A 72,089-nucleotide genomic window follows, 5' to 3' on the forward strand; every position below is an offset into this window, starting at 1 on the left:
CCAGGATCTGGTGGTAGCTATGAGGTGGATATTTGATATAGATGGGTGCTTCTTCACTTGCTCGTCTCCTGAGCATTTGAAGGTTCGGTTCACGCTGAACCAGCTTCGCTTGGGAGCGAAGGACTGGTGGAAGTTTGTGACGGCGCATTATACGCCTGCTGAGCTTGCGGCAGTGACCTGGGAGAGGTTCACTGTCATGTTCCGAGATGAGTACGTTCCCCAGGTGGAGAGGGAGCGTTTGGCACAGGAGTTTCTGACCCTCAAGCAGGGTACTGAGTCAGTTACAATGATCACCAGGATGTTCCATGAGAGGGCGATGTTCTGCCCTGAGCACGTGTCCACTGAGCAGGCACGTATGAGCCGATATTTGAGTGTTTTGAGGCGAGACATTCGGGAGTTTGCGGCGAACTCCTCGTACCAGACATTTGCTGAGCTTCAGGAAAATGCCCGGAAGAGGGAGATTGAGCTGGAGACTCAGGCCAGGGAGGATGCGGAGTCTCAAGGGAGGGATCGGCGACCGGCACAGTCTCAGCCGGCAGCCAAGTGGGCCAAGCCCGCTGATCCCAAACCAGGGAGCCAGAAGGGCCGCACTTGTGGGAAGTGTGGCAAGGGTCACGATGGAGTCTGAAGAGCGGGATCTTGCTACAAATGTGGCAAGGAGGGGCATATGGCCAAGGATTGCCCCAAGGGGTTTGCAGTGTGCTTCCACTACAATCAGACCGAACACCGGAAGGCAGAGTGTCCGCAGTTGCGAGGGTCATCTCAGGGAGCACCTCAGGGATCTGCCCCTGCCGCCATCAGAGCTACAGAGAGTCGGCCGGTGAAGGCCGAGGCATCGAGGGCACGAGGGAGAGCCTTTCAGCTGACCGCGGAGGAGGTCCGCGCAGCGCCCGATGTCGTGGCTGGTATGTATTCTATCATGTATTTATTTTGATGTTGTGATATTATGCTTATGTTATGTTATGCGTAGGTATTTTTCTTGTGAATTCTGTACCTGCCTTGGTGTTATTTGACTCGGGTGCGAGTCGGTCTTTTGTATCTTTGGCTTTTAGTCAGCATATCAGTGTTATTCGTGAGGCGTTGAGTCGGCCTCTGAGAGTTTCCATAGCTGATGAGAGGGTGATATACGCCACAGAGGTTCTCCGAGGTTGCGTAGTTGAGATTTTCGGTGTTGAGTTCCCGATTGATCTGGTTCCTATTGCTATGGGTGATGTCTATGTCATTGTGGGCATGGATTGGTTGAGCAGATTTGGTGTGGTTATTGACTGTGAGCGGCAGCTGATGACCATACGAGACCCTAGTGGGGGAGTTCTTTCGGTTTACGGCGAGGGTACACGTTCAGGATCAACGTTTTGTTCGGCCGCTAGAGCAAGGCAGTGTCTACAGCAGGGCTGTAAGGGTTTTGTGGCGTATGTGATGGATACGCGAGTGGCTTCCGAGAGGCCGAGTTCAGTTGAGGAGGTTCCGGTGGTGCGTGAGTTCTCGGATGTTTTTCCCGAGGAGTTGCCGGGTGTGCCTCCTGTGAGGCAAGTGGAGTTCAGTATCGATTTGGTTCCGGGGGCTGCGCCTGTCGCTAAGGTGCCTTATCGCCTTGCACCTCCAGAGATGCAAGAGTTATCCTCACAGCTTCAGGAGCTACTGGGGAAGGGGTTTATTCGGCCGAGCAGCTCGCCGTGGGGAGCGCCTATCCTGTTTGTCAAGAAGAAGGATGGTTCAGACCGGATGTTTATTGATTACTGGAAGTTGAACAAGCTGACGGTCAAGAACCATTACCCGTTGTCGAGGATCGACGATTTGTTTAATCAGTTGCAGGGAGCATCTTGGTTCTCCAAGATCGATTTGAGGTCTGGATATCATCAGGTGAGGGTACGGGATGAAGACGTCCAGAAGACAACGTTCAGGACGCGTTATGGACATTATGAGTTTGTGGTGATGCCTTTTGGGCTCACCAATGCCCCAGCAGTGTTCATGGATCTCATGAACCGAGTGTGTAGGCCGATGCTGGATCGGTCGGTGATTGTGTTTATCGACGACATTCTGGTATATTCGAGATCTAGAGAGCAGCATGAGGAGCATCTGAGAGAGGTTCTCGGAGTCCTGAGATCGGAGAGGCTTTATGCCAAATTCTCCAAGTGTGATTTCTGGTTGCGGGAGGTTCAGTTCTTAGGACATCTCGTTAACCAGGAAGGGATATTGGTCGATCCGGCCAAAGTTGAGGCAGTGATGAGTTGGGAGGTGCCGAAGTCACCCTCCGAGATCAGGAGTTTCCTAGGGTTGGCAAGATATTATCGGAGGTTTATCAGGTATTTCTCTAAGATCGCAGTGCCACTCACCAGATTGACCCGGAAGGGTGTTGCTTTTTCATGGGGCCCCGAGCAGCAGGCTTCCTTTGAGACACTTCGCCAGAGGTTGTGCGAAGCCCCGGTGTTAGCTCTCCCGGAAGGGATGGAGGACTTTGTGGTATACTGTGATGCATCGATTTTGGGATTGGGAGCGGTGCTGATGCAGAGGGGGCATGTGATAGCGTATGCATCGAGGCAGCTGAAGCCTCATGAGACGAGATATCCCATCCATGATCTAGAGTTGGGGGCAGTGGTGTTCGCCCTCAAGATTTGGCGTCACTACTTGTATGGGGTTCGGTGTACGATATACACGGACCATAAGAGTTTGAAGTATTTGATGGATCAGCCCAATCTAAATATGCGTAAGAGAAGATGGTTGGATGTGGTCAAGGATTATGATTGTGAGATCATATACCACCCAGGCAAGGCTAATGTGGTAGCCGATGCGTTGAGCCGCAGGGCGGAGAGCACTCCACTGCGGGGTGTATGTTTGAGATTGACCGTGATAGCTCCGGTATTGGACGTCATTCGTGGGGCACAGGTCGAGGCTGTGCAACCTGAGATGCAGAAGAGGGAACGGGTTGTTGGTTTGATTTCAGAGTTCGTTACCGATGGTCGAGGACTTATGACATTTCAGGGGCGTATCTGGGTACCGTTTGTGGGAGGAACGCGTACCACTTTGATGGAGGAGGCTCATCGGTCGAAATTTTCGATCCATCCGGGGGCCACTAAGATGCATTTGGATTTGAGAAAGGAGTATTGGTGGCCCTGTATGAAGAGGGATGTTGCGTGGTTTGTTGAGAGGTGCTTGACCTGCCGTAGGGTTAAGGCCGAGCATCAGAGGCCGCATGGCAAGTTGCAGCCATTGGAGGTTCCCGAGTGGAAGTGGGAACAGATCACTATGGATTTCATCACCAAATTGCCGAGGACTTCTAGAGGAGTTGACGCAATTTGGGTGATTGTGGACAGGTTGACGAAGAGCGCTCACTTCCTTGCCATCAGTGAGAGTTCTTCAGCAGAGAAATTGGCGGAGGTGTATGTGAAGGAAGTGGTATCTCGGCATGGGGTGCCGATCTCGATTGTTTCGGACCGTGATGTGCGCTTCACTTCCAGATTCTGGAAGAAATTTCATGAGGAGTTAGGTACTAGACTGCATTTTAGTACCGCATATCATCCCCAGACAGACGGTCAGAGTGAGCGGACGATTCAGACGCTTGAGGACATGCTCCGGGCGTGTGTGTTGGATTTCGGGGGTAGCTGGGATGCGTATTTACCCTTGGCAGAGTTTTCCTACAACAACAGCCATCATTCGAGCATTGGTATGCCACCCTTTGAGCTGTTGTATGGGAGGAGGTGTCGGACCCCTATTTGTTGGGGAGAGGTCGGTCAGCGGGTGATGGGCAGTACAGAGATCGTGCTTCAGACGACAGAGCAGATTCAGCAGGTCAGACAGAGGTTGTTGACCGCTCAGAGCCGACAGAAGAGTTATGCAGACAGGCGCCGATCCGAGCTTGAGTTTCAGGTCGGCGACTTTGTTCTCCTGAAGGTCTCTCCTTGGAAAGGAGTGATTCGATTCAGGAAGAGGGGCAAGTTGGGGCCCCGGTATATTGGTCCATTCCGTGTGATCGCGAGGGTAGGCCGGGTAGTCTATCGTTTGGATTTGCCAGCAGAGTTGGGGCAGATTCACGACACTTTTCATGTGTAGTAGCTGAGGAAGTGTATAGTCGATGAGTCGGCAGTGGTTCCATTAGAGGATATTCAGGTGGATGCTAGCCTGAATTATGCCGAGAGACCAGTGTCCATCAGAGATCATAAAATCAAGGTTTTGAGGAACAAGGAAGTACCCCTGGTGTTGGTTCAGTGGCAGCATCGAAGGGGATCGGAGATGACCTGGGAGCCGGAGCGTGAGATGCGTGAGCAGCATCCGGAGCTATTTGCAGAGCGAGACTTCGAGGGTGAAGTCTAGTTCTAGTGGGGGAGAATTGTAACAGCCCGGATTTCCAGGTATCTTTTATGCTCATATTTTTGGAGTTTTGTGAGGGGACTCGGCGAGTTGGAGCTCAAACTCGCCGAGTAGGATTGCGGTTCAGGACGCGGGTTCGCGCCCGGACTCGACGAGTCCAAGGAATGGACTCGGCGAGTCCTTGCTGTTTAATGAAACCCTAAATTCCCGGTCCTAAGCCCTATTTAAAGGACCTTATGGCCCTTCATTGCGGCTACCTGGATCTTGAGAGCACCAAAGCAGCTGAGGGATTCGTGTGAGTGAGATAAGAGGCTATTGTTCACCAAATTTGTGTGTTTTTGCAAGAAAGGAAGAGGAAAGTCAAGCTAGAAGAGTTGGGGAGTTGGGATCTTCTTTCATTTCATCTGAGGAGGCTTCTTGAGGTATCATTCAGAGCTTATTTCCGTATTTTTGTGATATGGTCAAATATAGGGTTTCTTCATGCCTTATTTGCTTTGTATTGGAAGTGTGAGAGGTCCCATGGGGATATGGTGCTTAGATCTGGACCTTAGTAGGTCCAGAGAGTCCCTAATGCCATGCTTTATGTCCTCCCTTTTGGGTTGGAGGCTAGGGTTGCCATTTTAGAGGTTATTTCTCCAAAAGAGCCTTGTAGGTGTTGTATGGTAACCAAGATATGAACTTTACGTGATGAATAAGCTTAGGAGGGCCAGATCTATGAGTGGATGGTGCGGATCTGACCTCAGAAGCTAGTTTGAGTTGATGCATGGCATGGACTCGCCGAGTCTGAAGAACAGACTCGGCGAGTAGCATGAAGATTGTCTTTAACCACTCAGCGAGTGGTCTTGTCGAGTTAAGGGTCGACTCAGTGAGTCAGGGAGAGTTAGTGAGGGTTGACAGTTGGACTGAGTTGAGATGGGACTCGCCGAGTTGTTCTTGAGACTCGACGAGTTGAGTCGTGGTGGCCCCGCGATTCATGCCAGGTGGAACCCGTCGAGTCAGGGGAGTACTCGACGTGTCAAAAGAGAATCCTAGAGAGTTGGTGAATACGTATAGACTCGCCGAGTCACCCTAGTGCACTCGCCGAGTCCGGTCAAAGTTGACCGTTGACTAGAGTTGACCAGTGTTGACTTGATAGGGGTAGTCAACCTTAGTGGTAAAAGTGTTAATTAAGAGATATATGATGTTATAGGAGGATTATAGCTCGGAGGATTGAGCACGAGTGATTTCCAGGATTCGCGAGTTATCGAGATACGCGAGGTGAGTCTTCTCACTATACTTTATCTTGAGTAGGTAATCAGAGTTATGTGTCAGAGTATGTGTATGCTATGGGTTGTACTGCATGATGTCTATGTGATTTATGTTGTGCATGTTTATAGAGTTGGAACCGGAAGGTTCCCAGAGTTAGAACCTGAGGGTTCACAGAGCTTGGGTGCACGGACCCATAGAGTTATAGCCTCGTGTGGCTAATATATGTTTATGTGGTATTTTGGGGAACTCACTAAGTTTTGTGCTTACAGTGTTAGTGTTGTTGTTTCAGGAACTAGCGATGACCGTGGGAAGGCGCCGACTTGATCTGTACACACGCATGGGATTTTTGATATATATATGATCTTGGGATTTTGTATGATATAAATTGGGATTTAAACTTAATGTTTTTATGAAAATTAAATGAGAAATGTTTTAATAATTTTCAAAAATTATTTTGAAATTCATGCTGTTACAATATATATATATATATATATATATATATATATATATATATATATATATATATATATATATATATATATACACACACATCATTTATATCAAATCTGAAAATAAGAATTATCAAAAATAATTTCAATATGAAGAAAATAAAACTTTGCATTTTACATGAAATTTTTTATTATTTTTATATTTGAAAATATTAGACAAAACAAGAAAGAAAGTCTTAAATAAAAACAAATTAAATGATTAATAATTCTTAACAATAAAAATCAAACATCTCAATTTAAATTGACCGGAAACCAACTATTTTAATATATTGATTAATACCTAATAAATTATTAAATACAAATGCTCCATATTATAACTTAATATGTATACCGGTATAAAAAGAAAATAGAAAAATATAGATAATATCAAAAATCCTATAAAAGGCCTAGATGTGTAATTCAATCTATTTTTGTTAAAACTCCAAAATATGGACATATTTTGATTTTTAGCAAGAAAATACCAAAATACTTTTTACTCAAAATTAAAGGTATGATTGCACATGGTTGGGTTAAAAATAAAAGTTTATTGTTTTCTTTTGTCAAAATTAAAGGTATGTTTTTTTGTTTCAAAATATTTTGTATGTTCTTTCCGTTTAACATATAAGTTGTATTATTATTTTGGGTTAAAAATAAAATTATATGATACAAAATATTTTGAAACAAAAAAAACATATCTTTAATTTTGACAAAAGAAAACAATAAACTTTTATTTTTAACCCAACCATGTGCAATCATCGTCCACTTCATTGTATTATTCATGGATTTTTACATGTTTCCACAATAAAACATCGCTGCAAGAAATCTATTTATTAAAAATTTTAACTTCTATTTAGAAACTATCCACCGAAATCAGTGGCGAGTTTAGAATGGAAAACCATGTGGTTCACTAAAAGTCGGTATGGTTAAAAAATATGCTCAATCGAGTTGGTTCACCAAGCAAAATAAATGTTTTAGTATGTATAAAAATTGTAGTTGAAATGATTAAGCCCGAATCGTTTATTCCTTAATTGTTTTTTACTAAAAACAACATATACTTGGAGTTAGTTGGTCTAAACAGACATTAGCAAGCTTATATTGTACAAATGTGAAAGAACAAACATATATTTATAATAGAAAACTTTTTAATCATTGTTTTCTTAGAGTTAACATGGGACTAGTTAATCTCAGTTATGATATGCCTTTATTGTCTTTAGATTATATCTTTTTTTATTCCTTTTTTTACCAAACACGTTAAGATAGCTTCTTCAAAATATTTAAGGTATGTCCTAAATGTTTTTTGTATATGACTTGTCATAAACTATTTAATTTTAGGTGGGTCAAGTGACCCATCTTCCCGTAACCGCTCGTCGCATTGTGCGGGTATAACTTTATACTTTAAAAAACATTTACCATGTTTTGCTGAATTTTAAGAGGTACAAGACATTATGCAATATATTATATTAATTAATGCATATTAGAAAGAAAATCAGATCTTTATCTTATCACGTCTAATAAGAAAAAGTCAAATGCATAGTTAAAATCGGAAAACTCATTCTAATCGATTGCCAGACCCTCACCATATTGAACTAGTATTCCGAATGCCAACAAAATCAGTCGACACCTGTTACAATTTATATAACATATATAGCATCTTCACCCAATTCCAGTTACCACCTCGATCCACCAAATTCCAGCATCATGACCACCGCCGTCCTCTACCCTCCTCCACATACGTCTCCATCATCGAATCCGCACAACAAGGCTAAGCACATCAGGGTTGTTCTTATTTGATAAAGATGGACACAAATCGGTCTAAAACCCTAGCACCCACTTCAAAAGCTAAAAACCGCATTCCCTTATTCTAAGTGTCAATTGAATCGATCAATAAGAGATACTTTATAAGGCATCTCAACTCTCAATCTCGGTGCCTATCTTCATCCAACCTATGCCCAAATCTCAAATGCTTCACATGATCACGTTATCTCCGCTTCTCCGCCGCTCCCCTGCGCCTCCTTCATTACCACTATCAACCTTTACCGTCGTAACCACCATCGCTTCAGCTTTGCTTCATTTAAGCCCGGGTCGGCTTCAACAACGATGATGCCCTAGCCTAGGTTTTCGGCAATGACCACTAACAACTGCACCATCATCGCACGCCGCCTTTCAAAAATCCTAAAGCATCGTTTCCACCAATACAAACCTCCAAAACTCTAGGTTTGTGTTCTTCGTATTTAGTTTGATTTTCCTTCGTAATTAGTAAATAATAATATTTTTTTGTGAAATTGTTGTAGGGTTTTGAAGATGTTTGGGTATTGAAGATTTTCTGTTGGAAAAAAAGAAAGCAGGGGTGAGATCGACAAAGAGGTTCTCCTAAGTAGGTTACGTTATTTGCTTCTATATCTCTCTGTCCCTCACATTCTCCCATTCCACACAAACTTTCGATTTGCTGCTTATTAACTGCATAAGAAATGGAAACATATAGCACTTGACTTAATTGGGATTCTCTGTTATTTTTTACATGATTGTCATGTTCTCTTTGATATTTTTTTTGAAAATCCAGGATACATTTCCCTCTGGCTTGAAATAGAGTTTCAGCTTATGCAGGTTTGCCGTTTGCCCCTATTCTTTCCTTTTCTACTATGGTTTATATGTACATGTTTATTTAAATAATTACATGTTTTATTGAATAAAGGAAATAATATTAATATTTTGTTTTGGTATGATGTAGTGAATATACACATAGCTGATTTAAGGAAGTTGAGGGAATGAAGGTAATGAATATAATATATTTCATTCATTGAGGGTATGAATGGTTAATGATTTGTTGTTGTTGTACATTGAGCTTGAGGGTTTGAATTTCATACATATTATATGTTTTTTATGATTCCTTTTTATTTTATTTTTCTTTTTTGCAGAGTGTTTTTTTTAGCAACGGTATAGAGAAATCATCCCATAGTGGTCTAAAAAATAGAGGTGGCAAGTTTAGGTTTTGAATTTGTTTATTTGTGTGTATTTTTATGTAAATATGTGTATTTGTGTGTATACTGGTTGTTGTTGGCAGGATGCAAAGCAAGGTACATGGGTCATGAATGCCTTTCAGGGAAGCATTTAATTGATTGATGTAGGAATGTTTTACATTTCAGATCTTTATGGTTTTTCTTGCTTAAATCTGTTATCATCAAAATTTGATTAATTGATTAATTGATTTTTTTATGGTTCGATTTGAATCTCTATTGATTCTGTAATTCATATTCGTTTGAGTATGATTATGTAAACAACTCATATGTTTTTCCAAATATGAATTCTAGGTTATGGACTAGGCTACAAATGCAGGCAGAATAAACAAAAAACAAAAAAGACGATCATTAAGACATTAACCCCATGAAGGCATAGAAATATGCATGTGATGTTGCCCTCCTAAGAAGACTTTCAAACTTAAAATATAGCTTCTAAATCACCTAAAAGACATAGATTTCAATGTTTGTCAAGTAGTACTGCGTACTGCTCCACTAATCATAGATGTGCATCATTTAGTAGAGTTATCTAACATATGACAACTTTACTTTTCATTTTTTTTTAGTTAATGAATATGTAGTTTTCATGCAATTTCAATTAAGTCAATATATGAAAATGTTAAGATTTTATGTTATAAAAAATATCATAATGTTATGATATCCATTTAATAACTAAATATATGTTTTTTTGTTAATAAAATACGTAATAACTATAAAAAACGTTCTGATACGTCTGTAAAAAATATAAACTAACACTAGGAATGTTTGACGAACAGTATCAAGAATCATTATTATTTCGACACAAGAAAATGATTTTTCACACCCCTTTCTTGTGTCGAAGACTAGGAAGACGAATAACCCCTCCCAGAAATATTTGTTCCCTTCAATTATCCGTTCTATTTTGCGTTTACTTTTGTATAGGATCTAGCCGATATAATAATTTGCACTGTAGCGGGTATAGTTTAGTGGTAAAAGTGTGATTCATTCTATTAACCCCCTTAATAGTTAAATGGTCTTTCGGTTTGATTCATATTCCGATCAAAAACTTTATTTCATTAAAATGATTCAATCATTTACCTTTCAATGACACATTCAAGGAAAAATATAAATTTTCGGGATTTTTATCCAAAGGTAAATTAAAAAATGAAAACTTGGATTATAAAATTGCGAAACAAAATTTTAAAATTGGATCAATACTTCCAATTGAATGAGTATTGTCACACCCCAAAACCAAGAACGGCGGAAACGTTCCAGGGTGGAGGACGTCATGTGAAGTATCATAACAGTGTAAAGTAGTAAACAAGCAACAACATCATTCATTGCATTAAAAGTAAAGTTTTAATACATGTGTGTTCTTTCATAATGTACAACAATAAAAATGAATAATCAAAATATGACAAGTCTTGACTGTGCTCCGTCTTCTCAAGGCCTGGACATCGTACCTGTCTAACTGGTGACCTGAGAATACAAGTTATTTTGAAAGCGAGTATCAGCCTAAAGCTGGTGAATTCATAAGTATTTAAGTGTCATTGTCTTGTTTGGAAATCTGTCATGATTGTCTAGCAAATCTTTAAATGTAACAATTGATATAAGTTTGAAAATCCTAGAAAATCCCTTATTTCCTACAAGTATGAAATGTAGTCTTCTACCAAGACGCGAATGTTCTGTAAGTAAAATGATAGTTTTTCCTTTCTATTGACTAGTACTAAAGTACTTAGTCTAACTCCTCATTTATGTGAAAGTATCACAAAATAAAGTAAACAGGAAAAAGTATATGATAGTCTTCTACCGAGACCTAAATGTTCTGTAAGTAAAATGATAGTTTTTCCTTTCTATTGACTAGTACTAAAGTACTTAGTCTAACTTCTCGTTTATGTGAAAGTATCACAAAATAAAGTAAACAGGAAAAAGTATATGATAGTCTTCTACCAAGACCTAAATGTTCTGTAAGTAAAATGATAGTTTTTCCTTTCTATTGACTAGTACTAAAGTACTTAGTCTAACTCCTCGTTTATGTGAAAGTATCACAAAATAAAGTAAACAGGAAAAAGTATAACCGTGTAAGTGTTATCCCTGGGTTACCAGGACTAACACAACATCGCAGAAGCGAAAGGTATAACCTAATGAACATTCGAAGATTGTCCAATTGTCCTCTGTAGCAGCAGCAGGTTGGAGGAAGGGTTAGTCCCGAAATCGATCTACCTAATATAAGTAGTAACCTTAGACATCCGTAGATGTTCATCACCCACTGGTGCTAACAGCTGGGTTCCGGAATGGTTAGTCCCGTCTAGACATCCCCTTCAACTGGGATGGGCAAGAAAATTTACACAGAAGGCACTAATAAATCTTCCTCGTAACTCTAGGTACAAGCATCCACGTAAGTGAATACAGGATAATGTATCTATGTAACAATACTCATGTATGGTATTCATGTAAGCGTATTCAGATAAATGTATCTATGTAAACGTACTCATGTATCATGAAATTGTCACACCCCCGAACCAGACGGCGGAAACGTCCGGGGGCTGTCGTGACTCAATTGAATACCATAACATTGAATATATATGAAACATAACAACATTCGTCACCATTCATTAATATAGTACAACCAGTAGCGTTTACATGAAATACATTGTTTAAACATTACATTCCAAAAATAAATTGTTCGATTCGTACATAAATAAACTGCAAGCCATCACTGAATATGATTTCCTTTGATTCACTGGTTCCCTAAGAATACAAGTATTTTGAAAAACGTCAACATATGAAATGTTGGTGAGTTCATAAGTAGTTTTTGAAATCCAATGTTTTGTATTATTTGAAAATCACCAGAAAATCCGATATTTTCTGAAAATAGTATAGTAAAAAAAAAGGTGTGAAGATCCATAGGTATGCTTGTTTGATTTTATACTTGTAAAAATTGTTCATTAAAATTGTATGCATTTCGAATCCGTATGTATTGAAAACCCTAGGAAAACCCGATGTTTTCCTAATTTCTTAAATTACATGAAGTTACATTGAAACCATTGCATAGCGTATAGTGTCAGTCCCAGGCGACGTTGGATTATTTTTGAGCATGATTAATTACTACAAACCCGCATTACACAAACGCCCAGTTTATAGCTATACTAACGATCCCGAAGGCGTCGTCCGTACTAATCACGTTATCCAATCGCCCTGACAGGTGTAGTCCCACATCCGAAGAGAGAGAGGACACGAAGACCTCGATGACTCCATTAACCGGTTGGGGATAAAAATGTACGAGGGGTCCCAGACCCGCCTCGCATGAAATGTAGACTTTACTAGCAATACCAAAGGACCCTTGGGGACCAGTAGTATACAAGCCATTGAAAGTCCCTCTACGTTGTGCCAAGTCGGTGAAACCCAACACTTCGTAGAAAAAAAAATGTCTTCGGGCCTTAAGATCAGGTCATTGGGCTAGCTAGGCCCAACAAACAAGATTTTACACTTTTGGGGCCCAAAGATGGTGCGTAGACGTCTGTGCACACTCGCATGTAAATTGAGTTCCCAAACGTTATTTGTATGAATCGTAGTGTCGTCGTGTTAGTAGTTTCGGATTTTCATTGGTTCGAGACCGAACCAATTCGTTTCACAACGATTTTGGTATTGTAGTGTATTGTATTTCGTCGATAGTCGCGGTGCCATTATTTGATCAAATTGCGTATATTGAATTTGCCTTGAAATTTTCCTGTTTTCAGCCCCTCATTGTTTGTAAAATTTACATTTTCAACCCTTTTATTGAATACTTCCCGGTTTGGTCCTTAAATTAATTTTCTTGACATTTTAACACCAAAAATTATTGAAATTAATATTTTTCAGCATATTTTTCATAGAAAACAGTTTAAGTCCCTGAAAATGCAGTTTTCTCGGTTTTAACCCTTCTTTTTCGCAACTTTGACAATTTTGGCCCAAATTGTAAAATTTTTGCAACTTTGGTCCTTTTTAAATTTAAAAAGCATTTTAAACCTTTGAAAAGGACTTGGAACACTTATAGTCCACTTTTTTACATAGAAATGCAGTTTTGGCCCTCCAAATCAGAAAATCTCGCATAATGGGCCTCATTGGGCCGAAAATGTCATTTTTAGCCCATTAAGCTTGAAATTTATGTTTTTAATCCTCTAAATGAGCATATTTCCAGAAATTGTTTTATTGAAACTGTTTTGACACACCTCATCCATCAGAATTCGTGATATGTCAATTTGGGCCCTTAATTTTGTATTTTTCACATTTTAGGTCCAAAATTTGTGTTTTTAACCCAAAGAAAATTGTTACTAAACCACTTAACCATTTTTCTTGAAACACTTTGTATTTAGAATATATTTGAAGCTAAAATCATTTAACACAAGATATATCTCGGTTTTGAGGGGTTTTATGGCTAGATCCAACATTATAACACACAAATGCATACATATAAGCATGGAAATCATACAAGGCATACAAAACACATATAGATCTACACTTTCACTTGTATTCCCCCCCCCCACAAAACTCATAAAAACAGAAAATAGGGGGTATGAAGCTCACCTTGGGTGTGGTTTCGGTTTTTGGAAGAAAAGATGGAGGAAAACTTGATGATTTTTGGCCTTAGCACCTTTCCTTGGTAGATCTCGAGTTTGAGATGGTTCTAGGATGCAAGATCACGATTTTTGCATAGATTAGGAAAGGATTTTGATAACAACAAGAATCTAAATCATAGATCTATGCATAATCTTACCTTAGATGAAGAATTTGTGGAAATTTCCTCTTGAATGCTTCCTAAAACTCGAGATTTTTGAAGAGGGGAGGAAGGAGAGTTCTTGAGTAATCTAGAGAGAATTTGAGAGATTTTTGTGGGTGTGTGTGGGTGTATGGCCGAGAGTGAGAGAGAGGAAGAAGTGAGGTGATCTTTGAAGTGATACTTGCATGGAAGAATGAGATACAATGCATGGATGTCCTTTGGGTAATAGTGAGGTGGCATCCAAAGTCAACACTTCCATTTCTCTTTGGGTTTGGGCCTTGGGCCGAGAATTGGAAAGGGAAAAGAAAAATTTGGGCTTTTTCCCCTTAAGCCCAAAATTAGAGTTAGTTAGGGTGTGTTTTATACCTAAAAGAATGTGGTAGGATTTTCATATTTTTATTGGACTAGTTTAGGTTATTCATGTATCAAGGCTTTTAGTTCATTTCATTCTAGGTCCAACATGACCTAAAATGTTGAATAAAATAAATGTGGGTCCAATTTGAATCCAATTAGGGTTCTAAACCCAAGATAGTCAAATTGGAAGCTTATTGGTCCATTAGGTCCAATAAGGAAGTTGTAGTCCAAAATGGACCTAATTAAGAACTTCTAGTGTTCCCAATTGTTTGATGACTATTTGTAGTATTTGTATGATGTATTTGATTGGAGTTTTTGATTCACATTAGCTTGAATGTATAGATTACATGACACAAAATTTCCAGTTGTGACATCATCCCCCCGTTAGAGGGAATTTCGTCCCGAAATTCTGTTCGAAAGCTAGATTTGAGAATGCTAGAATAGGTGAGGGTACTTTTGCTTCATTTGATCTTCGCGTTCCCAAGTGAATTCTGGCCCACGCTTTGCGTTCCACTGTACCTTCACGATCGGGATGCGACTCTGCTTAGTACGCTTCACCTCCCTGTCCATGATTTCGATTGGTTCTTCGACGAACAGGAGATTCTCATTGATTTCGATTTCGTCAAGAGGAATGACAAGGGTTTCATCTGATTGGCACTTTTTCAGATTAGAGACATGAAACACGGGGTGTACACCGTTTAGTTCCGCGGGTAGTTGTAGTCTGTATGCTACTGGGCCTATTCGGGCGACGATTTCGAAAGGTCCAATGTATCGCGGGTTCAGCTTTCCCCGTTTTCCGAAACGTATAACCCCTTTCCAGGGTGAGACTTTCAACAATACTCGATCACCGACCTGGAATTCTAAGGGCTTCCGCCGTTTGTCAGCGTAGCTCTTTTGTCGGTCGCGCGATGCTTGTAATCGAGCTCTGATCTGAACGATCTTTTCTGTGGTTTCGCGAATGATTTCCGGTCCCGTTAGTGCCCTGTTTGACGTATGCGTTTTTGCTAGCTGGGTGTCACCTACTTCCGCCCAACATAACGGTGATCTACATTTACGCCCGTACAGTGCTTCGAAAGGGGCCACCTTGATGCTCGAATGATAACTATTGTTATATGAGAATTCGATCAACGGTAGGTGGGTATCCCAAGACTTTCCAAAGTCTATCACACAAGCACGAAGCATGTCTTCAAGCGTCTGAATGGTTCGTTCACTTTGACCGTCCGTTTGTGGGTGATATGCGGTGCTCATATCAAGATGAGTTCCCATTGCCTTGTGGAGTGATTGCCAAAAGCGCGATGTGAACCTACTGTCCCTATCCGAGATGATAGATTTTGGCACTCCATGGAGCCTTACGATTTCTCGTAGGTACAAACGCGTCAGTCTCTCCATCTTGTAGGATTCTTTGATTGGCAGGAAATGGGCAGATTTCGTCAGTCGGTCGATTATTACCCATATGGTGTCCAATCCGTCCGACGTCTTGGGCAGCTTGGTCACGAAGTCCATAGAAATCCCCTCCCATTTCCACTCAGGGATTTCTGGTTGCTGTAACAACCCGGAAGGTTTCTGGTACTCCACTTTCACTTTGGCGCACGTAAGGCACTTACCAACATAAGTCGCGATTTCCGCCTTCATGTTAGGCCACCAATAGTGTTGTTTAATGTCCAAATACATCTTGTCCGAACCGGGATGAATGGAGTATCGTGTCTTGTGGGCTTCCTTCATAACGGTCTCCCTAAATCCTCCGATTTTTGGGACCCAAATACGGTTCATAAAGTAGTATACCCCATTCTCCTTGACTTCTAGGTTCTTCTCCATCCCGCGTAATGCCTCGCTAGTTCTATTTTCCGCTTTCATAGCCTCTGCCTGGACTGATGCAATTTGAGTGGCCAGATGAGACTGAATGGTTATCGAGTGCGTTTTCGTACGACGATTAGAGTACTCCTTCCGACTCAATGCATCGGCTACCACGTTGGCTTTGCCTGGATGGTACTTGATCTCGCATTCGTAGTCGTTTAGCAATTCCACCCATCTTCGTTGTCTCATGTTCAGCTCCTTCTGATTCAAGATGTGCTGGAGGCTCTTGTGGTCCGTGAAGATGGTGCACTTTGTACCGTACAGGTAGTGCCTCCAAATTTTTAGGGCGAAGACCACGGCTCCCAGTTCTAGGTCATGGGTCGTGTAATTTACTTCGTGCGTCTTTAGTTGGCGGGACGCATATGCTATCACTCTTCCACGTTGCATGAGAACGCAACCTAAGCCCTGATTTGACGCGTCACAGTAAACTACAAAATCTTCCGTTCCTTCGGGTAGAGATAGTACATGTGCGCTACAAAGAGCTTGCTTCAAGGTTCGAAACGCAATTTCTTGTCGGTCTGTCCACTTGAATGGCACGCCCTTTTGCGTAAGCAAGGTAAGCGGCTTGGCGATCTTAGAGAAGTTTTGGATGAATCTCCTATAGTAGCCTGCTAGGCCTAAGAACTGACGAATTTCGGTGGGCGTAGTCGGAGTTGCCCATCCTTCCACAGCTTTGACCTTAGAAGGATCCACATGAATTCCGTCTTGGCTTACTACGTGGCCTAGGAAGTTCACACTCCGGAGCCAGAACTCGCACTTGGAGAGTTTGGCGTACAGCTTTTCCGTTCGCAGAGTTTCTAGGATCTGTCGGAGATGTTGTCCATGCTCCTCTTTGTTTCGAGAATAGACGAGGATGTCGTCGATAAACACAATGACGAAGTTGTCCAAGAACGGTCGACAGATTCGATTCATTAGGTCCATAAATGCGGCGGGTGCATTTGTTAGACCGAAGGGCATTACGACGAATTCATAATGTCCGTAGCGGGTTCGGAAAGCGGTTTTAGGAATATCCTCTTCTCGGACTTTGAGTTGATGGTATCCGGACCGTAAATCTATTTTAGAAAAATAACTAGCTCCTTGGAGCTGGTCGAATAGATCATCGATTCGTGGGAGTGGGTAGCGGTTTTTGACAGTGAGTTTATTTAACTCCCTGTAATCGATGCACATTCTGAAAGATCCATCCTTCTTTTTGACAAAGAGTACCGGAGCTCCCCATGGCGAGTAGCTAGGTCGGATAAATCCCTTGTCCAGAAGCTCACTGAGTTGGCTGGACAATTCCTGCATTTCAGCAGGAGCCAATCGATATGGTGATTTAGCAAGAGGAGTTGCTCCTGGAACGAGGTCGATTCGGAACTCAACTTGTCTCTCTGGGGGTACTCCTGGAAGATCTTCGGGAAACACGTCCGAAAATTCACATGCTACTGGAATGTCTTGGATGTTAGTTTCTTCTTTGGTCTTGTCCACTATGTGAGCCAAGAATGCCAAATTGTTCTTTCGCAAGTGTTTTTGTGCTTTGATGCACGAGATGAGACGAAGATTTGTACTGGGTTTGTCTCCGTAAATTACTAGGGTCTCGTGATTTGGGATACGAAGGCGAATGGCCTTCTCATGGCACATAATCTCAGCATGGTGGGGGCTTAACCAATCCATGCCGATAATCACATCGAAACTCCTAATTGATACTGGCATCAGATCTATTCGTAAGACATGTTGGTTGAGGGTTAGGGTACATCCGATGTAGATCTCCCTAGTGGATTCGGTTTTCCCATTGGCCATTTCCACCGTATAGGTTTCATTTAGCTTCTGGGGTTGTTGTTTTAATAAATGTTTAAACTTCTCGCTTACGAAACTTCGCTCCGCTCCGGTATCAAATAAGATGCATGCATAAGTGTGATTTAGGAGAAACGTACCGGTCACAACTGCGGGGTCCTGAACTGCATCACTCTGACCCATAGTTAGCATTCTTCCTGCTCCTCTGTTTCCTGAGTTGTTGTTGTTAGGGCAATCCCGACGGAAGTGTCCCGTCCTTCCGCACCCGAAACAGGTGTGGCTAGGCCCTGCATTGTTGCTGCCGGCATTGGTGTTGTTGTTATTGCGGTGGTTGTTGTTGTTCTGGTTGTTTCCCTGACTCTGGTTCTGAGAAGGATAAGTCCTGCAGAACCTTGCAGTGTGTCCCCTTCGGTTGCAACTGGTGCAATGGAACTCCCTACATTCTCCTTGGTGATGGAAACCGCACTTGTTGCATTTGGGAAGATTACCGGAATAGGGTCTTGAAGCATTTGAAGCAGCTGAGGCTGGAGCATGTGGTGTGGCTGGAACCGGCGCAGTGACAGCGTTGACTGCCATTGTTTGCTGCTTTTTAGAGGTCTCGGGGCCCTGACGCCCCTTTCTCTTGTTGTTCCGCCCTTTCTTGCCATCATCCTCCTTTTTCTTCTCAGTCTCCACTGGCTTCTCGCCCTTTTTGTGGTTATGATCATATAGCCTCTTTGCCAATCTCTTTGCACTGTCAAACGTTTCAGGGTTCGCAGCTATCACATTCCCTTGAATGGGGGATGTCAGTCCCCAGATGAATCGTTCAATCTTCTTTCCTTCTGATGTAATCATACCCGGGCACAACAGAGATAGTTCGCTAAATCTCGTTATGTAGGCATCAATGTTCCCATTCTGCACAGTGAGATTCCATAGTTCCTGTTCCATCTTTTGTATTTCGCCTCGGGGGCAGTACTCAGCCATTAACATTTCTTTCATTTCTGCCCAGGGAATAGAGTTGGGGACAGGGAGCGTCATAGCTTCTACGTGTCCATTCCACCAAGTGAGTGCTTGGTCCACAAAAGTGCAGGCCGCGAACTTCACTTTCATCTGCTCGGGGCACTCGCATATCTCGAATACCGACTCTACCTTCTCGATCCATCGCTTTAGGGTAATCACTCCTCCAGTGTCGTTGAAAGTTCGGGGTTTGGCGTTCGAAAAATCCTTGTAGGTGCACGCTTTAGTGGGTCATTGGTTCGTCCCGTTGTTCGAACTTCCGGATCCTTTCCCGTTACCTCCTCCGTTGTTCCCTCGGTGAAGTTGCGCCATAGCTGCTGTGAACGCAGCAGACACGGCTGCCTGGAAAGCAGTGGTGTCAACTTCGGGCGGGGTTAGTTTGGGATTTCCGCGAGTAGCTGGGCGAGGCATCTTTCTGTCATGAAACGGAAAGATGTTGAGTGTACGTGGTTTCTGTGAGGTTGCGATCCTACTAACTGGGTGTATGATACGAACCTAAACATTACTACCATCGAGCATACAATCATAACGTCTCAACACATAACAACTGGTAATATCATAGCAAAACACACAAAAGTTCATTAATATTATCTGCATGTAATACAAGAAAATTTGCTCGTAGGAGCATACATACGTGACACTAATCCGACAGCATAACGGCTCCATGAGTAGTGTAGTCACTTAAACATAGAGCCGGAGTACATAACATAGTTCCTAATGATCTACTATGATAAGTCTATCCCTAACCGCGATGAGCTGCGTCAGGAGGTGGTGCCGAGGTCATATGCCGAAATGTTGCGCCAGTAGTTGCGCCATCTCTGCCATGTCTCCAATAACCTCATCCCTCTCATGCTCTGCTTGCACTGCCCGAGCCTCCATAGCATACAGCTGTTGTCGCAGTGCGGCGATCTCAGCTTCGAGGGAACGGTTCTCTCTTGGGGGGTTCGCTGGTGGAGCGGGGTGATCTGGTTGTGCCTCGTTCTCGCATGGCGGGACGGGGTCCTGGTCCCCGATCTGGCCGTCTTCGTCGTCATCATCGAGCTCTCCAAATTCGTAGACAGTGTCTACGTATTCGTCGGGTCCGACGTCGTGTGCTTCCCCTGGATTCTCTCCCGGCTCATCCACAAGCATCCCGTGAGCTACTAGGACCTGATGAAACTGGATACCCTGCTGCTCCTCCTCAGGCTCCTCCTCCTCTAGCCACCCGTTGTTTCCCTGATTAGGGAAGTAGGGGTCTCCAGGGTGATGAAAGCCAGCCATGCTGTCTGCGCGAGTACGTAAATATGCTAACATTATTCCTAGGATGCTATGACTATTGTACAGACTAAGCAAACATTCTCTTTTTGGGTGATAAAGGGTATAGTTTTAGGTTCCCTAGCTATCCCGATCTCATCAAGACGTGTGTTAGTTTTACCTTGGAGAGAATGTAGTTGATCAGGCTACATTCACTCCTTGGTATCACTAAGAACAGTCCCGAATTAACCGAGATACCAGTGTTATTGTGTTTGATTCAGCGTTAGGTCCTTATCCCTAATGCAAGCAAGTGTGTTTTATTTACTTGTTTTGTTCAGAGTTATGTTAGTCCCTCTTTTTGGTTTATAGTTGCATATCAATGTGTGGCTCGACATGCTAGTTCACTATAAACAAAGCTCTGATACCAACCTGTCACACCCCCGAACCAAACGGCGGAAACGTCCGGGGGCTGTCGTGACTCAATTGAATACCATAACATTGAATATATATGAAACATAACAACATTCGTCACCATTCATTAATATAGTACAACCAGTAGCGTTTACATGAAATACATTGTTTAAACATTACATTCCAAAAATAAATTGTTCGATTCGTACATAAATAAACTGCAAGCCATCACTGAATATGATTTCCTTTGATTCACTGGTTCCCTAAGAATACAAGTATTTTGAAAAACGTCAACATATGAAATGTTGGTGAGTTCATAAGTAGTTTTTGAAATCCAATGTTTTGTATTATTTGAAAATCACCAGAAAATCCGATATTTTCTGAAAATAGTATAGTAAAAAAAAAGGTGTGAAGATCCATAGGTATGCTTGTTTGATTTTATACTTGTAAAAATTGTTCATTAAAATTGTATGCATTTCGAATCCGTATGTATTGAAAACCCTAGGAAAACCCGATGTTTTCCTAATTTCTTAAATTACATGAAGTTACATTGAAACCATTGCATAGCGTATAGTGTCAGTCCCAGGCGACGTTGGATTATTTTTGAGCATGATTAATTACTACAAACCCGCATTACACAAACGCCCAGTTTATAGCTATACTAACGATCCCGAAGGCGTCGTCCGTACTAATCACGTTATCCAATCGCCCTGACTAGGTGTAGTCCCACATCCGAAGAGAGAGAGGACACGAAGACCTCGATGACTCCATTAACCGGTTAGGGATAAAAATGTACGAGGGGTCCCAGACCCGCCTCGCATGAAATGTAGACTTTACTAGCAATACCAAAGGACCCTTGGGGACCAGTAGTATACAAGCCATTGAAAGTCCCTCTACGTTGTGCCAAGTCGGTGAAACCCAACACTTCGTAGAAAAAAAAATGTCTTCGGGCCTTAAGATCAGGTCATTGGGCTAGCTAGGCCCAACAAACAAGATTTTACACTTTTGGGGCCCAAAGATGGTGCGTAGACGTCTGTGCACACTCGCATGTAAATTGAGTTCCCAAACGTTATTTGTATGAATCGTAGTGTCGTCGTGTTAGTAGTTTCGGATTTTCATTGGTTCGAGACCGAACCAATTCGTTTCACAACGATTTTGGTATTGTAGTGTATTGTATTTCGTCGATAGTCGCGGTGCCATTATTTGATCAAATTGCGTATATTGAATTTGCCTTGAAATTTTCCTGTTTTCAGCCCCTCATTGTTTGTAAAATTTACATTTTCAACCCTTTTATTGAATACTTCCCGGTTTGGTCCTTAAATTAATTTTCTTGACATTTTAACACCAAAAATTATTGAAATTAATATTTTTCAGCATATTTTTCATAGAAAACAGTTTAAGTCCCTGAAAATGCAGTTTTCTCGGTTTTAACCCTTCTTTTTCGCAACTTTGACAATTTTGGCCCAAATTGTAAAATTTTTGCAACTTTGGTCCTTTTTAAATTTAAAAAGCATTTTAAACCTTTGAAAAGGACTTGGAACACTTATAGTCCACTTTTTTACAGAGAAATGCAGTTTTGGCCCTCCAAATCAGAAAATCTCGCATAATGGGCCTCATTGGGCCGAAAATGTCATTTTTAGCCCATTAAGCTTGAAATTTATGTTTTTAATCCTCTAAATGAGCATATTTCCAGAAATTGTTTTATTGAAACTGTTTTGACACACCTCATCCATCAGAATTCGTGATATGTCAATTTGGGCCCTTAATTTTGTATTTTTCACATTTTAGGTCCAAAATTTGTGTTTTTAACCCAAAGAAAATTGTTACTAAACCACTTAACCATTTTTCTTGAAACACTTTGTATTTAGAATATATTTGAAGCTAAAATCATTTAACACAAGATATATCTCGGTTTTGAGGGGTTTTATGGCTAGATCCAACATTATAACACACAAATGCATACATATAAGCATGGAAATCATACAAGGCATACAAAACACATATAGATCTACACTTTCACTTGTATTCCCCCCCCCCCCCCACAAAACTCATAAAAACAGAAAATAGGGGGTATGAAGCTCACCTTGGGTGTGGTTTCGGTTTTTGGAAGAAAAGATGGAGGAAAACTTGATGATTTTTGGCCTTAGCACCTTTCCTTGGTAGATCTCGAGTTTGAGATGGTTCTAGGATGCAAGATCACGATTTTTGCATAGATTAGGAAAGGATTTTGATAACAACAAGAATCTAAATCATAGATCTATGCATAATCTTACCTTAGATGAAGAATTTGTGGAAATTTCCTCTTGAATGCTTCCTAAAACTCGAGATTTTTGAAGAGGGGAGGAAGGAGAGTTCTTGAGTAATCTAGAGAGAATTTGAGAGATTTTTGTGGGTGTGTGTGGGTGTATGGCCGAGAGTGAGAGAGAGGAAGAAGTGAGGTGATCTTTGAAGTGATACTTGCATGGAAGAATGAGATACAATGCATGGATGTCCTTTGGGTAATAGTGAGGTGGCATCCAAAGTCAACACTTCCATTTCTCTTTGGGTTTGGGCCTTGGGCCGAGAATTGGAAAGGGAAAAGAAAAATTTGGGCTTTTTCCCCTTAAGCCCAAAATTAGAGTTAGTTAGGGTGTGTTTTATACCTAAAAGAATGTGGTAGGATTTTCATATTTTTATTGGACTAGTTTAGGTTATTCATGTATCAAGGCTTTTAGTTCATTTCATTCTAGGTCCAACATGACCTAAAATGTTGAATAAAATAAATGTGGGTCCAATTTGAATCCAATTAGGGTTCTAAACCCAAGATAGTCAAATTGGAAGCTTATTGGTCCATTAGGTCCAATAAGGAAGTTGTAGTCCAAAATGGACCTAATTAAGAACTTCTAGTGTTCCCAATTGTTTGATGACTATTTGTAGTATTTGTATGATGTATTTGATTGGAGTTTTTGATTCACATTAGCTTGAATGTATAGATTACATGACACAAAATTTCCAGTTGTGACAGAAATCCTAAGTGTACTCATGTATCATGTAAGGTACTGGTATAGACTAATGAATGAACTGACTCTTGTGTGATTCCTTGTAATAGGAATAATGTTTGATATCTTCTAACTATCCCTATGATAGTTAACTGAAAGGTAATTAGTTGTTCAAGTAGGTTTATACACCCTTGCTACACAAGAGTGTGGGAAACTAAATGAAGGATGAAAACTATAATTTCTAACATGTATATGAACATAAGTGTATAAGTATAGTTTTGTTCAAGAAGGTAAAAGTAATGGTTTGGTAAGATATCTAAGAGTTTTGAACAATAATTAAGAATGACTTGATGTCATTTTAATAAACATTTCAAAAGTAATACTTTTGTTATCAAGGTATTTTAAGATAGAAAACCATTTCATGTATCACCTTTTGAAGTATGTGAAATCTACTGAGTGAAAACACAGTTATAAAATACATAAGATTGATTTAATAACATATTGTTTTCTACTTGTATTCCCCCCCTCCCATTAAAGCATTTAAAATCATTTAAAATATTGATTAAGGGGTATGAACTCACCTGTTGTGGGTGATACGGATGAACTGATGAGGTAGGACTGCTAGGTGTCAATTGGAGACTTTAGACACACACAATGGTCCTAGTTACATATGAAGACATATGTATATAAACAATTAGTGATTATAACACTAATTAAACATGTATAAACATCCTAATGCGAGGAAAACACTTTTGGTCAAGTGCTAGGAGGCTAATTGGTTGCAATAAAGGAGTGCAAGACCTCTAAAGGGAGTTTATGGCCAAATGACCATATGTTTTGGAGTTTACGGCCCAGGGGAGTAAACTCCTTGCCGTAAACTCTCAATAAAGTCCCTAAATGAAGCCTAACATTTATACAACTCATGTGGTGAATTGCTTCTAGGCTTAAACAAGTGTTTGGGCTTCCTATTAACTCCTTTGAGGAGTTCACGGCCCTGGGACCATATCCCATGGAGATTACGGCCGTAATCTCCTTTGGGAGGAGGTTTATGGTGTTTTCAAGTCATTAATTTCACTAGGAATAAAGCTAGGCTTTTGTACTTGGCTTTAGAAGAGTTTATGGCACCATTTGGCACCATTTTATGGAGTTCACGACCCTAGAACCTTTTGGGCCGTGAACACCTTACTCTTGGTGTTCTAAGTGTGTTTGCTACTCCTAAACTCATTTAGGTACATGCCCAAATTATTCTCTTGGCTTAAGGAGGATTTTTAAGGCATTTTGGCACCTAAACATGGAGTTCACAGCCCAAGAACTTCCTTGGCCGTGAACTCACTTCTTTCCTTAGTTTCTAATTGATTTGGGGTCTAAAACATGTAATGGAGGCTTCTACTTTGAGTTCCAAGGCTTTGAGGGGCATTGGGACACTTTTGGCCCTTAAAATGGAGTTTACTTCCCAAGGTGTTCTTGGGCGGTAAACTCCCAAATCTTGGGGTTTTGGTCCGATTTTGATGTTTCTAAACACAATCTAAGCTATATAATATAACTAGATCGAAGTACTCACAATTTGGGATAAAAACCCGAAGATCCGTGAGAGAGAATTTTTGGCTTTTCTCTAATTGGAAATGTAACTAATGAATAAATATGGTTCAATTTTCTATATATAGTCCTGAGATTTTTGGTAGAAAATATTTTATTCCCGGAATAAACTCTAATATCATAGAGTATTGGAATAACAGTGTTGCACAAAACCCTAGTGCATCCACTCTCCTGATATCTCCTTAAGTGTTAAACCTGAAATACTCAAACTTATACCTAAAGTTTGGAATTTTGCTGAAACTGTTCTAACTTCTATTGGCTTGATATTGTTTGTTCATAATGGAAATTTCGGGTTGTCACAAGTATGAATAAAGAATCCATGGATGAAGATAGAAAAGTAGATTTCTAATTTCTAATCGTAACTAAATCTTCACTTTTTTGAACCCTGTGAATTGTGTGAAAGTAGGATACTCCAAATTCGGGAGTCAAAAAGTTTTATAAAACGTTCTTGGTGGAAAAAAATGTGAATGAAAGATACCACTGAATTGAATTGGGTCCAGGAATCTAAGAAATAGTGAGAATTCTTGATCTCTCTCAATTCTAAAATCCAGGACTTGAATTCATGTCCTGTCATTAAATTCTTCCTGATTTATTAGAACCAAAAGAATTCCATTTAAGCATCTCATTGCTTTAGTTGAAAGATTCCATTTGAATTGGAATCTGGTCATTCACTATGACCCGCTAAGCATCCATGGCTGAATGGTTAAAGCACCTCCACTAGCAGGTTTTTTCGGAAAACTCTATTTATTCTGGTGTGGATGGCAGGCAGGCCTATATTTCTTGGTTTTATTAGGACTCCTTACAAGCGTTGTTTCTATCTACTATTATCTAAAAATAATCAAGTTATTAATGACTGGACGAAACCAAGAAATAACCCCTCACGTGCGAAATTATAGAAGATCCCCTTTAAGATCAAACAATTCCATCGAATTGAGTATGATTGTATGTGTGATAGCATCTACTATACCATGAATATCAATGAATCCGATTATTGCAATTGCTCAGGATACCCTTTTTTAGTTTCTAGGGTCTATTTCTTAGTTCAAGATCCCTCTTACTAACTGGAATCAAAGAATTAGTAGATATGTTCTGCCCAAAATGGTAATGGGCTTGGGTTATGAACTTATAATCTATAATCTGATGATCGAGTCGATTCTATGATTATAAGTTCATTTCATACCGGACCAGACCGGAATAGGGTTATATACATTGTCATTGTGAGAAGGGGTCATTTGAGCGTATCTAAATAGATACTATGTTTACATATGGATCCCTAGTTACATTCCATTTAGGATTAGGAATAGGCGTAATCGGACCTGCTTTTTACATATCTCTCGTTATTTGGGACCCTATTCACCTCTTTGGGCTTCTATTGAATCGAGAAATAGGTTTGATTGTCCATCTTTTTGATATATTGGATATCTATATTTGATATATTGGATATCTATATAAGGCATTCTCCGGATAATTCAAATCGAAGCAATTGGATGTCTAATTCGGGCCTAGATGACATGACTGATCAATAGAAATACTCCAACACTCCACTTTTATTATATATTCCATACATCACACTAGATAGATATCATATTCATGGAATATGATTCACTTTCAAGATGCCTTGGTGGTGAAATGGTAGACACGCGAGACTCAAAATCTTGTGCTAAAGAGCGTGGAGGTTCGAGTCCTCTTCAAGGCATAATATTGAGAATGCTCATTGAATGAGCAATTCAATAAGAGAGCTCGGATAGCAATACTGATTCGATCCGAGCTTTCTTGGAATAAGTTCGGCAGCGGATCACGAAATCTTGGTCATCTTCTCTATCTAATGAATGGGGAGTCCGCTTTAAAACCGTCCGCCCTGCACCCACCCCCCAAGTATATGCTTCAACAGGAATCACACAAGGGTAGATTATAACTAGTAAAATGACCACCCGTAACCCAGCAGCTAAAGTACATTACATAGCATTACATAGTTCGTTTTAGGGATTGGTGACTTACCCATTCAGTGACTTTGGTACTGGACGTTCCCCAAACGGGTACTGTCGGGTCGGGTGAATTCAATAATAGACGCCTGTTGGCATTCCAGCCTTCCTTTGCCTTTCATGGCCACATATCTTTCTGGCTAAGGAATAAGAAATCCTTATCCTGTTCCATGAATCCAATTTGCATTTCATCCGGGAAAAGCCATCTTTTTCTCAACAATGCCTTTGTCATTTGATCTAATAGTGTTCCGTTAGATAGGAACAGATTTGATAAATACTGATAACTCTCGGATAGAGTATTAGAACGGAAAGATCCATTAGATAATGAACGATTGGTTCTAAGCCATCCCTGGCGATTAATCAACAATTCGAAGTGCTTTTCTTGCGTCTTCTTGATAAACCAACATTTATATAGAGATGTAGGACGATTTTTTTGGGGAGTAAGAAGCCCCTTTGACATCTCTTCATCTGCAAATAATTCTCGATGTGAAAACACAGAGACAAAGGGTTGAGCTTTGAATAGGAAAAAGAGTGGATCTACAGGGTCCCAAATGAATTGGCTTATTCGAAAAAAGCCTTGTTCTTTGGAAGATATATCTCGTGTCTGGTACTGCACGGTTCCACTCTGCAATAACTCTGAATCATTCTCTTGAAGCTCATCCTCTTCATCATAAATGATCAGCTTGCCCCGAAATGACATGGAGCAATAGGGAAATCCCAATTCATTGGGCCTTTTGATACAATCAAATAGAAAGCCCCAAGGGCGCCATATTCTAGGAGCCCAAACTATGTGATTGAATAAATCCTCCTCTATCTGTTGCCGCTCGTCCCCCTCTTCAAACTCCGATTCATCTTTTTCATAGAGAAATCTCTAATCAAGGATAGAACAAGATCCATTTTGCATCATATCTAAGGGATTCCTTGGTTCGGGTCAAAGAAGCAATGTCACTCGATCCTTATCAAACTGACTGCATGTCCGTGAGGATCCCACCAGAGCGCCTTCCACTTCTAATAGGCCACGAACTAGACCAGAATCATTCTCAACGAGTCCATAAGGAGTGATCCCATTTTTTTCATCGGGTCCGGGTAGAGACCAAAGATCTTGAGTGACCGATCCGGCAGAACAACTCAAAAGATAAAGAAGTATTGTTAATTTCTTCATGCTCGTTCCAAGTTCAAAGTACCAATTGTACAAATAATAATCCACTTCGTTACATGATTTCTTTTTCATATAGATAGATATAGGATCTATGGGGCAATTACTTAAAAGTACATTTTGTGCTACAACCCTTCCTATCTTATAGAAAAGGATTCCATGATCCTGGACCGATCTTACCTGGGATCGCAAATCCCAAATTTGTCTATGAAGAGCGGATCTAATTGTATTAGTATCTATAATTGATTTATTCTGTGTAATACTAATCGATAGGGGCCTTATTGGTAAGTGCTACAAGATCTCGTGCATTGGAACCCATGGTTATGGACCCGAATCCATTAGTATGGAACATTTTCTTTTCCAAGTGAAATCCCCTAGGATATGAAAGAGTGAAAAAGTGCTTTCGTTGTTGTGGAATAAGAAGCCTTCGTATCTTAATGCACGTATTTAATTTATTCGGAGCTATTACAGCGGGATCCACTTTTTGGGGAATATGAGTCGAAGCAATAACAAGAATATTTCTAGTTTCATAATCCCTGGAGAGAAGGTTCACTAATAGACCTGGGGACAAGTAATTCGACTCATTCACATCCAGATCATGAATGTTTGGAATCCATATTATGCAAGGAGACATTGCTTTTGCTAATTCGAATTGAAGGGTGATATAAAGTAGGTCTTCATCTTCAGGCATCATATCCATAGTTAGCGCATTCATGCTAGTTAGCAGTTCCAGCTCCATATCAAGGATATCGTCACTAGCATCAATATCGTCACTAGCATCACTATCGTCACTAGCATCAACATCAATATTATCAAAACCTTAAGACTTGTTATCCAGGGACTTGTTCAGAAATACCGTAATGAAAGGAAGATAGGAGTTTTTCGCTAGGTATTTGACCAAATAAGATCGTCCAGTTCCTATAGAACCTATTACTAAAGTACCCCTAGAGAGGGATAAGGCTAAACGGAGCGAAAAGGGTTTTCCATGAGATGGGAAATTCAAACTATTAGCCCCACACGAAGTTTGTGAATAAGTGATTGTCTGATAATGAGCAAGGAATATTCGTCTTTCTGCTAAAGAGGATGTATTGAACTCATAATTCATTAGATACTTTTTATGAATGTCAACTAAGTATCGTAAGTAAATTGCTCCCGGTTGTTCAATCATTTGATAATCAGAGTCATTCTTTGAGAAATGATCACTATGAGTCAGACTCAATAAAATTTGATCAATCCTTTTTTCTGTCGTTAAGGTGGAGAACTGAATCAAGAATTCTCTTTTTTCATCGTCAATCGAATCACTGTTTGCAACCCAGAATTCTATTTTATCATCAATCCAGTCTCCGTTCACGTTTTTTAATCAAAATTATAATCTATATAATAAAATAAAACGAGGAATCAAAAAATTATAAAAGTAATAATAATTTTATGAGCAAGAGATATTAAAAACCTAAAAGGCTCTCTTTTATAATTTTAATAATAGTGATGTTCATATGTATTTGATTTCTTTTTTACATAAATATATATGTACTTTCTATTTTTCAACATATATTGGCAATGTAATTTTATTTTTTTTATCCAAAATGATAATGTATTTTTATTTTTAACTAAAAATAACAACATACTTTATTTTTAACCTAAAGCGTAATGAATTTATTTTTCACCCAAAACAACAAATCAAGGTTGTTAAGACAGGGATCTTATATGGAATCGTTTTTCGTTTTGCAAGATCGTGATCGTGATCGTAAAATCGAATCAAATCGTAAGACTCTACCAAAAGCAATTTAAAACATAAAAAATACATATTCATCCATCAAGTGAACAATAAATATTGTAAAACATGAGAAATACATTTTTAATACATCATTTAATCACTAAAACGAAAAACGACCCAAGTAAGTCGGGATCAATTTACCTACGTGAGATCATAGGATCCTACGATCAGGTTCACAATTTTAACAATCTCGAAAAAATAAGAAACAATTTTTCGAAAGTGTAGTATCATCGCCACTGTATTCGCCGTCCAACTCCATCTCACATTAAAATATATTTTCTAAAAAATAAAATATACATTTCGATCATCAAATTTCAGATTTTAAATAAACTTTGCCGAAAAAAACTAATTGACAAAACAAGCTATTCGGCACCCACTGCTTTGCATGATTAATAACGACATTGAAGTTTATACATCAAATGTGATATATAAAAAAGTATTACACGATTAATAATACACAATTAAACATGTTTTCATGTATATTTGTAAATAATCCAAACATTTCATTTTTAATTTTAATTAATTTCGTTTCTATTAGCATGACTCTTAGTGATAATTGTTTAGATGTAATAAATTATTTGCATAAAAGAAATAATTGACTCAAGAAATTGATTTTTGACGAAAAAAATCGCACCCATCGCTTGGCGTGAGTAAACAGCTAATATATATATATATATATATATATATATATATATATATATATATATATATATATATATATATATATTTTAAAAGATAAAAATTATTTTAAAAATAAAAAATACGTAACTACAGTAATTTATATAATATGTTGTCTTATCCCATCCGAAATCAAAGGATTTCACCGAATCACCTTTTCCTGGAACTACATTGATACGTGGCCTACAATCAACAAAGGGTATTTCCGTAAACTTAACATCCGTCATGGAAGCCCTAAATTCATCCCCTATTCCCTTTATAAATAATCCCAATCCCACCACCATCGACGTTTGAAAATAGCCAAAAAGATGAGAGAGGAAACGAAGAAAAAGAAGAGCTGCGTGAGATCTAGAAGTTTGTCATCAAGAATTTTTGAGGATTGACGTTTGAAACAAAGGAGGAAGAATTAGTACCAAATATTCTTATTTTGGGGTTTGTAAAAAGGTTAGTTATTATATTTTTGATGATCAATTTGATTTCTATTGAGGTTTAGTTATTATCTTTTTGATAATATTGATTTATAAGATTAATATTGAAAGTTATTGGATTAGTATTGGTTTTGAAAACTAGATCTATGAAATAGTTGGATCTAATAGATTTAATTTGTTGTAAGTCTTAAATAAGTTAGATCATGAATAATATTCATTCTATTTTATTTTGGGTTATTTGTTATATTCTTCATAATAAATAACCCTAAAAAAGTCAAGTTAAATGACTATGAAATTTCTAATATCAACCACTTAAAAACTAACCCTAATATTATTGAATTCATTATAAAATTATAAATAATCCTAAAAATGTCAAGAATTCATTATAAAATTATAAATAACCCTAAAAATGTCAAGTTAAGTAGCAATGAAATTTTATATTTCAACCCTTTAAAACTAACCTTAACACTATTGAATTCATTATAGAAATATAAATAACTCTAAAAAATTAAGTTAAATCGAATGATATTTCGCATCTCAACCACTTAAAACTAACTTTAATATTATTGAATTCATTGTAAAATTTTACATTATAAAATTTTACATCTTAATCACTCAAAATGAACCCTAACACTATTTGTCATTATACATATTTATAGTATAATTCATTTACATATTTAATGTTTTAATTTGTATTATTTGTATTTTGATATTGTGTTTACATATTTCAAACTTATGATATGATTTATGAATTATAGTAATAAAAAGATATATCACAAGTTTTGTTAAAGTTAATATATATATATATATATATATATATATATATATATATATATATATATATATATATATATATATATATGAAATATTATTTTGATATAATAGGTAGGAGATAATTTAAGTTTGCAAAAAGTAGTGCTCCATCATTGTGCAAAAAATGATGTTACATGTTAGAAATGGTGTAAAAAGATGTACTTTGGCATAATCATTAAATTGTTAGTGTTTCGGAATTTACCTATATTTGAACAATCTTTGGTCTGGGTGTGATGTAAGTTGTCATAATAGGTGTGATTTATCTTTTTAGTTTGTTAAGCTTTTTGAGCATTCTCTCAAGATGGATTATACCTTGATTTACATCAACGTGTGGTCTCTCGAATCAGGTAATCGTGATTTGTTTTTGTCGGTAATCGTGACTTGTTTTTGTCTGATACGGTATTACATGACAGTTTTATGTATCACGAACACGACAAATTTTTTCAGTAACATGAAAACGCATCAATTAAAACATGAAAAACGCAACAAAATAACCATTATTTTATATAATTCATATTTAATGATACATAATACCAAAAACACGATAAAAACATGCTATATTGTGTTAATTTCGTGATGAATTTTAAACACGACATCACATTGTTTTTTTTTCACCAGACAAAAACATGAACATGAATTCAAAATTCAGTTTCTTCTCAATTTCATTTCGTGGTCTTGTCGTTCGTTCCATCGATTGCCATCCTAAATTCTCACGACACATGACCTCTTAGGCCATTAATCTACGAGGATACTAGGCCATTTTGCAAACCCTTGTTTACTTGATTTAAATCACACAACTCATTCCACACCACCCAGGTGATATGGCATGTTTAATGGTACTCGTGCTACACCACCTAGGTGATATGGCTTGAATGAGGTTTGATCGGTTTGCTTTTTGTTTAAAACAAAAATCAAACTAAAAACGTTTGTTCCAAGCTTTTTTTTGTTTTACATGTTTGATTTTCTTTAGGGTTTTATGTTTAATAGTTGTAAACTTATTTGTTTTGTTAATTTTTTCAACAAAAATAAAAGATCGTGAACTTCGAACATCAATTAAATATTTATATATCTTCTATAATAGAGATCAATATACTTCAGCCATATCCATTTGAAACTATTAATACAATACGTAATTTGTAATTTAAATATGATACTAAATTTAAAATACAAATCAAAATGTCAATAAACTTTAAAAGTTTTGTGTTTTTAATTAACCATAAAAAAATAATAGAACATAAAAAAAAAATTACGTGATCCTAAGAGATATCAAGTGTTTACAAAACTTTTAAAGTTTATTGACATTTTGAAAATATAACAATAGTTAAAAATAATATTAAATCTTAAACTATATTTAATTTATTTGATGATATAACTAAATGATGTGATCCTAAGAGATATCAAGTGTTTACAAAGGTGTCATTTCTTCTGAGTGATTAGGGCTTAAGTTTCGTAGTGGACAAAGATATCGTTTAAGAGTAGGATTTAGAGTGTATGTGTTTTTATGTTAGCCGGAGGTGATGGTGGGGTGGATGTGGATGTGGGCGAGAGGGGTCATTTATGTAATTATAAGATCTTTTAATAAAAAACAAATATATGAAAAATAAAAAAGTAAGGGTAAAAATGTAATTTCACTGTATTTAACCAGCTCTGTGGTTAGCGACTTACGTCTTGTTCCCGAGTTTTTATGTAAATTCATTAAAGGAAAGGGAAGGAAAATTTTGACAGAAAGAAAGGGAGGTGAAGGAAAATATTAATTATTCTATGTTTCCGAGTTCGAAGGAAATGAAAGGAAAATTTTTAGTTTTTGTGTTCCCGAGTTAGGAGGAAAAAGAAAATAAAACTTAAAATTTTTCTTCCCCTCACTTTCTTCCCAAATCCGCTCAATTTGGAAGGAAAATATGACTCTAAAATCCTTTCCCTCCCCTCACTTTCCTTCCATTAATGAAACTCGGGAACACGATTTTCCTTCGACACCCCTCATTTTTCCTCCGTATCCTCTCATTTCTCTCCTTAAGTGGAACTCGGGAACAAGGCGTTAGGGACGATCCATGTAAATATCAAAAAAACACAAGCACCGAATTTGTCCATTTTGTCGAAATCAAACTTTATGTACCTATTACACTGTACCACATGGACCATTTTTGTATTTTCTCTTCGACGTAGTAAAAAATATTGATAGTACTTTTTTATTTAACCTTCCACGTAATGGGCTGTGGACCTGATTTTGTGTGGACCATTTATTTGATGCACTTTATCATTTAATTAACTAAAATTATGATCAATGCTTAATACAAACGGGTTCAAACAAATTATGAATATCATAACAAAAAGTTGTAGCCATACGCCAGAGTTGATATTTGCACGTATTTAGAATTTTTGACAAGATTATCAAATAAATTGTTGTTATTTGGAAGCAATAGAGTAGACCTGGCAAACGTGTCGTGTCATGTCGGATTCATGTCGTGTCAAGACAATAAACGGGTTGAAAGGGCTTGACCTTAACCCGATCTGTTTAATTATCGTGTCATGTCAACCCGTTTATTTTTGTGTCGGTTTCATGTTGGTTTCGGGTTAAGGTTTAAACCTTATAAATATGTTGTGTCATGTTGGGTTGAAATATTTTAAAGGTTGGAAAGTAGAGTTGTGGAGGCAAAAATGAAAAATTGAAACACTAGAGTTGTGAGATGAAATGAAAAAATTTATAGTAAGTCAAGAAGGAAAAATGAAAAAAGTTAAAGTTGGAGAGCAAAGAGATAGGTGGTGAAGATGACTAAAATTAAGTAACTTTGAAAATTTGAGTATTACTTGTAATTCTTGAGTTTGGCTCACTATAAGTCTATAACATATAATATATTTATAAAAATATGAAATTTATAATAAATACTAACATATAATTAAACGGGTCATATTCGAGTCATCTTCGAGTCGAAAGTTTTGACCTTAACCCTACCCGTTTAATTACCGTGTCGTGTCGTGTCAACCCGTTTACATAAACGTGTCGAAATCTCTGATACTAACCTGCTAATTTCGTGTCATGTCATGTTTTGCCAAGTTTACAATAGGGATTACGTTGAGATTTTCGGATACGTGTAATTAAATATATTAGTTATTATTTATATCATAGCCAACCCGTTTAAATAATAAATACTATATGTTTATTTATATTTATATTATAAAATTAAAAAGTAGCAAATGAAGATCTTAAAGTATTGAATGGTCCAACACAAAGTGAAAGTTGACTTGCTAGAAGCGAAAGTCGAGTTTATTAACAGTTAGGAGTTGAAAATAATGAAATTGTAGTTATGTGAGTGTTTTTTCTATACTTGATTCGGTTTGAGTTTGGAGAGTTGTTTTCATTTTCTTTGGTCTTATAACAAACATGTTACTTTGAAAAAACACAAAGCGATTAATTTTGAATACATCCAAAGCAACCCTTTATTTTTACTTGTATTACTATTAACTACAGTTTCTATTCCTAACCTCGAGCTCTAGCCATTTCGAGATATCAACAACACCACAAACAGAAGCATAAAGTCTAGAAAGCCAAGTATGTATGTTGTTAGAACATTTACTGTAGTTGTTCTACTACTACTACCACTACTACTAAAAAGGCTTATTGCCCTACTAAGACTTCCGACTTCTGGCTAGTCGTTAATTCCTCAAAATCAGCAATGGCTTGACGCATAGCGTGCAGGATCATTTTCTTTACCTTCAACACAAACAAATATACTTTAAAATGCTATAAACTAAAAATAAAACTTTGTCAAAGTTTCACGACTTCAGTTCATGTCACATAAAAAAGAATTAAAACTCTTAAATAACATAAATAATAATAATGTATACCTCTAGTTTGTCTTCTCTAGCTTTGTGATTAATGGGCAGCTTACGGAACTCCTGTGTTAGTCGGATGCACTCTTGTATGTTCTCCGGAGAAACGAAGTCCACGGCGACTTTCGTACATGACTGTAATAAAAATGTTACATTATGATTTTAAAAACAATATATGTACAATATTGTACCCACTCAAAAAAATAATTGAAGGATTATAAAATATAAAAACAGAAAAGCTAAATTGGTGCCTAGTTTTGTGTGCATGGCCTCTGTTTACAATCTGTCGTTTGTGTGAAGCTACTAGTACACTTATTATTGTAGGCGTCAATCTTAAGAGACTGGTAGGATGCCACTTATAGGGTTTTTGGGGATTCTATACGTTATCTTTTAGATGATTTAAATTGAAATTTGAAATTGGATTATAATATATTTTTTTTGGGTTGGATATATTTATTAGTTTTCTTTTTTTATAAATATTTGTTTGTTTGGATGATTTATAACAAATCAAAATTGGTTGATTATTTCGCAAAACAGGTGGCGGTGACAGTGAGAGACGATGATGGAAACAGTGTTTTAGAAACTGGTTTGAACCGCCCGATGTTGAAACGGTGGGGTGTTAAACAATGATCGGTTTTATGCTAAGTTTTAAACTGAATTGAACCAGACGATGGTTTATTCAAAAATCGGGTTGAAACCAATGTGATAAAAAACCGATGAAAAAAATTGTTTGAATCGGTTTATTGAACTTTGATAGCTTTGTCCATTAAAAAAAGTCAATTTCCGAAAAAAATTCAATAAGGCGATCAATAAGGTTATCTGGAATGTACACAACCTGCAAGCCAACACATACAATTGCTAGATGTAGATGTAGACCGACAATTGAACCGGTTATTAGACTGATTCAATTAAAAAAAATCGATTTTCAAAACATTCGATAGAAATACATACACTTTTTTATGTTTATAATTTTCTTTTTAATATTATACCGTATGTATTAATGCAGAAAAAGCATAACTATATACAAAAAAAGTTAATTAAATATTATATTTACATTATTGTTTATATATATATATATATATATATATATATATATATATATATATATATATATATATAATAATGTAAATATAATATTTAATTAATTAAAAAAAAAACTATTATGAAAATCGACTCCAACTAATTACCCATAATTTTCTTTCTTGGAATTAAGTAATTAACACAATTTATCAAATATGCAAATTAAAATGATAAAATTCTTCTTGTTTTTCCATTTGTTTAACTACATAGTTTATAAATAAACACAAAGAAGAAATATGATGTGTACTTTGAAAAAAACATACATAAATTTTTTAATAAACATTTCAAATAGATGATAAATGTTTAACTATTTAAATAAAAAATAACTTATGCATATGAAAAGAGTTTTAATGATATTTTTATGAGTAAATGGCAAAATTGGTAAAAATGCAGTTTGAGACGGCATGCTTAGTCCAAAAATAAAAATATTGTGCAGATTTGGTCCCTCGAAAATTTAAATGTATTTGAAAATATTATTTTGTCCTAATTTCCTTTTTCATTTTCTTTTATTTACTCTAAATATTTTTATAATTAAAAAATAAAACTCCTCATAACCCTAACCCTTTCTCTTTTAAGATACCAACTCCTTTTCTCTCTCTATCTTCTCTTCCCTGTTGGAGCATCACCGTCATCAGCTATCGCCGGTCACCACTGTCTTGCCGGAAACCACCTCCATACTCGTCGGGAACCACTCTCAATGACGGAAACTACCAAAGACATCACCTACTCCAACCACCTTCACCAGCGCCATCAAGGATAGGTGTCAGCGGATCTGCAAATACCGCCACCGTTATCAAGGATAGGTGTGAGCGGATCTGCAAATATCGCCACCGTTATCAAGGATAGGTGTGAACGGATCTGCAAATACCGCCACCAAAGACGACACCTACTCCAACCACCTTAACCAACGCCATCAAGGATAAATGTCAGCGGATCTGCAAATATTGCCACCGTTATCAAGGATAGGTGTCAGCGGATCTGCAAATACACTGCCACCGTTGGAACGTTGGCGATTCTTCGTCGGATCAAGAACTTCGATTCGTCGCCAGGATATGGAAAGCATATGGAACCTTGACGTTGTAACACGAGGAAGACAGTGGCGCTATAACTTAACGAATGTCGGAACCCTAGCATTATTTGGCGCCGACTCTGCCGGAGAAGAAACACACTATGATATGAACCTCTCTCCACCTCTACCTGAGATCTTAGATCAAAGGGCTAACCCATCGTCGTCATTTACTAAAGAGAGTTTGTTCATCGATTTTGTAGAATTGTTTGAAGGAGGTGGTAGACAACGATAGATCTTGACGGATCTATATGGAGGTAGGTAGTGATGAAACTGGAGGGAGGTGAACGAAAATAGATATAGACGGAGGTGGAACTGAACAGAGACGGTGGTTGACGATGGTTGCCAGGTGACCGACGACGGTGGAGAGAGAGAGAGAGAGAGAGAGAGAGAGAGAGAGATGGTATCTTAAAAGATAAATAGGTGGGTAGGGTAGGTTATTAGGGATTTTATTTTCTTTCTTTAATTATAAAAGTAATTAAATAAATAAAAGAAAAAATCATGACAAAAGTCTTTTTGCTTTCTGAGAGACCAAATATGCACGATATTTTCATTTTTGGACTAACCATGTGTAAAAAAATAGTCTTAAACTGCATTTTTTGGTAAACCATAAGGACTAATTTTGCAATTTACTCTATTTTTATTAATTTGACATAGAAAAAATAAGTTTTACTAATGTAGATCTAGGTAGCTATAGTTGGCTCACGTGATGTTACATGATATGAAAATCAGAGAACAATTTCTAAAAAGGAAATCTCCAGAAAAATCCTATAATTTTACCCTAATTTACGAAAAAGTCTCAAAACTAAAATTTATTTACGAAAAATCATAAATTACCGGTAACAATGACGATTGACCCATTTTTACCGGTTACCGGTTTCATTACTTACATGTTTTATTAAAGTCTCAATATTTTACCATAACTTATGAATAAGTCCAAAACTAAAATTTAGTGATGAATTTGTCATTTTCTTCATGTAACATACGTTTTATCGGTTTCATTACTGACCTGGATTAAATGAATTGATGAGATGAATATCTTGGTTAAATAATGTTATGTTTACCATAAGACTTGATATCTTGATATGTTGTATATTTATTTGAAATATAAAATGCATCCAACAAAGACTGCATTAATTACATAAACTAGCAACAATTACGTCATTTTTTACGTTTATAAGAAATTTCAAACTGTCTATTTAATCTTATGTAAGCGAATATATCCTTTTTATCAGACATCAACTCATTTCCTGTCCTTTTTTCCTAGAAACATATATTTTATTGGTTTCATTGTTGACCTAGATACATAGTCATAAATGACTCGATGATATCGATATCAAAATTTATAGTAAATGTAGCATTATATAACTCATCATATTCATCTTATCATCTAATTTAATGACTAGATGTCTAAATCAACAATAAAACCGACAAAATATATTACATAGAGAAATTGCCAAATCATCACTAAATTTTAGTTTGACACTTATTCACAAATTATGGTAAAATAATGGGAATGAAACAGATAAGTAATGAAATGGGTTAACCGGAAAAAATGGGTCAAATTGCAATTTCTAATGGTAATTCATGCTTTTTCATAAACAAATTTTAGTTTGAGACTTTTTCGTAAATTAGGATAAAATTTTAAGATTTTTCTAGAAATTTTCCTTCTAAAAAAAATAAAACTTTATCAAACTTTTTATTGTGGAAAAAATAAATTTTCTTTTAAAAAAACACAAATCTAGAATTCTCGAAATTAAATAGTTAATTATTTTGTGATAAATGTTGAAATTATTTTAATTTAGTGGTTCTATTGATGATTAAACCCAACAATCGTGTAACACGTGTTAGACACGAATTTACATAACATATATTTGGTAAATACGAACACGACATAGATTGTAAAACATGTTTTGTGTATCAAACACGAACATGGAATGTAATTTATTTATATGATGTGACATGACACGAATAGACATGTTTTAACTATGTTACACGGATTTACACGAATTAAATGTGTGTCTATACGTGTCGCGTGTCAATACGAACACGCGACACGAATTTAACTCGCGTCTACGTTTAAAACTAGTAAATTCGTCTTTGACGCTCGTAAGACACCTTTCACAAATTCAAATTTTGTGTCGACACGAAGACACAAAACATGAATTTCTAAAACTCGTACACAAAAAACATGTGTCGTGTTCATGTTGTGTATAAAAGTGTCGGGTCTATTTGTGATGAATAGATTTTACAATTCTAAAAAAAGACTTTTCGATTCTTAGTTTGTCTGTGAAAGACAACCCTTTCTTCTTATGCTTTGTTTGCTCGTAAACCGCCCAATTCAACATGTCAATTTTTTTTAAAGAGAGAGTAGTGGATCAACTTCATAAGCACATATCCCCCTCCGAGCATACATCCATTTACCATTGATATTCTTCGATTTACATCTCTCGTAATAACATACGAATGTCAGTGTATTAAGGTGTATGGTCTCCATATTCACTTCTTATGCACAAGTCCCTTTTCCATCTCCTTATTTTGCACCTCTATACACGATATGCATACTCCTTGTTTCTATTCTTGCTATCACAAGATCCATATGAGTGGAATTTATCAAGGTGGAAGTTTAGGGATTAGCTTTCTTATGTTGCAACTTGCATGTATTGCTTGGTTTTATAATTTTACTCGACCTCTTCTTAGTATCAACATGTCTCTAGTATCTGCTTTCACCGTTTGATGTTTCATATGTCGGAGATCATTCAATGCTCACAATATTAATTTTCATTTACTTATTTATTTTAGTTTTTTCTATGTCAAAGGTCATTTACAAAAGTAGTACCCTCGAATAAGGGAGGTCATTTACAAAAGTAGTACCCTCGAATAGGGGATAGGGGCTTCGTTGCCTCCCATTTAGCCCTTTTCATGGATGGGATTGAGGTAATGTTGTTAGAGATTCATCAAACTTCCTCCACCGCATCCACAGTCTTGTTATTTGGCGATTTGAATATGATGTCTCAAGTTAATCATTTTGAACATGACAAGGAAGTCAAAGCACACTTTGTGTGAGCACGTTATCACATGATAATAAGCAAAATTTGAAAATTCAAAGAAAAAAATTCATGAACAATTATTATTTAAAATACCATGTGATCGACAATAATCAAAGAAATTATGTGTTCTGTAAAAAAAACAAATAAAAATCATAAACCTTAATAAAAACCAAAAATGCTAAACTATGAAGTCCTAAATGTAGGCAAATAGTTGCCTATGATGATGACATGATGTTCATCCCATCAATGTGTTTCCATGAAAAACTCGGGGGATCTATAACTAATGGGATGATAGTTACGCCCATTTAAAGTGTGCATGGTCCATGAACTTGTTAACTTGTTCTACATGATATTGCTTCTTCTTCGATGTTAAATGTTATAACCACAACATATTGCCATGGAACACATCAATGTCCTCGTCCTCATCCTTTATTATAATAACCACTCTTCAGTCGGTACACCACCTTGTTCACCATTAATGGTGGTTTCATCGTACACTCGCTCTTCATGAGCTTATGTGGAACCTTATCTTGGATAACTCATTACTCATGATAGCTCATGAGCTTCTTTTATGTCACCATGATACACTTGGGATGTGTTATCAATATCATAAACAAACATGGCTTTTTCTTTGTATATTCTTCTCTATATGTTTCCATTTTATACGTTAATCTCCATACATTTTCATTTGATTTGTGGGAGCAAGAAGTTAACTAGTGAGGAGTTTCAAAAGATTCCATAAAATAGTCTATATGGATGTCATAACATTCAAACTCTTCTTTCTTTATCACCTTTGTTCCTTTGAATGACATCCATGATGTCTAAGGCAATGTTTCTTTTTTACTTAATGGACTTAATGAGAATAAGACTTAATCAAACAAGTTATATATATGTTTTCTTTGACTTTGGCTATGTTTGGCAGACTAAATTAAAAACGAATTTTTACCAAACACGTTTTGGTAAACACTAACGGATATATATCGCAAATATAAAACGACAAAGAGACATTTAAATATACAATTAAAAACTAATGTTATAGTGTATAAAACAATATCAAGAATAGGGCAAAAAAATTAAGCTAAATTACATCACTTTGATATGTAGATTTAAGTTGCTTAAACAATGGTTTTTATGTTTGTTGTATAAAAATTAGTATATTATTGGTGGGTGTGTGTGTGTGTGTGTGTGTATATATATATATATATATATATATATATATATAGAGAGAGAGAGAGAGAGGTTCAAAAAAATTAAGCACTATTTCATTAGTAATCAAAGCTAAAAAGACAATATTTTCAAAGAAAATTTTTACTTATTTTTTGTATATTTTTTTATATATCAATATGTATACAACACTTTAGAGCATAAAATAATGATAAACTTTGACAATTTTTGTTTTTTTTTTAATAAAGCCCGGAAAAATTCAACATCATACATGAATGCATATTGTGCAAACACATAATGTTTTTCAAAAAAAACTTGAAGAGCATAAAATATGATGAAGTTTGGCACTTTTAATTAACTTTTTGAAAAAGATAGTCATAAAAGTAAAAAATAAACGCCATTAAGGGTAGTTTATATTAATATGTATTCAATATATGCTTTTAGTAAATGAGAAAAATGACAGTTGTTTTTGTTTCTGCATTTTTTTTAATGGTATTGAATTTGAATACTCGAAAATATTGTTCAAAGTCGGTTATGATTTTTTTTATTTTGTATTAAAAACTAGCACAATGTTACAAATGTTAAATTTATTTAATTAAGGGTAGAAAAGTTGTGGAAAAGACCCATAAGTTTATCAATAAACTATCTCAAATATTAAAACTAGCTTATAAGTTATTTTAGTTATTTCACTAAACACTTCATTGCAATAGGCTCAATAAACAAGTTAGCTTATTCGTGTTTGACACGACCTTAATATAGAAAGAATAACTTAATAGAGAAAATAATGAAAAGATGGTTCCACCCATTAAGTAATAACTTTCTATAGCATTTACAATTTCATGATAACCAAATAATACTTTCATGTGGATGCTCCACCCATTGTAATTTCATATCCAAGATATGTGTCAAACCTAAACCTTGTCATTAATGGCAATTGTCAAACCTAAACTTTGTCATTAATGGCAATTGTTCTATTGTCGATGCAAACTCGCAAGAGAAAATCAAGTATTTTGTAAGAGGATAGAAATTTGTTTTTTCATGAACTTGTACACTAAATGTACACTACGGAGGTCTTTGGATACTTGCAAAAACAACCAAATAAAAGCCTAATTGTATGTCGTATTCTAAGGACTTAATTGCGTTATGTCCACTTACCTACATACTCTTGGCATTGAATTTGTTGTTTCGACATGTCTATAGTTTTTGTGGATCATGATGCATTGATTGTAATAACTTGTCCCACATGGGTAGAAAGTAAGAACTATAAGTCCCTTATAAGCTTTAAGTTGTGGGCTATCTATAACTTTCACCATGGTTTAAAGTTGATCCAAAGGCTATTGGGCCATCTGCTACTTTAATTGTTGTGTGTGTTAGAAAATGATATCACATGAACCATAAGTAAGACTTCTAAGTGTTGATTATAAGTGTGGGCTTGAAATAGTTAAAGTAGAGGAGTTTGTCATTACTCGTCTCACATGAACCATAAGTAAGACTTGTAAGCCCTTGTAAGCCTTAAGTTGTGGGCTCCTAATAACTTTCACATTAGTTTCAAGTTGAACCATAAAGAGGTTACTAGCCTTAAGTTTGTAACAATCCATCCGACCTTAAGAACTATGAACTCCTTAATAGGCCCTATGTTGTGGGCTAGAAACACCTTTCACCGTGGTTTTAGGTTGATCAAAAGGTTATTGGGCTAGCCTATAACTAATGGGCTTAGGGTTTTACACATACTTTCATTGCTGCACTACATTCCTTATGCTAAAAAGCATTCACTTTCAGCACAAACAATGACAAAAGATTCTAATAATGTGTGTGTGTGTGTGTGAGAGAGAGAGAGAGGGGAAGGGAGTGGATTTACCTTGAGATTTCGCACTTGGTGTGGACACCCAGCAGGAATAAAAACCGCCTCTCCCAGCTTTTGTTCAAAGGTCCATGGTTCTATACCTAAAAAGATTGACAATCATTTCATTCATGAGTTGCAGTTTATGGGCATGTATATATGAAATAGGAAAATACCAACCATATTCCTGCTTTAGCCTCTTTTTATGCTCCATTGTCAAGTAAAATGTTTGATCATGAATCGGGTGATAAACCTACACATGTTAGTTGTCAAACAATTGAAGAATTACAGAAAAAAAAAAATTAATAATAACAATTAGAAAATTGAAAGTAGATTTACCTGATCAACAGGACAACAATATGTATGTCGAAATTCTTTTGAGTACTTCAATAAATATTCATGTAACTTTGGAACATCTTGTCTTCGAAAGATGTCCCAGAGAGCACTACCTGTTTCTTCTTCTTCTTCTTTTGGAGAGGTTTTATCCAGTGGAACTCCACTAGGTTGAATCATTTCGTTTGTGCTTATGAGAATTTCCTTAGAGTCTTGTTCCTCATTTGAAGAATGTTCAGAAACTGTCATGGTGTTCTCTCTTATATTCTGGTACCAGTGTCTTTTCTTTAACTCTTTAATTGCAAGCTTTTGAGCATCACTTATTGATACTTCAGCTGTGTGTGTCAAAATATTCACCTACAATGTAATAATGGAATCATTTATTACACTTTGCTTGCCATGCAATGCAAGAATAGAATAAAGAATTCTTTAGATATAAAAAGAAAAATGAAAGAGAAAGTAAGAAGTAAGAAGTAAGAAAAGAGATGGATGATGATACATACAGCATCTGACATGTCACAATGAAGCTTAGTAACAGAATCCCCTCTTCCAAGTTCTTGAAGCATTCCATATGCAATATATGTCTTTGGACCCAAATCAGGTTTTAATACCCCTGGTGGTAATTTCACAGCAAGATTCAGAAAACCTGCTCTTGGATCAGTATATAGTTGGAAAGGCAACATGCTTATGAATTCATCACAATGACGTGGCAAAAGGTCTTCAAACTTATCAGATGGGGGCCAATCCTTCAGCTTTAGCATCTCTGGCCATGAATTCACATATTGCCTTCCTTCTGTATAACCCTTGAAAAATCTCCTAGTACTGATTTCAACCTGTTATGTTAATTTAAATTACAACAGCTTAGGACACTCTCATCCTACAATTTTCTTCAAACATTATATTATATTATATTTATATTATTGGACATTAACTCTTGATAATTACCTCACAACCAGCTAAGCAATCTATAGCCTTCACTTGTGACATCTTGGAACTGACATTTGGATCCACATGTTCACATAATGCACGCCACATCACCAATGGCTCCCAGCTTAAACCAGGTGTCTGTTCCAACACTTTCTTCACAATTATCGGTTCACCTTTACTCCAATGGTAACGAAATCGAATCAGCTCTTCACCCTTAAGGCCTTGTTGAAAAGCAGGACAATATAAGTAGTTATCATCTGATTCTGATTCTTTTCTGTTGGCTGCTTTCATGTATAAATCAGCACGAAATATAAGAGAATTTGTATTTGATACGATATTTTGTTGGTTGTTTCTGAATTTGTTCAATATAAGCTTTGCTTTTGCTTCTAAATTTGAAATCCAGTCCTTTGGTAAGATCCGTTTGAGCTGTAACATACTCTCATTGCATCCACCCAATTCTTTTGGAGGACAAATTATATTCCCATTATTTTCTGCTACCCATTTGATCATGGAATTAGATTCGGTAGTTGGTAAATTTTCATGGAAAGAAACCTGTAGAGGTTCACCCCCGTGAATGTAATCAAAACCCTTATCAGTGTACCCAAAGTCAACTTTTCTTTGACCAACAAGATTGTTGTTTCGTATCTCGTGACAGCAGTTAAGACATAGCTCGTATAAGCATTTTGGACAGCTTCGATGAAAATCAGTGATTGATGTTGAACAGTGGTTGCTGTTCGATTGAAATAAATGTTTATTTAGTTATATGATTAAACAATGCATAAAGTATATATATTATATTTAACAGATGATTACCAATAGACACGTTCTTCATTTAGACAGCTTGTCTGCTCTACTGAAATTGAAGACTCTGATACCGCTGCAAATCAAAAGAATCATCTTAACTTAATTATATAAGCTTTTAGTGAAATGGAAATGAGCAGGTTATCTCCTCCATTTGCTTTCAAATAAAAACCTTGAACAAACGCTTCCATGGTTATCTCCTCCATTTGCTCTTCGCGAATTTGTTTCAGAAAAGGGAGGAGTGAGTTAATTAGATAGTGAAGATGCTCAATCTTCTCATCATCTGTGAGATCCATGTTTGGCATCTGTTGTTTTTTGGGAAGTGTAATGAAAAAGATTGTTAGAACAGATGATGTTCTAATGACATTTTTCCATTTGCAGAAGACATATCAAACCTTAATATTTGAGTGTAAGCACAAGTTGCAGTTGCAGTTTCCACGACAAAAAGGGCATAATTCTGCAACCTCTTCTTCTGACAAATCAGGATACCTGTCAAGAAAAATAAACCCATTGAAAAACTCTATTCAACATAGACAAATAATGATTAACACTTCAAAAAGGGGAGTTACCATTGTTTGATGCACTGAATACAGTATAATGTTTCACAACATTTAGTACAGGGAACAACATACTTTCTATCATTTCTCTTGCATTGATGACATTTCAACTGTTCCTTTCCTTTTCTCTGCTCCTGTTTGGTAGATTATAGATGAATATAAGAAAGAAAAAAAAAACATACCAAAAGTGTGTATAGCAAGAATCAAAGAGAGTATTTATACCTTGATGTTGTCAGCAGTAGTTGTAATGTGATCTGATGAAGCAGAACTACAATCTCCAGTGTCCCTCATTCTTCTTTTTGTTATTGTATCACTAGAACTACTGCTTTTACTAGGAGTAGATTTCACAAAAGACATCTGTTTTTTGTCTTCAATGAAATCAATATCGTTTTCTAATTTCACTTTTTTCAAAGTTTCTTTTGTCTTGACATCTTTCAACTCATGATGATGTGTTAGTGTCAACAATACATTTTCATCTTCATTACCCTCATCATCAACAACATAATCATCATCATCGTCATCACCAAAATCATCATCTTCTTCTTCTTTTACTACTATATCATCTTCTTCATCTTCCCACACCCCAAAGAAAAAACCATTTTCAAAAATTTTGTTTCTAGCAGAAGCAGCACGACGATTTCTCATTACTCGTTCATGATGAGGGGTATTGTTAACATCATTTTGTTTGGTGTCCTTGATTTCCTCTTCCTTTTCCTCCTGCTTTTCGTTGGACTTTTCTTTCTTGTTTGAATCATCTTTGATTTTCTTGGAGGTTGGTTTTTCAGTTGAAGCTCTGCAATCTTTAGCCTGATTTCTTTTACATTTTGAAGGGTTTGATCTCCTTAGTGATGAAATCAGACTGTTTGAATCATCTTTGATTTTCTTGGAGGTTGGTTTCTCATTTGAAGCTCTGCAATCTTTAGTCTGATTTCTTTTACATTTTGAAGAGTTTGATCTCCTTAGTGATGAAATCAGAGTGGAGTCATCATCGTCATCATCATCATCTTCTTCCTCATTATAATCCTCATCAGAGTCACTGACATCATTTTCAACATCCATCTCCATTTTCTTGCTTATTGAGCGTTTTGGTATCTCATACAAGCCTTCAACTCCAGGAATTTCCATTGTCTTGACTGGATTATTCCTTTTTGGTGTTAAGACCTTCTTGGTTTGCAAATTTGGGTCTTTCTCTTCAGGATCACTAGAAAAACGTATGTTGCCACAACTGTTGTGCTTTGCCCTGATCATCTCATAACTAGAGTAGTTAGTTTCTGTAGTGAACATTTCTTTCTGGTTAGGATTTTCTGCCATTTTCTTTAAAAATAATTTTCGGTCACCCCTTCTCTTATAACTAGCAAACTGTGGATCCTTTCTCTTTGTTCCACGCCTAAGAACACTGGTTGAGGCTTTTTGTCCTGTATTCATTTCTTTACCAGAAAATCTACTTGCTTGATTTTCCTTTTGAATCAGTGTCTCCATCTTCACTGCAAACACATAAATAATAGAGATCTGTTAGGAAAAACAGGAACTTTAGCACTGGTTAACCCAACATATGAATGAAAAACCCTATCAATTTTGTATGCATGCATCATCAGACAAAGAGACCCCATGGGAATAAGAAATAAGCAAAGATATCTTGGGCCTAGAGATACAATATATTGACCCTTCACGCTAAATCTGAACAGGGATAGACACCTTGTGGTTTTGAGCTGCTAGAGCCATGACTTGATATTTTATAGAAAACTTCATTAACAATGCGATGTATAATCCTTTAGCCATGATTCGTGATCTCATTTGATATGCATACAAAAGTCAATGTGTGTGTGTGTTTATGGATGAACAATAATGAATTTGTGTAAGCTTCAGGTAATATTGTCTTCGAGTTAGTTTCTGATCCATGTCAGCTGGATCATGAACTTCTCTAGAGAAAGTCCAGCAAAATTATCACTCTGGGTGTGGTTTCTCGATTCTTTCAGAAAGAAATGCTTCAAGAAAAAATGGTCAGCTACAAACTAAGGAAGAACAAAAAGAGCACATTCCAAAGAATGATAGAAAACGCAATCGCAGAGAAGGAGCTTTAAACCTAAAAATATGATGGTTGACCCGAGTCAACTTCCCGAGTCAACAAATCCATCAGCTCCAATGTACATAAATTCACACGCGATCTCCCAACTCATACGTTCAATCACTGGAATTTCAACACTAATTCAGCCTGCAGTCACCTTCTCCATCCAATTAATTCCAGATTCTTCACCTATACGTGTTGTCTAACCGAATGTGTGAACAAAATTTCTCGCATTTATTTAAGTATAATCTGGAAAACATAACAAAAAGGAAAACCAAATTCTAGCTAGACGAATCTTAAAACAATAACCATGAAATTCACTCACCGAATTCGTAAAATCCAGTAGTATTGAGCGATCGAAATCACGAAAAAAGGAAAATCATCTATAGAAGAAACAATAGTGCGATCGGATGTCTGGAAGAGGAGATTGTTGGGAAAAGGGGTAGGCGTTAGGTCAAAAATGAAAAACGAAACTCACATGGATGGAGAGAGAGAGAGAGAGAGAGAACCAATTCTCTCGTCGTAATCTTTGTATTTATTGAGAGAGATATATATACAGAGAGGGGAAATCCATATTGATGATGGTAGAGTCCGCCGTTTCCAACCCATATTACTAGCATTTTTTCTCCTTCCCACTGGCCTGCACCATTTTTTTTTCTTTGAGTAAATTACACGAATGGTCCCTGTGGTTTTGGTTAATTTGTACGTTTGGTCTCTAACTTTTTTTAACTCGGAAGATCCTACTGTTTGTTTTTATTGTGCGTTTGGTTCCTGTCTTACCTAAAAAAACTATTTTTCCTTTGATTTTTTAATTTATTTAAATAAACACACATCAACCTCATATCCACCTTACATTACATTACATTACATACCCCATCTTATTTAAATAAATTAAAAAATCAAAGGCAAAATAGTTCTTTTAGATAAGATAGGGATCAAGCGCGCAACAAAGACAAACAGTATGGACCTTCCGAGTTTAAAAAATAAATTAGGGACCAAACATGCAAATTACCCCAAATCATAGGGAACATTCGTGTAATTTACTCTTTTTCTTTTAATAAACCGTTAACACGTTCACCCACTAAATCATATTTACTTTAAAACAAGTTTTTTGGTTCATTAAAGCTTGAAATTATTAGACTTTTTTCATTTGTGACATTTTATATGTAAAATTAATCGTCATGTAGACGTTGAGTGAGACTTTTGTTGATATGTGTAACGCTCGTTTCAGGTATCAATTACTTTTAAGGATTTTAGGGTTTTAGACTGGAACTCGATGAGTTGGGGAGCTCCAACTCGTTGAGTAGAGATCATTTTGGACGCGGGATTTAGGATCTACTCGACGAGTAGACACTGTAAAGCGAAACCCTAATTTCCAGGGGGTTGTGCCTATATAAAAAAGTTATGGCTCGTTGTGGCCTCCCTCATCGTCTTTACAGCCCAAAGAAACCCTAATCTGAGCCTTGTGTGAGAGCCGTTGAGAGTGATTTTGGTGTGATTGTAAAGGGATTTTGTCACACCCCAAAACCAAGAACGGCGGAAACGTTCTGGGGCAGAGGACGTCATGTATGTATCACAACAATGTAAAGTAGTAAACAAGCAACAACATCATCCATTTCATTAATAGAATAATTCTGCTTACAAGTGTGCTCTTTCATTGTAACGCCCCGGTTATTTAAATAAAATAACAAATGAAAGTCCCGGACTAATTGGTGAAGAATTTAGAAGTTAGAGGTTAAAAGAGTAAGTTATGGATTTAATTTGAAAAGGGTTTCAGAAATCAGGGTACGTTTGGTAATTAATGGACTTACTTTTGAAAGATGTTGGAAGCTAAGGGCTTATTGGTAATTTCAGGACCTATTATGAAAGGAATTTTGGAGTCAGGGGCGAAAAGGGTAAATTTATGAGTTGAATTGAAAAAGATTATGGGAGGAGGGGCTAGTATTGACAAAATGGTCAAATGTTTGGATGAGACACGGGTTAAGACCCGGTGCTCATTCTTTCCCGCTTCATGAAGAGAAGTCGAGTAACCCTAACCCTAAGGAATGAGAGGCAGCCGTCACCCCCTATCTTCCTTGCTCCAACCGTCATCACCGGCCTTCCCTTGTTTCTCCGATCACGAGCCACCTGGTGTGTTGAGCACCGCCATAACCCGCTGCTGGTGAGGTCACGAACAACCAAGGTAGGACCGTCGAAGGCCGAGTACGGAGAGCTGTTGTCGCTGGTTCCGTTCCGACCACCGCCGCTGTTGGGATCGTTCCAACAGCCGCTGAGCCGCCTCTCCGTGTTTCTTTCTTCTTCTTCTATTACTCAGTCAACCATGTCGCCGGTATCGTCAAGATGTGACGCCGCCATGGTCGTGGTGGGGTACTGTCGTCAACTGCCGCCACTCTGCCGTCGCTAGTGGCTTTCATTCAGCGATCTTCGCCGCCATCTCCGGCCTTTAGCGTCGTTGATGTCGATTCCGTCGATGAAGTGTTTCACTGATTCAAGGGTTCGGCCTACTGGAGTGTGTTGCTACGAGATTAGGAGCCAAAAAGGAACCAGTGCCACCACCGTGAGGTGGTGGCTGTTAGCGTGAATCAATTGTTGTCGTCGCCGTATGCCACCAAGGGGATGTGGCTGAGTTCGTTTTGCAAGCAGAAATTGTATGTGTGTGTGATTATTGCAGTTTAGTGGTGTTTGGGTGTTTAGTCTAGCTGGATATAGCAAGGAAGCCACTACCACCACCATGAGGTGGTGGCTGCCGCCAAGCGCCACCGCAGGCCACCATGGTGTGGTTGGGTGTGTGTGTATTAGTTAGTGTGTGTGTGTGTATTTTGGATTAAATCCTTGTAATTGTAATTAGCAAATTGAATAATGAAAAGAATCATAACCACCACCGTAAGGTGGTGGCCACCGCCTCGAACCACCATTGACCACCACTACCCGAGGTGGTAGTGGGTGGTGCCCCTCTAGCAAACCCTAATGGGCTTAGAGATTGGTTTTGGGCCTATTGGGCCATGTTTGGGTGGAAAACCCTAATTATGAGTATTGGGCCTTAGACTAATTGGGCCACTTGTGGGCCATTGGGATTGGATTGTGAATTAAGCCCAAACTATTCAATGCCATTTATCTAGTAGATTAAAGGACTTAATGGATTAAGTTCTTAATGGGCTAATTGAGAAAATACTAATATTTGAGAGATTATCAGCACGTACACGAGAATTATTTAATAAGTGAATATTAAATAATAATCATTGACAGAAATTAATCTAAGCAATAAAGGACTTAATGGATTAAGTCCCTAGTGTGTTAAGTCCTTAGTGGGTTAAGTAAGAAACACTTAACCCTAGTTATCATTTGATGTGAAACCCTAATTTCACTTGGGCTTTGTGTTGGGCCATCCGAGAATAATCAAATGGACTAGAGTAATTAGTTGGGCTTTAGGGTAAGGCCCATATGAAGGATTGGGCCCAATTTGGAAAATTGGGCCATAGATGGGCCATAGTTGGGGCCTAGATGGTTGTATGATATTGGGCCCTAGAATGATACATGTTGGACTGGACTGATCAATTGGGCCTTAAGGGAAGTCCATGTAGAGGTTTGGGCCCAATTTGGAAAATTGGGCCATATGTTGGGCTTTGATCCCTAGTTGACTTTGGGCCTATGGATTGGGCCTTGGGCTTGGGTAAGCCAAGCTAGGGGTAATGTAGTAATTATCCAAAGCATGTATTTTTAATTATGTGTTAGAACCCAATTATTAATTGGGTGTTATTTGGTGTTGACAGTTCGGGAATCTGTCAGCCAGCAGTTGGGGTGGAGTCTGCGGGACTTCAGCAGTGTGGGATTGTGTCTACGGGACTTCAGCAGTGTGAGGTGAGTTTCCTTCCAGTAGGAACGGGTCTACGATCACAATGCCGACCCGTTCAGTTAGCAGTAGTTCCGGACTTCGGTCCGATGCAGTAGTTAGAGTGCTTGATGCCTTTGTGATTCAAGCATGTTTTGTGTTATGTGTTCCGGAATCTGTTCCGATGCAATATGCAGTATATGTATTCATGCTAGTTGATATGTTTATGCTATGTTATGTTCAGTCGGTTACAGACTTCGGTCCGATGCAGATGACAAGGTCCCAATCAGTTCCGGACTTCGGTCCGATGCAGTTAGTTCCGGACTTCGGTCCGATGCAGAGGGCAAGGCCCTGGTTAGTTCCGGACTTCGGTCCGATGCAGTTTCCGGACTTCGGTCCGATGCAGAGGGCAAGGCCCTGGTTAGTTCCGGACTCCGGTCCGATGCAGTTTCCGGACTTCGGTCCGATGCAGAGGGCAAGGCCCTGGTTAGTTCCGGACTTCGGTCCGATGCAGTTTCCGGACTTCGGTCCGATGCAGAGGGCAAGGCCCTGGTTAGTTCCGGACTCCGGTCCGATGCAGTTTCCGGACTTCGGTCCGATGCAGAGGGCAAGGCCCTGGTTAGTTTCCGGACTTCGGTCCGATGCAGTGGGCAAGGCCCAGTAGATGCTTTATATGTTATTGTATGGTATGTGGTAGTTTGGTGGAGCTTACTAAGCTTCGTGCTTACGGTTTTCAGTTTTGGTTTCAGGTAGTCAGTTTTCAAAAGAGGAGCTCGGAAAGATTGCAGTGCACACACCATTTGTTCAGCCTGGGATGTTTATACTCTGATATATTTGATAGTTGTTAAGATATTTTGAGATACATTCTTTATGATTCTTATATGACGATTGATGAATATGGTTTTATTACTAATTTTAAACGAAATTTTCAGACTGTATTTTTGGGATGTTTCATTCATAGTATAAAACAACATAATGAATACTCAAAATAAAAGACGAGTCTTGATTGCTCCGTCTTCTCTAAACCTTACATCGGTACCTGTTTATTTGTAACCTGAGAATACAAGTTATTTTGAAAGCGAGTATCAGCAATAAAGCTGGTGAATTCATAAGTATTTTAATGTTATTGCTTTGAAAAGTTGTTATGAAATATTGGTGAATGTTTGATGAAATATTTAGTATAAGTATGAAAACCCAAGAAAATCCCATATTTCCTACTAGTATAAAAAATAATCTTCTACCAAAACCCGAATGTTTTGAAAGTACGCATCACTTGAAAATGTGACGGTTTTTCCCTGTTTAACTATTATTATAAAACTATAAAAGTAATAATATAATAACTTATGTTGTATCCTTTGGTACTAAGATACACACGACGTGGAAACTCGCCGTAAATGGATCAACCGTAGACATCCGTAGATGTGCATTTACCTCTGTTGCTAACAGTCGGGTGTAGGAATAGTTAGTCCCTTAAGTATACCTGTAATGGTATCAACCGTAGACATCCGTAAATGTGCATTTACCTCTGTAGCTAACAGTGGTGATAGGAATGGTTAGTCCCACAAAGTATCCTTTGGTACTAGGATATAAAGTCCAGTCTATCTCGTTGATTATGTGATTGTATCACAAGGTAAAGATAAGAAGGAGAACTATATAACAGTATCTACACATATAATATGTAATAGTAACTCATCATATATCATCTACGTAACCGTACTCATCTAAGCGTATCTATGTAAACGTATTTATGTAAGCATATTTATGTAAACGTATTCATGTAAGAGGAATCTCTGTAAGAGTATCCCTTCATATAGCATGTAGTATAGACTCATGAATGAACTAACTCCGGTGTAATTTCTTGTAATAAGAATAATGTTTTGTATCCGCTAAACTATTCCTATAATAGTTTACTAGAATGTAATTGATGAGTGTCCAAGTAGGTTTATACACCCTTGCTACCCAAGAGTGTCGGAATTAAACTGATTGATGGAACATTTATGTCTATATATGTACATATGATATATAACTAATATTTAAACGACCTTCGGACGGGTACCCGATATCCCACCAGACCACATCCAAATCGAGGAAACGGAAACAGGGTGGATAGCCTTCCTAAGTCTTTTAAACATTTCTTATATAACTATACATATAGAGGCATGCAATTTATAATATAAAAGCATAAAAGAAGTTTTGTAAAACCTTTGAAAAGTTTAATATATAAGAATTTATGACTTGATGTCAGTTTATAAATCGATTCGAAAACCGTTTGGCAAGACAGTTTAAGTGTAGGAAAACCTTTGTTTGAAGCAAAACTATAACAAATTCGAAAAGGAAACCTACAGTTTGTAAGATAGTTTCTAAAAGTGTTTTAAGATGTAAAAACGTTTGTGAAAACTATTTGAAGTACATATGAAAATGTTCGTTTGTTCTTGTATATGAATGTATCTCCTTGAAATAGTATTTCTAGTATGTAAAAGTTCGTGATGTTCTCGTAAAACTATACCTATTATAGTTTTCTAAAAGTGTGTCTCGTTTGTATAGTAATCCCTAGTGAAATGCTCACTTGTTATGAAAAGTATAATTTTTGTAGTGCCTAAGATGGACACATATACATACAGTATAATCAGAGTGTTTGATCTATACATATATAACAACATTTTTCATTTCAAAAGATATGATGTTATCGTGATATATTTTGCATACGAAAGTTTCCCTATAATAGTTATAAATCACATATGATTCCGTTGATAAAAAGCGTATAATGAAACTTTATATAACACACGATAATAATCATGTGTTTTACTTGTATTCCCCCCCTTAAAAGCATATAGAAACATTTATAAAACATTTTAAAGTGTGGATTATAGGGGTATGAACTCACTTGATAGATTGAAGAAAGCGAGACGAAAACCGAGCAGAACTTCTACTCAAGCAAGCGGATTTCTCGGGAATCTCGGGAGCGTAAAACTTCCTTCCGAACTTTGATATGAAAACCGGGACTTTGGGATGGCTCTGAGGGTTGAAACGCAGAGCTTCGGCGCGAGAAAGGGAGGAAACGAGCCAAAATGGCCGGCACCCTCACATCCCTTTTATTGGGGCTGAAAGCCTCGCGTACGCGGGGCGTACTAGCGAGGGTACGATGGGCGTACGCAACGTCATGGCTTACCGCATCCTCGGACAAAGCATCGAAGCGACGTGGACAGATTAAGGCCAAGCATCCGAGTATGCTGGGCGTAACCTGGATTGCTCCGATGACTCCTCCTTCAGATAATACCGAATTTTGAATTTAATTTATATTTTAATTATTTAGTAAACTTCAAAAATTCATATCTTTCTCATACGAACTCCGTTTTTGACGTTCTTTATATCCACGCGAAGTTGAGACTACGATCTACAACTTTCTTTTAGACTCCGTCGGCTAATTTTGACTTTATTTTTATTATTATATTTTTAAAAGGTCGGGACAGAAAAAGTCCGTTAAAGTTCCATAACTTCTTCATCTGACGTCCGTTTCCGTCAGAATTTTTACGGTTGCGCTTCTATTGTTGAGACCTTCGATTCTCATTTAGTTTGTGTGGGCTAAAAGTCTCTCGATCTCTATTTCGAGTTTTTAGCTGTCTACTGCTATATCCGTAACTTAGAAAAATCATAACTTCCTCATACGAAGTCAGATTTGGACGTTCTTTTCATGTACGTTTACGGTTTAATGATATCTAAAATTTTCATTTAGATACCTAAGGCTAAAAATTATTGTATTGAAACTTCGCATTTTACGTCTATCAGTGGTGTCGGTTTTGCCGAGAATCTTCGGTTGGTCATAACTTCTTCGTTGTAACTCGGATTCTAGGGTTCTTTATATGTACGAAAACCTTGATACGATTCCTACTACTTTATTTAACCCAAATAAGATTTTAGGAAAGTTAAATTTTGACCTAAATTTTACTTGTGATCCATCATATTGTCTCAAAATATTGGGTTGTCACAGATTTGGAACTTGAAGCGGTTAGAGCAAAGGGGAGAGGTTGTAGATCCGACATCTACTCTGTGTTAGCAACCATTTGGAGGTAAAAAGTCTTTACCTTGGCTTTCCATTTCTTAGATCTTCCCTTATGCAAGAGTATCGTCATTTCTAGTACAAAATGGAGTCACTCTTGGGTTTATGCTTGTCATGAGGACATGACTTCATATCTAGACTCCTTATGGCCTCTTTAGACGTTAGTTGCCTCTTTAGACTCCTTATGGCCTCTTTAGACGTGGGTGATAATCAGTGAAATGCGTTCAGATTGATAGGTGAGCAGTAGGGCCATGGGCAACGATCATGTGGTATGAAAGTGTTGTAAGACTACGGGGGAGGCGTAGCATTCACTGTGAGAGTGTTGTAAGACTACAGGGGAGCCGTAGCGTTCACTAATGGACAGTCAGCATGAGAGTGTTGTCAGACTACAGGGGGCTGTAGCATTCACTAATAATCGGATGGCATGGGAAGTGTTGTAAGACTATGGGGTGGTCGTAGCATTCATGAGTTCTTCGAGTGATTGGGTCTACGGTAGATCAGTTCACAAAGTCGTGGGAAAGCCTCAACTTAGGTAGAATCAGGGTCGGAGGGATTATTCGATAGATTATTCATGGGCGAGCCTGGATGGGTATGGGATTTCAGAATGGAAATGGTAGAGACTGTTGAGTCAAGGGTTGGATCTCGAGTTGCAGGATCTTGTGGATAAGTGGCACGTGATGCAATATGGCTACGACTGGGCGGTCTTGGTTTTTGAGCACCTGGAAACCTGGTGGTTGGACCAGATGATAGACTGGTTGTCTCAGGGATCAGCTAAGGGTGATTGTCTATCGGCCACGAAGGGGACGTCGGAAGTTATGGTGTATTATGAACCTTAAGGTAGTAGCGGGGTGTCGACTAGCGGAAGTTATGGTGCATGTTCAATACAGGATTTTGTTTCAGTAAGATGAGATTGGGAGCATAAGATGCCAAGGGCATCAAATGCAGGATACCAGGGTAATGAATGGATGTGGTTGATGGTAGCTCAAGCCATCACAGTGTGACTCGAATTGGTTCTATTAGAAATGGGACCATGACATGTTTCACCAGGAAAAGACAGGTCGAGGGAGGTCGGGTATGATGTAAGACCAAAGGTGTTCTTGTGGCATTCATTTTTGCGTCGGATTCAGTGGCGACGGGTTATCAGCCTGTCATGATCGGATGGATCAACGGAGTGAAGGAGTCGAGAGAAAAGATATCGCCAGGGTGGTTATTGTCAGACGAGGTGTCCTTCGGAGGTCATGTGGGAATGTGAAGCACATGTCTCTGGCTCAGCAATCGGGAAGGTGTCCGGTGTTTCGGATAGTGGACAGTCAAGTTGGGACCAGGGAGGTCTCGGTCGTTCTTTAGGAAAGCAGTTTCGTAGTAGCAAGAGGAGTTGGAGAGACTCGGGTGATTTTGGGGTACATATGTGGAGCTTCTTGCATTCGTGATATTCGTACGATGACTAAAGTTGGATTAGATGATCTCAGGGGTTAGATAGCTTGCTGGGAGATAAGTACAATGAATGCGGCAATGATGCAGGTTAAACGGTCTGTAAGGGGGGGAAACATACCATCTCGAGGTTTCAGGTTTTGGATTGAATAACATGATTATGTTGCAAGGAATCCATCTCATTTTTGGGTTTTAGGAGTCAGCAGGGGTTGATTTGGTTGCCTTGGTAAGGCCAACGACAACGCAGGATAAAGGGGTGAACCCCTTGGATGCCAATTATAAGTGCTCGGGTAGTACCGGAAGGATTACCGGTTGAGTAAGAGCGTTGTACTCAAAGGTAGTAATGATCGGATTACTCCAAGGTTGATATTTCAATGATTGGGCAGAGCAGACAAAGTATGCGACGATTAGAAACGCTGTGGGAGGGGTTGTGGAGTTGCTAGATGGAACAGACTTCGAGGACGAAGCCCAATTTAAGTGGGGGAGAGTTGTAACATCCCGAAATTTCATAAGGCAAAAGTGTAATTTCAAGGAGGGACTCGACGAGTAGGCACACTTACTCGCCAAGTCGGAGTGAGTTTTGGTCGCAGTATAAGTGACCAACTCGCCGAGTTGGCGGCTGGACTCGACAAGTTGGTGCTGAAGAGAGAAAACCCTAATCCCGAGGGTTGCAACCTATTTAAAGGACTTTATGTCCTTCTCTCAGCCTCCTTAGCACCCCCTTGAGACAGATAAACCCTAGCTTGTGTGTGTGAGGCCATTGAAGAGAGATTTAAGCTTGGAAAGGGTGTTCTAGTGGAAGAAGCTTGAATGTTCAAAGGGCTTACTGCAAGGGAGTGGTGTAGATCAGGAACCTACTTCAATTGGAGCATATGCTGGAGGTAATTATATGTTGCTTGGGCTCTTTTTGCATCTAGATTCATCACTTCTTGAGATTTGGGGCATTTTGGTATGGTAAAGAGTCATTTCGGGTTTGGAGGTTAGATCCGAGGTTGCTACCTCAGATCTAGACAGGAGATGGTCCTAAATGTCATAAAGTTCCAGTCTTTGAATGATTGGTGAAGCCCCTTTGTCATAAAGCCTAGTCATGGTGTGTTTTGGGCCTATATCTTTGCTATCACGTAAAGTTTGCAACTTTACGTGTGAGGCATGCTCTAGGACAGTGGATCTACAGTTTGGAGCCCCTGCATGGCTCGGAAAGCCTCTGAATGGATTGAGAACTGGAGATAATCGGCGAGTAGCATGGGTGTACTCGACGAGTTGTATGAATATGGGCAGGAACTCGGCGAGTTGGAAGAATAACTCGGCGAGTCTGTTGAAGATTGCCTTGGACTCGACGAGTCTGGTTGCAGAACCCCAACCTCTTTTGGGTTAAGCCTTGAATCAGTGAGTCGGGAGGTGACTCAGTGAGTTGAGCAAGATGGGACTCGAAGATTCTTAGACTCGACGAGTCAGAGGGTTGACTCGGCGAGTTGAGTCGTGATAAGGGAGTTTTCAGAGCATAGGGACTCGATGAGTCAGAAGGTTGACTCGGCGAGTAGAGTCAGTCAGGAAGTTTGACTTTGACTAAGGACTTTGACTTTGACCAAGAGTTGACCAGTTGACTTCCAGGGGTATTTTGGTAACTATTGGTATTTATTGAGTTCAGTTGTTTGGTGTTGACCAGTGGAAGAGTTCGTGTCGGTGGTTGGAGCAGCGTGATCTTATTTCTTCAGCCGACAGTTGCAGGTGAGTCTTCTCACCATACCAATGGGTCTAAGGCACCAAGGTTGGCCCATCTGATGTTTTTTGATATGATAGTTAGCTTCATGCTAGGTGGTATGCTAGTAATTATGTGATATGTGATATGCTAGATGTCTTTGTGATACTTGCATGGAGGACCATGTGGGGTAGCCCATGAAACAATGGTATAAGACCCTGGGGGTAGCCCACGGCATCCTTCCAGGTTTATGTACTTGTTATGTGTAGATATTTATGTGATGCATGATATGTTATTTGGTTATATATGGTATTTGCAGGGAAGACCCCGGGGGAAGCCCGTGGCATTGGATGTAAGACCATGTGGGGTAGCCCATGGCAGTCCTAGGTAAAGACCATGTGGGTTAGCCCATGACATTGGATGTAAGACCATGTAGGGTAGCCCATGGCAGTCCTAGGTAAAGACCATGTGGGGTAGCCCATGGCACTACTACAGGTTTTATGTATGCAGGGCTTATGTGATATATGGTAGCTTTTATAGCTAACAGTATATATGATATGTGTAGCTTTTATAGCTAACAGGATATGTGATATGTGGTTTGTGTGAATGGTATGCTCTGGGAAACTCACTAAGCTTCGTGTTTACATGTTTGTTTATGGTTTTAGGTGTCATCATTTTGGAAAGGAAGAGCTCGGGTTGATCGCAGTGCACACACTTATGATTTCCGCAATGAATGATTTTGGGATAAACTATGATAAACTATTTGATTTACTATGTTTTGATTGTTGAATTAAATGGTATCAATGTTTTAGTTATATTAAAAATGAAATTTTACCCCTGATTTTTGGGGCATTACAATTTGGTATCAGAGCCTTGGTTTGAGGGATTCGGACATACTTTCGGGTGTGTCTAAACTCAGACTGAGGATCTGTAAGGTTTTAAAGCAAAATGTTTTCAAGGAAAAGCTTTCTAAGAAAAGAAAGGGTGTGGTGCATGCAATCAGCCGAGCTTAAGTAAGTTTCCCCAGAATACCCACATCTGTTATCTGTTATGATTTGGTGATGAATCAGAATATCGCATGCTGGTTAGGGCTAGGAGAAATGTCTTTGTATGCTATATGATCTCTTAGACTTGCATGCTAGTGCTGAGTAGTCAGCGTTAGATTGGCTTGATATGTGATGTTTGTAGCCTTGGGATGCTGGATGCCATGCTAGAATGAGAATGATTATTGATATTGGTAACTGTTACGTGTATGTTTTAAAATTGTATACGATTAGGATCTCATGGCCATAGAATAATTGGTGCGGCTCGTTTCCTGTTCTGTGTACAATTTGCATGCATAAGGCAACCGTCAGTGAGGGTGGATGTGGACAACTTGGGCTGTGGTACGTGGGCCGGATATTTTATGAACGTTTGTGGGTCAGAGATTACCCTAGGATGAGCCTATGATGAGATTAGTGTTAGGAGTGCATCTGCACGAATGCTGTTTGCTTTGTGCTTTGTGGAACTCTTTAGTGATGGGAGTCAGCTACTAAGTGGATGTGACGATATCTAGGAGGTAAATGACTGGCATCGCGGGGAGTTCCTCAGCAGCTGATGGCAGGGCGAGGTTAGGAACCTAGAAAAGCCTAGGATATGCTCCAGTGAGTTAGTGGGGCGGTTCGGTATGGTTGGGTGCCTAAGGAGAGACCTAGGAGGCGCTTCGGTGGATATTGTGCTGCTATCTAGCAGACATTTAGTACATCAGGGAAGTAGGTGACTGAGAGGATTTGGGATGATTCCGGAGGAAAGTATGGATAGGTGTGGAAGGTAGTATTGGGCCCGTACTACTGAAAGCACAGGATCCATACTCGAATCGGGGAAAGTCTCGAAGAATCCAAGAAACCTGGGAAAGGAATTCGTGGTTACGAGTGGACTGTGGGGATAGCTGTAGTGCAGAATGCGGATGAGCATGCAAGGGGAAGGAACAGGGTCTGGTCCTAGCTCCGGTAGAGAGCCAGTTAGCAGAAGGACTGCCAGGATTGGGCGTTCGCATTGGAACTCTTGCATCAGGCGGCAAGGATTGATGGTGTGATCTATTGCACTGTCAGAGTTAAAGACTTTGTCTTGGGGGTAGTTTGTAACTGGTTGGGAGCATAGGTTGCTCCATCTATTGCAAATTGGCCGTGGACGATTGAGCAGGTGAGTGTGTCAGGGTGCGAGACCCTGAATGTTATGACTTCTAGAGTTTGAGAGCAGGGATTGATTAGGGTCACCTTTGGAAAAGGGGACCAGCTTAGGTGCCTATAGTGGAGGATCTCGGGAGGGGATCTAGGAGTTTGGATCAGCTTTTGAGAGGCCAACAGGGTCGGATTCGGTGCAACACTTGCGAAAAATACGCGATGGAGCTTCGTTACAAGGGATTGGATTGCCATTGGGATCGGGATGAAGTGTTGCATCATGTTTTCCGGATGGTCGAGGTGACTCAGGAGGAGATGTTCAGGATTCCTCCAGATGTTTTTGGATATGTTATCTTCGGTCATTTCCGGTGGTATCGGTAATATATTACTTGGGGAGTATGATAGTTAGATCTCGGGTCGGTTTTCTGCTATTGTTTAAGTTAGCAAGAGTATCAGGTGCCAGCCAGCACGCCGAGGAATCCTTGAGGAATCTTCAGACGAACGTATCTTGCGGAGTGGATTCCGCATATACTGTGATTGCTCCGAGTCATTTTCGAAGGCTGTTCGGTGATCTGGGTAGCTACAGGTGTAGCAGTTTTTGGCCACATCATCAGGGAATGCCCATAGGGGGCAAGTCCGTCATATTGTCATTGAGGGCAGATGGGTGACAAGGAAGTCAACTACTTGACGATCAGGGAGGAGTAGTGAGGGCACCGACTCCAGTTATCTCGGGATTTTCAGTACGTGTGTGTTATTTTGGGTATGGCCTGGATTGGTTCCAGGGCTTATATGAGGGAATTATGACTAGGTTCCAGTAACCTTATATATCATGTTTGGAAAGGCTTCCGAGGTTGTCAAGGAAGAGAGAATTGTTGCTGAAGTTTTAGTTAGACCATCTGACCTTTGGTTAGCATGAACCGAGTATAACAGTATTTAAAGCATCTAAATCCGTTAATATGGTTGGGATTCAGAGATGTTAGCGGGTTTTCGGAAGTTGTGTTGTTTTGGGAAGGGTTATTCTTTATGTTCTAGTTTTGTTAGGCACCTCCCGTCAGCAAATTGACCATTGGAACGAGAGAGAGGATCTGGGAATCCTTCAATTTTCATGTGCCAAGCGGACTTAGTCGAATCTAAGTGGGGGAGAATCATTCAGATATCCAGGATAAAATCGTGTGTGAGACGTGGATGCATCTCACGGTTTCCCTTTTGGGGAGGAAAGGCGGCCTTAGGGGCCGACTGAGTATCAGATATCGTGGGATGGGAGTTCGGGAAACTCCCCGGCATTTGGATCGCGTCCTTCTGACGTCATATTGCAGGCTTTGGGAAGGGAACCAGGTAGTGTTCCAGTCGCTAATTGAGTTCAGTTTGTGAGGATAGACTACGTGGGTGCTAATCAGTGAAATGCGTTCAGATTGATAGGTGAGCAGTAGGGCCATGGGCAACGATCATGTGGTATGAAAGTGTTGTAAGACTACGGGGGAGGCGTATCATTCACTGTGAACATGTTGTAAGACTACGGGGGAGCCGTAGCGTTCACTAATGGACAGTCAGTGTGGGAGTGTTGTCAGACTACAGGGGGTTGTAGCATTCGCTAATAATCGGATGGCATGGGAGGTGTTGTAAGACTATGGGGTAGTCGTAGCATTCATGAGTTCTTCGAGGGATTGGGTCTACGGTAGATCAGTTCGCAAAGTCGTGGGAAAGCCACAACTTAGGTAGAATCAGGGTAGGAGGGATTATTCGATAGATTATTCATGGGCGAGCCCGAATGGGTATGGGATTTCAGAATGGAAATGGTAGAGACGATTGAGTCAAGGGTTGGATCTCGAGTTGCAGGATCTTGTGGATAAGCGGCACGTGATGCAGTTGATGAGTTTTGAGCATTCTAACACTTCCTAAGTGTACATGCAACCCTAATAACCTTGGATCTATGTTTGTCTAATTATCATGCAAAGTTGAATTTCCAAGGTTATATTCCTATCTAGCATACATGGGGAACAATTTTAACTTGAATAATAGATAGAATAACTTACCTTGTTGTTGCTTGTGTTCCTTGAAACCTTGTGAGCCTAGCACCCCAAGTGTGATGCCTCAAATGCTTCACACAACACCAAATGCTCTTGGAAAGACTTTTGAGATAATACACACTTCTAAAAATCGGCCAAGCCCTCTAGTTTCTTAGTGTCTAGCCGATTTTGATGGAGAATATGATTCTTATATAGTGTTGACACATCTAGGGTTACACCATGTAAACCCTAAAGTGTCATGACTCTTCATTTCCATGACCCATGGGTTTGTAACTCCCATGGAGCATCCATGGAGCATCCTATGGGTAGAACCCAACTTGATAATCCATGGAGCCTCTTAGCCCACTATACAAGACATGGATGATTTACATAATCAACCCATATATTTAATTAGTTCTCTTTTGACCACTTAATTAATTCTAAATTAATTATTGATCAAACTAATCAAATAATATTATTAATATATTAGAACTTATAATATATTAATAATCTGCAAGTGTTATTTCTCTCATTTAGTCTATCCAATTGCATGGTGCCATGCAACCCAAATGGACCATGCCGGGTCGGGTCAAGTACACGCCCGAAATAGTTATGGACTTAGACACCTTATCCAACAGTCTCCCACTTGGATAAGTCTAATAACTATATCTCTAGTACTTCAGGAACCGACCGGCAATTGTAGCTCTTTCAAGGTCTCTCGGAACTGAGAAGATGATGGTACGCCATTTAAGATAAGTGATCATATAATCCTCCGTTCTAGATATCAGCCGGACAAATACATGGAACATTGTCTTGCTTATTGTCCAACATTTGTTTCCCGATTTCCGATTTGTTTGACAAAGAACTTAATTGAACACATCAACTTAGTTCTGACCGGGCCCGGTACATGGGTCAAAACAAAATCATGAGGGGCCCAGATATCAGCTTCTAATCCAAGAAGGAACAGATAAACTTCGACTCATATGTTTGTTCTACCACTCATTGAATTACACACAAAAGCACGTTTTATAACATCGAGTTACCAATGTGTTTTCGTACAGTCAATGCATAACCAACTTGTAAGTAACAAATCATATCTCTAGGTTTGAAGACTTATATGATATTACCGTCTCACGATCACTCGAGATAGAATTCCATGAAGTGATTCCAGTGAGCGTGGGTTGAGTCCAATGCTCAGAACTTATGAGCACTCATGATTGTTGTAGCCTTGTCCAAGACCTCTACAACCAAACATGACAGTCTTGATTCATACCTACTTCCAACATATGACTGACTGTGGAGGTTTGAATAATATGTTACACCAAACAAAAATTATTCTGGAAGTCAAAACATGCAAAAGAAATATAGTAAACGATCGACAAGAGATAGCAACACCTTACTCATAAATAAAACATTTTTATTCATCATCAAATGTCAATTACACTTTACAAATTTCGAGGTTATCTAACTACTAAATCTAATATCATCCTTCAGCCCTATGCTCCGAGCATGCTGAAGATGCTTAACCCGAGTCAGTCCCTTTGTGAGGGGATCTGCCGGATTCTCATCTGATGATACCCTCTTTGTCACGAGGAGTCCTTCTTCGATCCGATGTCTGATGAAATGGTATTTTCTGTCGATGTGTCTGGATCTCCCGTGATCCCTTGGTTCCTTGGCTAAGGCAACAACACTTTCACTATCACAGAAAATTTCCATTGGCTCTTTAATAGCTGGTACAACTCCAAGGTCTCCAATGAAGTTCTTCAGCCATATCGCCTCCTTTGCTGCCTCGCTAGCTGCAATATACTCTGATTCACAAGTGGAATCTGCCACTGTCTCTTGCTTGGAACTCTTCCAAGAAATTGCTCCTCCGTTTAGGGTAAAGACCCAGCCTGACTGAGAGCGGAAATTATCCCTATCAGTCTGGAAACTAGCATCACTGTACCCTACTACTCTCAAGTCATCACTCCCACCGAGGGTAAGGACCCAGTCCTTAGTCCTTCGTAGGTACTTGAGGATATTCTTTACCGCAGTCCAGTGTGCCTTGCCAGGGTTCGCCTGATACCTGCTAACCATGCTCAGGGCAAAGGCTACATCGGGTCGAGTCCACGTCATAGCATACATGATCGATCCTACAGCCGAAGCATAAGGTGTTCGACTCATTTCTGCTATCTCAGCCTCAGTGCTAGGGCTTTGTGTCTTACTCAATCTGGTGTTACTCTGGATGGGTAACTCTCCTTTCTTGGAATCCTGCATGCGGAATCTCTTCAGCACCTTATCCAAGTAGGTACTCTGACTAAGTCCAATTAGTCTTTTACTCCGATCTCTCAAGATCCTTATCCCTAAAATATAGGCAGCTTCACCAAGGTCCTTCATAGCGAAACACTTCCCAAGCCAGGACTTTACTTCCTGCAGGGTTGGAATGTCGTTTCCTATGAGTAGTATGTCATCCACATACAATACCAAAAAGCTAACTATACTCCCACTAGCCTTGACATACACACAAGATTCATCTTCACTTCTAGTAAAACCAAATTCCTTGACCTTCTCATCAAAGCAAAGATTCCATCTGCGAGGTGCTTGCTTCAATCCATAAATGGATTTCTCAAGCTTACACACTCTATTAGGGTACTCGTTGCTGACAAAACCTTCTGGCTGACTCATGTAAACATCTTCAGCCAACTTTCCATTAAGGAAAGCAGTTTTGACATCCATCTGCCATATTTCATAGTCATGAAATGCAACTATGGCTAACAGAACCCGAATAGACTTAATCTTGGCTACCGGAGAAAAGGTCTCATCATAATCCACTCTAGGAATTTGAGAGAAGCCCTTTGCAACCAGTCTAGCCTTATAAGTGTGTACTTTACCATCCATGTCGGTCTTCTTCTTGAAGACCCATTTGCACCCTACTGTCTTACGACCTGGTACATTTTCAACCAAGTTCCAAACTTGATTGTCATACATGGATTGTATCTCGCTATCCATAGCCTCTTTCCATTTAGCAGACTCGGGGCCTGCCATGGCTTCCTCGTAGCTGTTAGGGTCATCTTGACTTACTAGTGTCCCATCACTAATAAGTGTCTCACCTTCTGCAGTAATATGGAATCCATAGTAATGCTCAGGTGCACTCCTAACTCTCGTGGAACGTCTCAGAGGTACAGGTTTGTCAATTGGCTCAACAGGAGTTTCCTCCTCAAGTTGAGGGCTAGAGTTTGAAGTTCCTTCACCGCTTGATTCTTGAATTTCTTCAAGATCAGTTTGCCTCCCACTGTCTCCTTGGCTTATAAACTCTCTTTCTCGAAAGACTCCTCTTCTTGCTACAAAGACCACATTGTCACTAGGTCTGTAGAAGAGGTAACCAAAGGATTGCTGTGGGTAACCGATGAAAATACACCTCTCGCTTCGAGGTTCGAGCTTATCATGAGTCTCGCGTCTCACGAAAGCCTCGCAACCCCAAATCTTGATGTGGTCTAGTTTAGGTACTTTACCAGTCCACATCTTGTGAGGAGTTTTGGCAACTTTCTTTGTAGGGACTAGATTAAGGATATGGGCGGCAGTCTCTAAGGCATACCCCAGAATGAGATTGGTAGCGTAGCTCGACTCATCATGGAACGAACCATATCTAACAAGGTTCGATTACGCCTCTCAGCCACACCATTCAACTGTGGTGTCCTGGGAGGTGTCAATTGTGAGACTATCCCACATTCCCTAAGATAGTCGAGGAACTCTGAACTAAGATACTCACCTCCTCGATCGGATCGAAGCATCTTAATGTTCCTGCCCAATTGATTCTCGACTTCCTGTTTAAATTCCTTAAACCTCTCGAAAGTCTCTGACTTATGCTTGATCAAGTAGACATATCCATATCTACTGTAATCATCAGTAAAAGTCAAATAATAACGATTAGCATCCCTTGGGGCATGTTTGAATGGTCCACACACATCCGTGTGTATAAGGTCCAACAAACCTTCACCCCTCTCACACGAACCTGTGAAGGGTGACTTTGTCATTTTTCCAAGTAAGCATGATTCGCAACTATCATCTGACTTTAGGTCAAACGACTCCAAGACTCCATCCTTTTGGAGTTGGCCTATGCGTTTCTTGCTTATATGTCCAAGACGACAATGCCATAACGATGCTTTATCCAAGTTATTATTATTAGTAGAATCAATACACAAAACATTATTTCCTAAGTTATCTACAACAGATACAGCTTCATACACACCATCACAAGGTAATGCTTTAAAATAAAGAACATTATTAAAGAAAGCATCAATAGAACCAACTTCATTATTAAATGAAAAGGTAAACCCTTGTTTGTACAAAGCATGAAAGGAAATAATATTTCTTGCCATTCCTGGCGAGTAACAACATTTATTCAAATCTAAACTAAACCCACTACTTAGCGATAAAGTATGAACTCCAATCTTGGTAACAGGTAAAGCTTTCCTATTCCCCATGATCAAGTTTATTCTTCCTTGCTCCACATCCTCACTTCTTCTTAGTCCCTGCAAGTCACAACAAATATGAATACCACAACTGGTATCAAGGACCCAAGAATTAGAATGGGGTGAGTTATTAGAGATGATAGTGTAAATACCTGCATGGTTGGGTTTGACTTTCCCATCCTTCACATCCTGCTGGTACTTTGGGCAGTTCCGCTTCCAATGAGACTTTTCATGGCAATAGAAGCATTCAGCCTCTTTTGGGTCAGAAGAAGGAGTGATGAAACCTTTCTTGGTTCCACTTGAAGAAGAGCCATCAAGGGTCCGAGCCTTGGTACCCTTCGAAGATCTCTTTCTCTTCCTCCCTCGACTTTTCCCGATTGCCAAAACCGGAGTAGAGTTTTGAGTAGGAGTGATAGCAACCGACTTCCCCTTAAGACCTGATTCTGCGGTCTTGAGAAGTCCCTGAAGTTTGCTGAGAGTGACTTCTTCCTTGTTCATGTGATATGTCATGCAGAATTGATCATAGCACGATGGTAAGGAATGCAAAATGATATCTATTGCAAGATCCTCCGGGAAGTTCCCATTAAGCTTCAGCAAACGATCCACATACCTTTGCATTTTCTGCATGTGGCTCGTGACGGATTCCCCGTCCTTCATCATGGTTGTTATCATGGAGCAGATGATTTCATACCTCTCTTGTCTTGCACTTTGATGGTATCTTTCCATCAAATCTTGGTGCATTTCATAAGGGTAGAAATCCTCATAAGACTTTTGGAGTTCCGCTGTCATCGTGGCCATCATGATGCAAGCCACTTTCGTAGCATCCCTTTCATGTGCCCGAAAGTCAGCGATCTCCTGAGGAGTTGCAGTGGTCTCATCAATTTCCTTAAGCTCCTTGTCATGGACATATTCTTTGTCCTCGTAACGGGTAATCATCCTGATGTTTCTGATCCACTCATTGAAGTTGGATCCATCAAAGGTGACTTTCCCACACAAGTTCATAAGGGTAAAGGAGCCATTAGGATTAGAGCCAGAAGCATTGTTGAAAGACATCTGAAGAAAAGAGAACAAGATTAGTTTAGATATAAGAGAGTCCTTAATAAAACACCCAAATGTAATATTAAGGCTAGGATCCAATCACAATATAATATAACTTAGAAGTGGTATGTCGTAATCTAAGCTATATCATATTTGAAAGGTAGGTGAATGACGATTCACCAATTTCCACCACGAAAACCGCAATATTTTAGTATTAGGTTTTTTTGAATGGTTCTTAGAAATTCCTAGATTCTTTGAGATTCAATGAACTTTTCAAAGGCATGTTTCAATCTCGAGTGTGCCCTCCAAGTTTTGTGACTGGGATACCGAGGATCACAAAACGAGGTGTGAAGTAACCATGCAAATCACTTGGTACCCTTAAAGTTTATCACTCAATCGATGTGCCGGTAAACCACACACGCTCCATCGATACTATAATAAACCCTAAGTCACCCTTTACCTACCTTGTTAAGTCCAAGTTAGTGTGCCGGTTAACCACACACGCTCCACCAACGACTTAATCAAAGTGTAAAGTGTAATTTCATGGAATAGCACCTTATTCACATTTTTCCTAAAGTAACTAAGATTGGGAATTTAATAAAACATTTAGTTACTTTATAATATTCATCATACTTTGAATGAGAATTAATAAGTCCTTGTCTTACCCGTTCGGCTAACGACCCTCCACCGATCAAGCAAGCGGTGGGTGAGAGTGGACACCCATTAAGTCACCATTTTATAGGCAACAACCTTATACCCACCTTATAGACCGGCTTCGTGAATGAGGCGTACTAGCGGTAAGACGACTTTGTTCTTATACATATATATATATATATATATATATATATATAATTATTAAATCATAATAATATAAGTATAAGGGTTGAATTTTAATTTTTTAGAATTCTAGGGATTGGAACTAAAGTTTTAACTTAACTTTACTTGTTCCAAAACTTGAGGGCAAGTTTTGTAAACTTTCAAAACTTTTCATTTCTTGTAACTTATGAGTTTAATAGAGTAATAAAATGAGGACTTTTCATTTTTCTAACTCTTGTGTTCTTTTAATGGTTTTTTAATCCAAGAGACTTTTGGTTTTCCATAACTTGAGGACAAGTTATGGACTCCATTAAAACACATTATGATCATGAATTAATCTACCACATAGGTTACAAATAATTCCTATGATCATCTAAACATCATAAGAACAAGAAAATGAATATGAACACTTTCATATATCAAAATCACATTTAATCTTTGTAATTTTGATAACTAGTTGTTGTAAATGAGTTAGAAAAGACATTACACCTTCTAAAACAAGTTTTCAAGTACCAAAACAATTTAGGGTAATGTTTCTAATCCATTTCTAGCAACTGAAGTCGAAATTCTGCACTCTGTCGACCCTACTCGCCGAGTGCATAAACCTACTCGCCGAGTAGGTTGAAGATACACGTGAACTCGACGAGTCCTCCCCATGGACTCGCCGAGTCCATCAGTCAGACAGCAAGATTTTCGACTTTCTTCAACTTTTTAAGCACAAATAACAAACAAACAAGCAAGGCTCTGATACCACTGATGAGTTTTGAGCATTCTAACACTTCCTAAGTGTACATGCAACCCTAATAACCTTGGATCTATGTTTGTCTAAGTATCATGCAAAGTTGAATTTCCAAGGTTATATTCCTATCTAGCATACATGGGGAACAATTTTAACTTGAATAATAGATAGAATAACTTACCTTGTTGTTGCTTGTGTTCCTTGAAACCTTGTGAGCCTAGCACCCCAAGTGTGATGCCTCAAATGCTTCACACAACACCAAATGCTCTTGGAAAGACTTTTGAGATAATACACACTTCTAAAAATCGGCCAAGCCCTCTAGTTTCTTAGTGTCTAGCCGATTTTGATGGAGAATATGATTCTTATATAGTGTTGACACATCTAGGGTTACACCATGTAAACCCTAAAGTGTCATGACTCTTCATTTCCATGACCCATGGGTTTGTAACTCCCATGGAGCATCCATGGAGCATCCTATGGGTAGAACCCAACTTGATAATCCATGGAGCCTCTTAGCCCACTATACAAGACATGGATGATTTACATAATCAACCCATATATTTAATTAGTTCTCTTTTGACCACTTAATTAATTCTAAATTAATTATTGATCAAACTAATCAAATAATATTATTAATATATTAGAACTTATAATATATTAATAATCTGCAAGTGTTATTTCTCTCATTTAGTCTATCCAATTGCATGGTGCCATGCAACCCAAATGGACCATGCCGGGTCGGGTCAAGTACACGCCCGAAATAGTTATGGACTTAGACACCTTATCCAACAGCAATATGGCTACGGCTGGGTGGTCTTGGTTTTTGATCACCTAGAAACCTGGTGGTTGGACCAGATGAGAGACTGGTTGTCTCAGGGATCAGCTAAGGGTGATTGTCTATCGGCCACGAAGGGGACGTCGGAAGTTATGGTGTATTATGAACCATAAGGTAGTAGCGGGGCGTCGACTGGTTTCAGAAAGGATTCCAAATCAGGGTTCGTGCATGTTCAGTACAAGATTTTGTTTCAGTAAGATGAGATTGGGAGCATAAGATGCCAAGGGCATCAAATGCATGATACCTGGTTAATGAATAGGTGTGGTTGATGGTAGCTCAAGCCATCACAGTGTGACTCGAATTGGTTCTATTAGTAATGGGACCATGACATGTTTAACCAGGAAAAGACAGTTCGAGGGAGGTCGGGTATGATGTAAGACCACAGTTGTTCTTGTGGCATTCATTTTTGCATCGGATTCAGTGGTGACGGGTTATCAGCCTGTCATGATCGGATGGATCAACGGAGTGAAGGAGTCGAGAGAAAAGATATCGCCAGGGCGGT

At 38.6% G+C, this 72,089-nt stretch overlaps 1 protein-coding gene and 2 long non-coding RNA genes across 6 annotated transcripts; 2 read left to right on the plus strand and 1 right to left on the minus strand.

Annotated features, from left to right (window-relative positions):
• The first annotated feature begins 7,713 nt into the window (after positions 1-7,713).
• On the plus strand, positions 7,714-9,254 carry LOC145050355 (uncharacterized). 2 transcript variants are annotated; one of them, XR_013683406.1, is made up of 6 exons: positions 7,714-8,255; positions 8,333-8,415; positions 8,602-8,645; positions 8,770-8,812; positions 8,957-9,014; positions 9,103-9,254. It is a non-coding gene; the product is annotated as an uncharacterized LOC145050355 (long non-coding RNA). The 2 variants fall into 2 exon arrangements; XR_013683404.1 differs by having other exon boundaries at positions 8,120-8,255; positions 8,957-9,183.
• A 21,473-nt stretch (positions 9,255-30,727) lies between these two features.
• On the plus strand, positions 30,728-36,462 carry LOC145050374 (uncharacterized). The gene is made up of 2 exons (XR_013683407.1): positions 30,728-31,019; positions 36,182-36,462. It is a non-coding gene; the product is annotated as an uncharacterized LOC145050374 (long non-coding RNA).
• On the minus strand, positions 35,203-49,106 carry LOC145050363 (lysine-specific demethylase JMJ29-like). 3 transcript variants are annotated; one of them, XM_078998632.1, is made up of 14 exons: positions 48,853-49,106; positions 48,546-48,716; positions 46,685-47,946; positions 46,475-46,596; positions 46,301-46,394; positions 46,078-46,210; positions 45,918-45,981; positions 45,123-45,834; positions 44,681-45,010; positions 44,184-44,534; positions 44,025-44,097; positions 43,863-43,948; positions 35,660-35,779; positions 35,203-35,525 (listed from the first exon to the last, which is right to left on the minus strand). In XM_078998632.1, the coding sequence occupies exons 3-14, from the start codon at positions 47,939-47,941 to the stop codon at positions 35,430-35,432; spliced, it is 3,438 nt and encodes a 1,145-aa protein (XP_078854758.1). In that variant the 5' UTR covers positions 47,942-47,946; positions 48,546-48,716; positions 48,853-49,106; the 3' UTR covers positions 35,203-35,429. The 3 variants fall into 3 exon arrangements, with proteins under 3 accessions (XP_078854758.1, XP_078854755.1, XP_078854751.1); XM_078998629.1 differs by having other exon boundaries at positions 48,546-48,729; XM_078998625.1 differs by lacking the exon at positions 48,546-48,716 and having other exon boundaries at positions 48,853-49,105.
• Positions 49,107-72,089: the final 22,983 nt, after the last annotated feature.

Source organism: Lactuca serriola, chromosome 1 (assembly GCF_051521515.1).
Source record: "Lactuca serriola cultivar US96UC23 chromosome 1, Lser_US96UC23_V15, whole genome shotgun sequence".
Lineage (NCBI taxonomy): Eukaryota > Viridiplantae > Streptophyta > Magnoliopsida > Asterales > Asteraceae > Lactuca > Lactuca serriola.

Bases quoted from the DNA above. Each gene is read 5' to 3' on its own strand.
- LOC145050363 (XM_078998632.1), bottom strand. From the start codon at position 47,941: ATGGAGACACTGATTCAAAAGGAAAATCAAGCAAGTAGATTTTCTGGT. The intron at 45,011-45,122 runs GTAATTATCAAG...TTAACATAACAG, and splicing joins ATTGCTTAGCTGGTTGTGAG to GTTGAAATCAGTACTAGGAG. The intron at 43,949-44,024 runs GTTGGTATTTTC...CAATCTTTTTAG, and splicing joins GAGGCTAAAGCAGGAATATG to GTATAGAACCATGGACCTTT.